Source organism: Bidens hawaiensis, unplaced genomic scaffold (assembly GCF_021521415.1).
Source record: "Bidens hawaiensis isolate Kalapana, Puna unplaced genomic scaffold, B.hawaiensis_p1.1 tig00013115_1, whole genome shotgun sequence".
NCBI lineage: Eukaryota > Viridiplantae > Streptophyta > Magnoliopsida > Asterales > Asteraceae > Bidens > Bidens hawaiensis.
This window is the reverse complement of record NW_027492105.1, coordinates 125,640-197,728: the sequence shown is the minus strand read 5'-3', so window position 1 is coordinate 197,728 and position 72,089 is coordinate 125,640. Positions and strand designations below refer to the sequence as shown.

Here is a 72,089-nt window from a genome sequence, read left to right as displayed (position 1 = left end):
TCAACCTTGATTCGTCCAGCTCTTCGTTTTAGCTTCTTTTCCGCTTTTTTTCAGCTATGTTTAACTCCCGGGACCTACAAAACGCAAATATATTAGTAGTATATAAATTCTTATTAAAAACGAACAAAAACTAATAAAATATTACATAAACTAAACAGGAGAAACATATGTATTTATCATTATATCATTGTTTCAAAATGCCATATTTCGTGGCGACGAACTTTATACTCTTGTCAATCACCCACAACCCACTTTTATTTTGGCAAAGCATACTGCTTTGTAAAAAAAATTAAATGACCGTTGTAGTTTCGACAATGTATCTAGTTTCTACAGTCTTTTTCATTTGACATTTTTTATTGGACGCACTGCAAGCCCAAAAGGTCAACTAACACAAGCGAGGGCTTAGTGCCACATGCCTCGTTTTTTCAAGTTTAATTTACATATTATTGTGGAAACAAAAAGCAATTTTAACTTTTTTTTAACTCAGTTTTTATTAGTTTCCCTTCAAAAAGTTCATACAAATTCAATATTTAAAATATATAACTCTTATTTATATTAATTAAGATAGATTGAATAGGTTTGATTAGTTTTTATTATATATTTAATATTCCAGATTTGTAGCTTGTAACTGATTTTTTTTCTCTTGTATCTATACCTTGCTATTGTTAATAACAAAATTAAGTTGGTTTGATAAACTTATTATGGTATCACAGCCTAAAGTGCTCTCATGAGCTCTTTTCGATCCCAACTTCCAGTATCGACTTTCACCCCCCCACTAAAATTATTAACTTGCTGCCGCCTCAAATTTCTCCATCAAACTTACGTCCACCAATTTCCCCATGTGATGACGTCAAGTTCCTACTACTCTCATCAGGTTCGATCTCGACAAAATATGTCGACAACTCAATCGAACTTCCATCCCAATTTCTCAACAATGACGCACTGTTGCGTCAACCCAAGGTTCCCCTCCACCACTAAGATAATTTCCGACGATGCATTGTTCCGTCGACGCACTATTCCCTTCCACCACTAAAATGTTTTCTAACGACACACTGTTCCGTCGGCCCACTGTTCCCTTCCATCACTAAAATAATTTCCGACGACGCACTGTTCCCTTCCACCACTAAAAAAAAAATTTCCGGCAACCACTGTTCCCTCGCCCGCTGTATCCTTCCACCACTAAAATATTTTCGGGCGACGCATTGTTCCGTCAGCCCACTGTATCCCTACACTACTAAAATATTTTCAGACGACGCACTGTTCCGTCGGCCCACTGCTCCCTCCACCAATAAAATATTTTCGGCGACGCACTGTTCCCTTCCACCACTAAAAAAAATAATTTCCGGCAACCCACTGTTCCGTCGGCCAGCTGTATCCTTCCACCACTAAAATATTTTCGGGCGACGCACTGTTCCCTTCCACCACTAAAAAAAAAATTTCCGGCAACCCACTGTTCCGTCAGCCCGCTGTATCCTTCCACCCCTAAAATATTTTCGGGCGACGCACTGTTCCGTCAACCCACTGTATCCTTCCACTACTAAAATATTTTCCGACGACACACTATTCCGTCGGCTCACTGCTCCCCTCCACCAATAAAATATTTTCCGGCGACGCACTGTTCCGTCAGCCACTGTTCCTTTCCATCACTAAAATTTTCCACAATCCCTTTTCGGGCAACCCACTCTTCAACAGATTAATAAACTGCTATCCTCTTTCTCATGACAATACAAATTCTTTCTACACCTCAATCATCCTCCCATTCTTCATTTCAACTCCATCAAACTAAACCAATAACCATTAATTGGTTTCCCACCAAAGGCCTACACACACCACTCTACCAAAATCTTCTTTTCAAGATTGGTCTCCTCTCACAATCGTCCATCTTGCAGGGGCATATTAGAGAACATAACCATTTACGGTGTCCCTCCAAACAGTTCGTACAAATTCAATATTTAAAATATGTAACTCTCGTTTATATTAAGATAGTTTGAAGAGATTTGATTAGTTTTTATTATATATTTAATATTCCATATTTGTAGCTTGTAATCGATTTCCTTTTCTTGTATTTATACCTTGCTATTGTTAATAACAAAATCAAGTTGGTTTGATAAACTTATTAGTTTTTGCCCTTTTTTGTTTCAATAGTTTGATCACATAATTATAATTAGCAACACATTTGAAATATTTTTGAATGCATGTAGTTAACTAATTTCATCACAGTTTAGTGTTTGGTTTGAAAGCAGAATCTATATCTATAATATATATAAACGAAAACTCTAAAATCTTAGGTGTCACGTTCTGGTCAGTTTCTCTTTTTTGGAGTCATCAGATTTGTTTGATTTGTAAATGGTGGCTCTAACTGAGTTAACCCAGCTTGACCCGAATAACTCAAACGGGTTATAACACCTCAAAAATCCAATCCTTACCCATCTCTCTCTCTCTCTCCATTCTATTCTATCTGAACTTTGTGATTCTCAGCACAACGTCCATTGCTTCTTACTTCTTCGCCGGAAAGTCGGACATAGTGAAGTCACACACCGTCTCCTCGTCCTTTGTTTATACTCAAGCCTCACACAAACCACATCTTTCATTCCCCGGTCATCACCCCCTGTTCTGAAACCCCCCTACTTCTTAATGCCGTTGGATTTGTAACTACAAGGCATATATAATCTTTAGTTTCTTGATTAACTTGGGGTTAATGTTTATCTAAATTGTGTTTTAAATTTCTAGTATGTTTGTCTGATCAGAGATTGGATTCACTTGGGAAACGAAACCACTTGCTTTGCACTACAAGGTGTTTTTTTCTTTCTGATCTGTTGTTTCTATTTCGATCGTTATTAGTTGTGATGGTGATGGAAAGGGTAATTTTCTTTCTTTAGCTTTCAGTTATGATCCTCATTTGCCTTATTGTTATAAAGTTTCGTTGTTATCTTTAGGTTTATTTTGTGTTGGTGATATTTTAATTTGTTGTTGTCTTCTATAGGGTTAGTGTTTGACTTCGAGTATGCAAGTTTTACAAGCCATGGGTTTCTATTTGCTTTGTGTGGGGAGTTTTATAGACCAGGGCTATCTAATTTCTATTCCCCCCTATTGCTTTTTTCATTTTGTTACCTTTAGCCTTAGTTTCTACAGGTGAGAATATTATTACACTTGACAAAGTTTGGTTCTAGCTGTGCCGCGAGTTCAGCCTGCACAACCACCAGCAGCAAACTCCATTGCAGCCATGTAGGTCTAACATACAGATCTGAGCCAAACAGGTCAATCAGGTAACTGGTCAAGACTGTCAACTTTTTATTCAAATAAGCGATGCGTGACTAGAAACACACTTTCTCCCAAAATTCAAGTTATTTTTTCCCACATGTTTTTATGTAAAGTCATTATTAGTTTTAAAGCAATATTTTAAAATTGTTTCTTATTTTTTTGGTTAACTGTACATGTTACGTATATGATTGAAGCGATTAGTGATATATGATCCTGAATCAGCCATAGAGATGATGCCTTATAATTGTAGGATAAATAACTTGTATTCGGTCCTATTTGTCTTCGACAAAAATATATATTAAAACATTTATAGAACAATAAGGATTTCAGAAAATTATTTTCAACATGAAATTGAGTTTTAATATTAGTTTGTTAGAGTGAAAGAGGACTTTATTTGAACAGTAGATTTCTCCGAAGAAAGATGATGTGAATTGTTTATTCTATGTACTTATTGGAAATTTGAAATTATTTTGTTATGTGTTGTGTTAAAAATTGAGCCCTTTCGACCACTTGACAAGGATGATCTGGCAATGGTTTCTAATGAACTCTCTAGTTCTAGCCGGTATGATTTAATGCGTATACGTGCTACATGTATGTTGGTGAATTATGCATGTGTTTGTTATATGATTATGACTTGAATTTTTGCTTGAAATCAAAGTACGTTGATTTAATAATAAGATTCAAAATGATAAAACATATATTTATATAGTGCGATTGATTGATTGTACCTTTCGTTTTGTTAGTTCCTTATAATATTTCTTCCTAGCTATTTCTACTCCAGTAAATCCGAAAGTGTCAAACGCAATAAATGTTCTTAAAGGATTGCCTTTCAATTCCTAATTAAAAAACAAAATATAATCTTGATGCAGCCCAGCGATGTGAATCGAGTTGGTGAATTGTTACTGTTTGCACAAAATTAATGATGTATCTATGTTCATCAATGATGTATTTTGTGTGTGGTGATGGTCTTATAGTTGAGACTACGGGTATAGACCGAATGACTGATGATGATTGTTTTTAGTTTATTTTATTTTCTGCTGCACTGTTGATATTAAGTCATAAATTTAAGTGTTTGGTTGCTGGCAGTGTTAGATGTTTCAAGTTGGCTGGGTAGTGGATTGTTTTTCGTATGTTTTTGATAGTGCACCTGTCAATGTAGTTGTGGGATTTTATTTTTTGTTTGTCGAGTCAAACCTAATGTCAAATTATTGTCTGCTATCTGTGTGTTAATGTGCATAAGTCGTTTTTTGTCGGAATTATTAATAGTGTGATAATTTGTATTGGAGATTGGTGATAGTTTGTTAGTTAATCACATAAAATTACTTATTGAGCCTAACGATAATCATGATAACCACCAAACAAAAAAAAATTGCCTACTCTGATTTTCTGCGTGAGATTAATTAAATTTACCTAGATTTAAAAAAAAACATTAACATTTCAGTCTTGCCATTTCATCCGATGGCAGGACCTCATCACGTGGCTTTTTAAAAGTTTAAGCTTCGAGAAGAAAACTCCTGGTGATGGTGAAAAAAGTCCTCTTCTGGATTATGCAGTACAGCCCGAAAGGCCTCTCGTCACCAAGATTAATTCCATATTTTATGGGAATCGTTCTGCATCTCTTCCGTCGAGCAACGTTCAAACTGGTCCCCTACTCCCCTTCGAGCACTACACCTGTTTCAGCTAGGACATATAGTAAACAACAAAAATCTCAGGTATCGTATTCTTGCCAATTGCATGTTGGACGTTTCAAATGTGATTCCTTGTCATGTACAGAATAGCTCAGGGGTATATGTGTCATAATCTTTACGTAGATGGTTGAATGTGTAAATATGTAACTAACTAACCAGAAGTTTAGTTAGTGGTTGCACTTAAAATAATCAAATGTTGATTACTTAAGCCCACAATAATTAGATTAACAGGTGCAGAACATATTCATCCAACCATTTAAAAATGTTTCTTTATTAATATGGATTTTTGTTGATTAAATAATTGCATATTGACCTATTTTTGGCCATCTTGGTATGATGTTGATTACTAGAAAAACCGAGTGAGGTTGGGCCAAAACGGGTATCTTAAATCATATCAATTTATTTTGTATTACTACTCCGAAAAAACGATACAATCAAGCAAATTTATTAAAGTAAAACAGTAAATATTATTGATGACAAGTTTATGGTGCATTAAATGTTGATGGAATTAGAATCTCAAAGACTCACTTTATTGTTGGACTTGCACTAGGTAGGATCAACTTGTATATCTTTCCATTTGCAAAATGAATGCCTTTTCAATTGCTCATGTTAACTAATGGTGTAAATTGGGTGTTTTGTTTTTTGACATGCAGTGATGCAAATGTCATTCGACCGTGATGCTTTGATGGTTCAAGCAATAAAGCACTCATTCTGTAGAAGTAAACATTGCACAATATTTTGTATATGACTAATGAATTTTATTTTGTAAGTAACTTGTAGGTTCAAAACCAAATATTTTGTGTACTTATCTAAACTAAGTGATAATTGCTGCTACATATGCATACTGTAAAATTTTTAAATAATGCACATGGTTTGGTGTATCTGAAGTGTGCATTTTTCACATATAGGCCATATCAAGCCAACAGGTAATTAAAAATAATGCACATGCAATTGACGAGGTACACACAATTACAATTGTCTGGTTTGATGTTCAGAGTGGAGCTTATAGAGTCTGGTGATTTAAATAGCTAATGAAACATTTAATTAACCATTTATCAATTGCCTACCGTAAAATCCTACGTGTCACTCTCACGTCGCTCCTCACCCCTTCTAAAGTCATCATATTGCTTGATTTTAAAATGGAGAGCTCTTGTTAATTTAGCCTTATAGAATTCTCGGGTCACGGGTCTCACTGTCGGATTGGGCCGACCTGTTGGACAAGGTAGTATTGGGCCATTGGCATCATGGTTTCATCTTTATTTAATTTCTATAATTATTAAATCATTTTTGTATGATATTTTCCGATGTACGGACTTGAAATCGTAAAAGGTCCCCATAGGCCCATACTATATAGTAGCTAGAGGTGGACAAATCAGATATTTCAAATACCCGGGTTCGGGTATGGAACCGGGCTCGGGTATGATCGGGTATGGAACCGGGTCGGGTTCGGGTCTGGCTATTGTCTCTAAAAACCATACCCTATGCATCGGATTCAGGTCGGGTATAGAGCCGGGAATTCTAAAACCGGGTATTTGAATACCCTACTTCCGGGTAGGCCTGTAAACGAACTGAACGTTCGGTGAACTGTTCGTGAACCGTTCGGTGAACTGTTCGTGAACGTTCGGCGGGAAGTTCGCCTATGTTCGTTTATTTAATAAACGAACGAACATGAACACATGCTCCTTTCGTTCATTTATGTTCATGAACGCTCGGTTATGTTCGTTTATTTATATTCATTTATGTCTGTTTATTTATGTTCGTTTACGTGTTAATAGAAAATAATTAAATATTATCTGGATAGATCATCTGCTTAAAGGCTTTATATTTATTAACTTGTGTTTATTTAAGTTCGTTTATGTTTGTTTGTGTTCATTTACATTTGTTCATATATGTTCATTTATCTTTTTTCAGTTATATTCGTTTAGATTTAAAAAAACGAACGTAAACGAACACAAATGTCCATTTTTAAATAAACGAACATGAACATAAATATTTTTTCGATTAAGTGTCCGTGTTCTTTTAAAGTTAAATGAACAAACACGGACATGCCCTTATTTATGTTCATTCGATTCATTTACAAGTTTTCACTATTCACATTGATGAATACACCGGTCTCAATCTCTAGGCCCTGCCGATTTTGTATGTGTTCGTTTGTGTTCGTGAACCGTTCGTGAACACATTAAGTTCCTTAATGAACGAACATGAACATAAAATCTCGTTCGGTATGTGTTCATGAACCGTTCGTGAACACATTATTTTCTTAACGAACGAACATGAACAAGGCCTTGTTCGTGTTCGTTCGGTTCGTTTACAGCCCTACTTCCGGGTATTGAAAAAACCCTATTTTTGGGTTTTTTGGTGGTTTTTTCCGGGTATAGATTGGATTTTTAAGTTGTTACAATTTTTAGGTGTATTTTTCGGGTAATTTCGGGTATAGATCCGGTATTTGAAAAACTCGGTTTCGGGTATTGGAAAATCCCGGTTCCGGGTATGGAATCGGTTCCGGTTTTCGGGTATTACCGGGTATAAATCGGGTCCGGCTCCGGGTACGGGTATTGGTACTAAAATGCATACCCTATCTGTACCCTACGGGTAGGGTCGGGTACGAATTTGGGTATTAAAAACCCGGGTATAAAAAAAACCGGTTCCGGGTATTTTTTTTCGGGTCCGGTTCCGGGTTCGGGTTTTTTGTGCACCTCTAATAGTAGCATACTTAGAGGTGCACAAAACACCCGAACCCGGAACCGGACCCGAAAAAAATACCTGGAACCGGTTTTTTTTATACCCGGGTTTTTAATACCCGAACCCGTATCCGACCCTACCCGTAGGGTACGGATAGGGTATGCATTTCAGTACCAATACCCGTACCCGGAACCGTACCTGATTTATACCCTAAAACCGGAACCGGCTCCATACCCGGAACCGGGTTTTCCATTACCCGAAACCGGGTTTTTCAAATACCCAAGTTATATCCGAAATTACCTGAAAAATACCTAAAAAATACCCAAAAATACCCCTAAAAAGTACAACCTCTTAAAAAATTCCAATCTATACCCGAAAAATACCCGGAAAAAAGCCCAAAAAACTGAAAATAGGGTTTATTCAATACCCGAAAATAGGGTATTCAAATACCCGATTTTAGAATACCCGGTTCTATACCCGACCCGAACCCGATGCATAGGGTATGGTTTTTAGAGACAATACCCGGACCCAAACCGGACCCGGGTATTGCCAATACCGGGTTTTCTAATACCCGGTCATACCCGAACCCGGTTCCATACCCAAACCCGGGTATTGAAAAAACCCGGTTTGTGCACCTCAACCCCTAGTAGCATTTATTATTTAGCGGCCCATTAATCATCCAGCACCCAAGTAAGCCCAATATTATAAACCATGGATCGAACCGTATAAACCTCAAATCGGTTGAGGGCCCATTTGCTCAGTTAAGATGGTTTGATTGCTTTACGGTTTATAAACACCATGCATATCTTAGCATGTTAGCAATATGGTTCTCTAGTTAACTGACTGTTTGGGACTCAGGCACAACGATCACATAGGTTGTTGATCCTTGATTTCACAATCTAGTGTCAAAATATTGAATTGTTTGTTTACATATGGTGCTAGCATATTATTTAAGGATTGGTAGACCGATAGGCAGTAGTTCTTGTTGTTGACATGCCTAAATATAAGTTTTGACTTAGTATGAACATTCAATAAACTATTTGATGGAAAATTTGTTTTTGTTCATTTAACAAATGAAAATGACCAAAACTTTTCATTATTTAATCAAACAAACTAGTATAAACACATATTACATTCGTTAATTTACATTCATAAACGTTTATATATATCCGTTTATTTAGACATTCAAATAAATTAAGTTCAACCCATTTTAAAAATCGTCCGCATATCCCAATCAATATGACGTTATTGATTATTGATGTTGTTTGCAATATAACTTGAATATTGCTGTCTATTTGTAATTTGTGTCACTTTGTGTTTATTTAGAATATTAAAGAAAACACGTTAACTTTTTTAACAAACAAACATGAATAAGAAATTTTGTTTGTTTATTTGTATGAACACGAAAAAGCCATGTACATCTTTGTTCAGTTCCTTTCAAAGAGAGCAACACCCAATGCAATATAGAATAGTTAAAATTTTATTATTTTTATGTAACGTACTTATTTTTCTAGTGTTTTTAAGTAACACCATATTTGAAATTTCAAAATGAAATAACTCCAAATCATGTAAAATCATTTCACAAAAAATGCGAATAAATTTTAAAACTAAAGTAAAAATATGTTATTTTGAAACTATATTAATGAAAAAAATTTGAACGACCAGTCAAAAACTTCGTATAAACACCAAAACGAACTGACAAGATGCTAGTCCAACAACATCATCACACAAACATTGACTCGACCACCCTTAAACTCCTTATTACCTCACAAACCTATTCAAAAGTTAAACGCTCTTCATCTTTTCCAAGCAATACTCGAGTTCTTCAACTTATTACAACTCCACAAGTGACTTAATGCTACATTGCTATGACCTCGCCCATAAGGTAGCTAACCTATGCCAAATTATATTAATGAAGTAAATCGTTTTCAAATTATTGGCTTAAACGGCCCAATATTAAATGGCATGGTACAATAATTTATATGGTTTATTTTATGTTTACACCTAATTTAAATATCTTTTAATCATGCCAATCCAATCAATCGTTTCCGCGTTTTAATTTAAAGCAATTCACTCAATATAGGTTTAATTCTTTTTCCTTTTAAATTAGTGGAATTTAAATTCGATTAATGGGTCCACAAACATACACATATTTGAAAGGGGAAAGAATATTGTTATTAAAATATATTTGAAACGGTTTAAGCATCTGAAGATCATTCCCTTCAAATTAAAATATTATAACTATCCGTCGAGTATTTTAAATGATAGACTAATTAATTTTTTATAAGAATTTGCATTCTGTTTTTTTTTCCTTTAAATTCTCTTGCTAAAAGTGGTCGGGCGTGTCTCGGGTTCACCGTGGGAACACCCCACCCCACCCCCCACTAGTGCTACGGGTTGGGATATAGCTTGAATTTTGGGTTCACAAATCCGTGAATGAACCCGAGGATAAAAAACTACTTCCACTCTTTTTTATTATTTAAAAATACTAAGTACTTTTGTTTCAAAAGCTAACATCCTATCCTAATTTTTGTGATAGTGTTGTGTTCAAATAAGGTGTCGTCTGAAGAAACACTAATCGACCCTGGGCAGATTACGGATAATCTGGGGGTTAAATAGATGTTTCCCACGAGGGGTTAGACCCGGCAAAGATGGTTCTTCTGATAACCTGCAAAACAGACACCGTGAGCTCGTCACTGAGAAGGGGGGGGGTACCTCCTTGTGACCACCCTCCGGCGTGAGAATCAGACTAGATTGCTCTTGAATATAAGTGTATATTAAGAGATTGCTAGAGCATATATCAGGTATAAGATGTAAGATACAAGATAAGATGAGATGATCATACCATTTGGGGTATTTATAGCCGAAGGTAGGTTTCCAAGAGGGTATAGCCGGTTGAATAGTATTCATGTTCTACCAACTGTGGCCTACGCACGTGCCATGCTGGTAGTTGGTGGGTAGGCGGCGGCTGACAGTGACCAGGCCTGCTGTGTACTATTCCTTTTCCACCAACTGCAGGCTATGCACGTGGTATGACAGGAGTTGGTGAGTAGGTAGCGGCTAATAGTGACATACAGTACAAGAGCATGCTGCTCGCCATACTGTTGTCAATGGGCTGTCGTATCTCTGGTCAGATCTTTTGCCCATACCTCGTCAGGTACAGTACAAAAGATCTTCCAGTATCGTACGGACTGGCTCATTTGGGCGGGAGTATTCCCCCTCCCGCCTTTGTGCGGGATTGTTCCCGGCTTTGCTCATTCCTTCAGGTGACTACTGAATTATTGAGAGCTAAGTGCCTTGTGCATGTAGCCTTGCTGCGCGGGTGGCCTTCCCTGATGGCTTGTATCCGCAGCTGCGGGAACAGGCGGAGTTATTCACCATTGGGAGGCATTTCCTGCGGGAACAGCTTGCGTACTGCGCGTAAGGACGTCACGTCTCTGAGCATGGTGGGTCCTGCGGATCCAGTTGGTTTCTGCGCAGACGTCTCTCTTCAAGGTGAGTCATGTGGGTCCAACTGGGCTCTGCTGGGACCTACCTCTTCAAGTCCTCCCAGTCCAATGTTCTTCTCATGAGTGTTTAATAAGTGAGGTGAACTTTTGGACTTAAGCAAAGGGTTTTTGAAAAGGGTTTAGTTTTAAGGTTTTCCATGGGGATTCTTCCCGCGGAAGTCCTTTTGTCACTTGCAGAAATTCCCGACTTTCCTGCTTGATCTTTGGGTATGATGCGGGTAGGTCTGTAACCTCCTCGCAAGTCAGGAGCGTTGAGTCCCACTTGTGTGGATTCTCCATGAGGTTGTGGTAGTTTTGAACATAGTGATCAATTATGTTAAAACCACCAATTCCATCTTGGAGCTTCAAACAATGTAGTTCTCGACGTTCCCGCTATGCGGGGATGTTATTCCCGTTTCCGCAAGCATTGCCCAGAAGATCCTTCTTGGTTTCAATTCCCTGCGGAGCGCTAGGTATGTGAAGGGTTTTGCCTTGACACTGTACCCGCACTCGTCTTACGGTTACTTTACTTCCAAGGTATTCCTGGCGTCAATTCCCTGCGGGTGCTAAGTATGTGAAGGGTTTTGCCTTAACACTGTACCCGCACCCGTCTTATAGTTACTTGGTCGCCGAGGTATTCTTGGCTTCAATTCCCTGCAGGTGCTAAGTATGTGAAGGGTTTTGCCTTAACACTGTACTCGCACCTGTCTTACAGTTACTTGGTTGCCAAGGTAAGGGGTATTTTCCCGCTTACTTTTGAATCTTTTTGAAATTTTGAAATTCGAAGAGTTGGTGAAAGGATAAGAACAGTCCAAACTGTTGAAACGTCGTCCGACGGTTTCTTCTGACTGTGTCAGGACGTGCAGGAAGTTATGGTGACGTGATAGTACATGGTCATTCCAGACGCTTTTTCAGACGCGTGGGTGCGATTTTTCGGGCGCGTGGCCGCGAAATTAATGGCACGCGTCCTTTCAACAGCTGTTGCCAGCTTGCACTTTGCCACGTGTCATAGTTTCATTGCACCTGCGATTTCTCTCTCTTCCGCATTAAATTCATCGCATTAATTGCGATGAGTATATAAAGGGGGAGAGGGTCTCTTGTAATTCACACTTTCACTCCTCTTCTTGTAAACGATTTCCGGCGAATACTTTCTGCCAAGCATTCTCCTGAAATCACTCTTCTTTACCTCCAAACCATGTCTTCTACCTACGATTTTGAAGCTGCTGCCGAAGAATCTGACGTGCACGTCGAGATCCCGACGTCTACGTCTGATAAAGACGACAAGAGCACTGCTGGCGAATGCCAGTGTGCTCTTCCGGCCGACCTCTATCGGTACGTCGTCCGGAAGTTCATGCTCGAGTCGTTCGAGCCTGAGTTTCCGGAGCCACACCAGACGGTGTACGATGCCCCCAGGGCAAGATAGGGGTGTACGCTGCATTCTTCGTTTATGGGAATCTCAGGTTCCCATTGACGAAGTTTGTATACCGTGTCTTGGAGAGGCACGGCGTGCATCTGACGGAGGTACACCCGATGGCGATCGCCAAGATCCGCCACTTTGAGTGGGTGTGCCTCACTCTGGGCGTGGAGCCCCATGCTAACCGGTTGATGACGTTCTATTCTTGGAGGTGCATCCAGGGGTGGTACACCTTGGTCAATCGGATCAAGGGGTTGAAGATCTGCGCTACCGAGCGCAGTCTTCGGTCGTGGAAGCGTGAGTTTTTTTATATCTCCGCTCGCGTCATCCCCCTTGCGATGACCTTTAAGAATGGGAGAGCACTCCCCGCCCTTCACGCCCTCAACTACCAGGAGGTGGAGTGGTTCGCCAAGATCTCCCGGGTCCAGACTCCGGTACACCGCTTTGCGGAGTCTGGAATGGTGATGCTTGGGATGAGCCGGGTGTGGAAGGAGGCGTCACAGGTTCCCATCGTCCTCGAATATGGTTTGAACTCTGTCCCTTACGGTATGCTCTGTCTTCTTTGTTTATATAGGTTTGTCTTCTAACTGTTTTTCTTTTATTTCAGAGGGGAACGACTTGCAGTCGCTCCTGCATCCGCGGGAGGCTGATAGTCCCGCTCGGATGGGTACTCGTGCTCTAGATGAGAACGAGTTGCCCATCCTTGAACAGACGGCGGATCGGTTCGTGGAGGTCTACCCGCCAGGCCACGAGATCCTGAGCGCCAGGCGGCCAGGTAAGGAGTTATTCAACCCTCGACCCCTCAATGCTGAAACCTCTGCTGAAATTCCTCTAATCTTGTGTTCTGATGAGGAATCCGCAGATGGTCCTCCGTTGGTGCGGAAGAAGAAGGCTGCCGGCGGGAAGGGGAAGGCGAAGTTTGCCTCCACTGCCGATCCGGTGCCTCGGTCTGATTCAGAGACTGAGAGCGAGGAGGTGGCGGGGAACCCTGGTGGTGATAAGACCACTGCTCCAGAGGCTGAGACGACCGTCACCTCCGAGCAGCCCAGGACAACGACGGTGAGCGGCGTGAAGAGGCCGGCTCCATCGGGTTCGTCCCCGCCTGTTCGCACTTTTAGGCTCAAGAAAACCCGTAAGTACAAACTTTCTTTACTTTTTAACTTCATATCTTTCCGCCATTATACTTATATCTTCTTTGTGCAGGCGTGGATGCTACCGCATTCCAGGGTGGAGCGGGGAGGAGCACCTCCGGACCCATGACGGTAGGTTTGGTCAACCTACCTGGGCGATGACCCAGGCGGCTGCGCCTGCTTCAGTTGGTTCAGTTGCTCACCCAGTTGAGCCAACTGTTCCAACTGCGATGACATCTCCGCCGGCTGTCAGTGCCATATTTACTGAATCTGTTACTGAGCCGGCGGTGACTATTCCTGCGGGTACTTCCGCAGCGGCGACCACGGTTGTGAGTTCACCTCCGGTGAGTTCACCTCCGTTGGTTTCTACCGCGGCGGCCTCCATGCCTCCTCCGACGTCGGCAGCTACGGCCGATCCTCCAGGTATGCTTGGGGCTTCTCGCCAACCTCTGTCTCCTTCCCATCTGCCTGACCTCTTGGATGGATTTCCCTTGGGTTCAGGTGATGGGTTTGGCGGCTATCGGCCTGTTGTCGACCCTACATGTGCGTAGGGTTCTTTTGGCCCTTTTTTTTTTTATCTTTTCCTAACTGCTTTTTGTTTTTTGCAGTGTCGGATTCCAATGAAGTGTATGTTCCACGATGGAACATCCGCCGAGGAACAACCCTTCGCACGCCTGTGGAGTGCGTGGAGTGGGCTCGTCACGCAGCTCCCAGTGGTGCGTTGGGGGAAGCCATGGCTAGCTACCAGGAGGGTAGGCTAACCAATGAGCTTCGGGTTCTCCTGGCCCGGATGCAGCCGCGCGTCGAGCTGCTTTGTCGTGAAAACGACAAGTTAAAAGCAGCTCGCATCCAAGAAGTAGCTCAGGCGCGGGCTGTCCGGGAGGAGAATAGGAGGCTTACCGCAGTGGCTGCGGAAAAGGAGAAGGCCTTCAAGGCCCTCGAGGTTGAAGTTCAGGCCCGGCTCGAGGCCCGTTCCAAGGCTGCCCAAGCTGTTAACGAACAGCTTCGGCTGGCTAAGGAAACTGCACGGAACGCAACCGAGAGGGCCACCAAGGCTGAAGCTGTTGCTGAGCCTTTACGCCTCGAGAATAAGGAACTTAAAGCCAAAATAGAGGCGCTCCAACAGGCTCATGATGCCTTGGCGATGGAAGACGCAAAGAAGCTCCAAGAGATCTTGGACCAGAGGGGGGTGTTTGACCATACTGAGCGGAAGCTAAAGGGCGTTGAAGAGGTTGCGGCTAAAGAAGTGTTGCTTGCCAACCTTAACAAAAGTGAAGCCGAACGCGCCCGTAACCAAGCTCAAGCTGCCCTCCAGGAAGCTCTGGTTTCCAAGGAATGGCTTCTTCGAGAAGCGTTGTCTCAGGTAAGCTTAGCTTCATAATGTCTTCACGCTTTTCTTTGTAAATAGAAAAGGTTTTGATACTTGTATATTTTTTTTTGTAGGTTGTGCATCGAGTCTTCACGGACACATCATACGACGATGCCATGAGCGCAGCCCTCAACGCTTCTCATGAGGATGGGGAAAAGGCCGGCTTCCTGCTTGGTCTAGGGTTCGTTGAGAAAGGCATCCCGCCTTCCAACTTCCCTTTGTATGATGTGGATACTGAAGCTGTTTATGACCAAGCAGTGAATCAGTATGCCGTCTTCCCGCATCCGGTGGTGGAGAAGGTGAACGAAGTTGCTGCTGCTGATGATGGGCTAGCTATCCTTAAAGCTTTCCTTGAACCGCCACGCTCTACTGATGGTGCTGGTCCAAGTGGAAGTGGTCCTGAAGCTTGATCCTGAAGATCCCTTCCCACTGTTAGGATAGGTTTAGCTTGTATAGATTTATATTCTTTTAGGCGGGTAGTTACCCGGCCATTCTTGTAATGAATATTATGAAATATAAATCTTTGTGCGGGTAAGACCACTACTTTCACTGGATGACTTGCTTTATAAACGTTATATGACTTGCTCATGCATACTTTAGTTTAAATTAGCAATTTTCCAAGTGTTTAGAATAAGTTAACCTTTGAACGTGGTAGATAATAGGTTGAAGTTTTGCTTCCTCCTTCGTGATTGTGCGGGTAGGACCGTCACTTGCACTTAGTAGGATGGCTAAACTTTACCTATATCTGACCTGCGTTGAGGTTTTCCTCATCTTTTAAGAAATTTTCTAAGTGTTTAGAATAAGTTAACATTTGAACGTGGTAGATAATAGGTTGAAGTTTTGCTTCCTCTTTCGTGATTGTGCGGGTAGGACCGTCACTTGCACTTAGTAGGATGGCTAAACTTTACCTATATCTGACCTGCGTGGAGGTTTTCCTCATCTTTTTAGAAATTTTCTAAGTGTTTAGAATAAGTTAACCTTTGAACGTGGTAGATAATAGGTTGAAGTTTTGCTTCCTCTTTCGTGATTGTGCGGGTAGGACCGTCACTTGCACTTAGTAGGATGGCTAAACTTTACCTACATCTAACCTGCGTGGAGGTTTTCCTCATCCTTCTGTTAGAAATTTTCTAAAGTATTTTGAATAAGTTAACCGTTCGACGCGCGGTTGTCAATAGGTTCGGTTTCCTCTCATGATTTGTGCGGTTAGGACCGGCACTTTCATTTAGTTGGATGACCAAAGTTTACCTATGACTGACCTGCGTGAAGGTTTGCCGTTTTTTTGGGTTTATGCGGGTTTTGCCGCCTTCCCCACGCAACGACTTTGCACGTAATTATGCGGTGAGTACCGGCATCAGTGTTGAATAAATTAACCGTTCGACGCGCGGTTGTTAATAGGTTAGTGTTCAGTTTCCTCTATCATGATTCGTGCGGATAGACCGGCACTTTCATTTAGTGGGATGACTGAACTTTACCTTTAACTGACCTGCGTGAAGGTTTGCCGTTTTTTGGGTTTATGCGGGTTTTGCCGCATTCCCCACGCAACGACTTTCCACGTAATTATGCGGTGAAAACCGGCATATCCGTGTGGAAAGTTCATAAGTATACATGTAAGATCATCAGCATCGATGTTCTAAGGAGAATCATTTCCATTAGAAGTGGCTCTGGGCCTTTTCTTTACAAATTTGGAATTGATCTACATGCAAACTGTGTAATTGAGCTCCCTTCCATGTTGTTGGGATGGGAGTGCCATCGAGCCGATATGCACCTGGTTCGGGATCTCGTTGTGTACGCAGTATGTAGTCTCCAACATTGAAGCTGCGATTTTATTCGTGTTTTCCCCAACTGGGGTTCTACACGCGTCAGCCTGCTCAGCGTTCGTTACGCCACGAGGTGCGCGAGCGTCCCATCTCTGACAAATGCTTCGACGATGTCCTTTACGTCTGTGCATTCTTCAGTGTTGTGGCCTTTTGTCCTGTGAAAGTCACAGTATTTGCTCCTATCAGCATTGTGACGATGTCGGATTATTGGAGCCTTTGGCCATGGGAGCTCCTCAGTGGCGAATATCTCGGTGACGCTTTTGGTGAGTGGCGTCCATCTGGAGTTCTGGTTCGACTGTACGTTATCCCTTCCGCCTAACCGATGTTGCAAGCCGGATGAGGTGTCAAAGTTTACCCTTGACTGCCAAATGCCTAGCTTCCGCTTTTTGTTTAGTCGGGCGGTAAGGACGTTGTCTTCTCTTGTTTTCTGGGTGTAGAGGTTTGTGCTCTGGGGGAGATCTCTACCCAGTTGCTTCTCCGTTTCCGCAAAGCGTTTAGCTGCTGTCATGATGGCATCCCATGTGGATGGCATGCCATCTTTACCCGTTAAGGTGCGGATGAGCTCTGGGTCGTTCGCGCCCTGGATGAAAGCAGCGCGAACAAGATCTTCGCTAATATTACCCAGACTTAGCTTCTTTGAGTTGAAGCGAGTGATGAAGTCTGGCAAAGATTCATCTTCCTCTCGAATGCATTTGAGGATTGTCCATTGCTCTTCGGTATACTTTTTTGTTGGCTGAAGTGTTGGCTAAATTTCTGCTGGAAGTCTTCCCAATCGTAGATGTGGTGGACCGGTAGACGATCGAACCACGCTCTAGCTGCCCCAACAAGCGTCATTTGGAACATGTAACACCACGTAGGTTTCGTCCAACAACTGACGGTTGCCCCCGCTATGAACCTGTTCAAATGATCGTCTGGATCAGATATACCATCGTAAGTGCCGATGTTGGACATCTGTTTGGCACTTTTCGGGGCGATTGCTTCCGCAATGTCCCTTGCAAATTTGGACGTTCCCGCCTTTGCAGCAGTTGGTGTAAATGTTTTGGAGAAGTCACGTGGGTTTCCACCTGCGTTTTTTGGTTTGAAGGTTTCTCCAAAACGCCTTCTCGGTTGGGAGTCCGTTTCCTTACGCTTCCCTTTCGCCCTATGACGAGGGTTTGCGTCACTATCGGATTCCTCCGAATCATTGTCCCAGTACTCTCCGAATTCCTCAGGCTGTTGGAGTGAACGTAAGCGTTCATCCAACTCAGCTTGGAATTCTTTTTGACGTGCTTCCGCCCACGCTTTAACTTCATCGAGTGTTTGGCGGGGGAGCCTCGTTCGTTGTCTCTCTAACTGGGTATCGGTGAATCCCAGTGAGCGATTATTTACTGCACTTGCCCCAGCTTGGGTAACTGGGGTAGTGTTCGTAAAATTTACTGCACTTGCCCCGGCTTGGGTAACCGGGGTAGTGTTCGTAAAAACTGTGTAGTCGCCGGTATTCCCCTCAGTAGCTGGGGTTGTGGTTACCGGAGTTTCTTTAACCATCTTTCCAGAAGTTTGAAAAAACTGAAAAGAAATGAAGTTCTAGCTTTTATGCACGGATGGCGCCAATGAAGAAACACTAATCGACCCCGGGCAGATTACGGATAATCTGGGGGTTAAATAGATGTTTCCCACGAGGGGTTAGACCCGGCAAAGATGGTTCTTCTGATAACCTGCAAAACAGACACCGTGAGCTCGTCACTGAGAAGGGGGGCGTACCTCCTTGTGACCACCCTCCGGCGTGAGAATCAGACTAGATTGCTCTTGAATATAAGTGTATATTAAGAGATTGCTAGAGCAGATATCAGGTATAAGATGTAAGATACAAGATAAGATGAGATGATCATACCATTTGGGGTATTTATAGCCGAAGGTAGGTTTCCAAGAGGGTATAGCCGGTTGAATAGTATTCCTGTTCTACCAACTGTGGCCTACGCACGTGCCATGCTGGTAGTTGGTGGGTAGGCGGCGGCTGACAGTGACAAGGCCTGCTGTGTACTATTCCTTTTCCACCAACTGCAGGCTATGCACGTGGTATGACAGGAGTTGGTGAGTAGGTAGCGGCTAATAGTGACATACAGTACAAGAGCATGCTGCTCGCCATACTGTTGTCAATGGGCTGTCGTATCTCTGGTCAGATCTTTTGCCCATACCTCGTCAGGTACAGTACAAAAGATCTTCCAGTATCGTACGGACTGGCTCATTTGGGCGGGAGTATTCCCCCTCCCGCCTTTGTGCGGGATTGTTCCCGGCTTTGCTCATTCCTTCAGGTGACTACTGAATTATTAAGAACTAAGTGCCTTGTGCGTGTAGCCTTGCGTACTGCGCAGACGTCACGTCTCTGAGCATGGTGGGTCCTGCGGATCCAGTTGGTTTCTGCGCAGACGTCTCTCTATAAGGTGAGTCCTGTGGGTCCAACTGGGCTCTGCTGGGACCTACCTCTTCACAAATCCGTGAATGAACCCGAGGATAAAAAACTACTTCCACTCTTTTTTATTATTTAAAAATACTAAGTACTTTTGTTTCAAAAGCTAACATCCTATCCTAATTTTTGTGATAGTGTTGTGTTCAAATAAGGTGTCGTCGTATCAATGTTTGTTTACACCTACTCCATCCTAATTGCTAGCTCACGTCTCCTAAATATTCATTTATTGCGTATATTTAAAATAAAATATGTGTAGGGATGAACATCATATATCAATAGGTCATTGGCATTTTGATTTATTTTTCTTAAAACTAATATTTTTATATACTTTGAATAACTCACATAAGAATTAATGCTAGCATCTTATAAATTTTATTATTTAAAGTTTGAATACATAAAATCACTTGACAAATATAAATTTAATTAAAGGTATTAAGAAAATAATAATAAGATATGAGAAATTAAAGTAAAAGAATAATAGTATATTATTAAAATAATAAAAAAAGGACAAAAAGGAAAAAAAAAACCAGCTCAAAGTTAGTGGGCAAGCATCACTAATTTATCATCAAGGTCAAATTCGTAAACGGCACCAAATTCTCGTGTCATTTTCGTAAATCTCTTCAACTTTGACGATAATTGCGCATGCTGATGTTCTATCATATCATTATTTACCTTTTGCGTCTTTAACTTTGTTTAAAGACCATTTAGTCCTTTAGGCTGTATGCTATGGTGAAGGGCATCGAAGCCCCTTCACCGTGCCACGTCATGGGGTTTCGAAGCCCGCCCCGCTATGATTTAAAGCCTCTTGGGAGGCCCTATATATATATATACACACACACATACACACACACACATATAATAATGTGTGTCTAAGAGATGGAGAAAGAGGGGGCCCACCCCCACCTTCCTCCACGCCGGCCATCCAAAAGAAGCCCCTTCCTCTGCGCGCCCCTCCTCGGCGTCCCCCGACGGTGTTATCCCCTCCGTTGGCGCCCTTTTCCCCCTCTAAGGCGCCCCACAGCGGGCAGCCTTATAAGTGTAGGATATCTAAAAGCTTCTTACTTGCTTTCTTTTTCTTTCTTTTTTTTTTCTTTTTAAAACTGGATTCTATTAATCCAAAGTATTAACAATTATTCAGTAATAATCCCAGCTAGCAATATAACCAGCAACAATCCAGACTAGCTGTCAGTTTTGTTACCCACAACAATCTCAGCCTAACAAATAGTTAAACTCATTAAGTTTTGTTGATTTGGCATATGACGTGGCGATTGCATGGCAATTGTTTATTTTTTTAATGATGTGGCATTAAATTGGTTATTTATATTTTCTTTATTAAAATAATTATATTTAATGAAATATTAAAAGAAATAAAATAGGACCTATCAACCACTAACTTCATCTTCAACCCCCATCCTTCCACCAGCATCTCGACATGTGTTGTAGTGTGATTGGTTTATGCTCTATGATACATATGTATAGACTTTAACCTAGACATACATTTCTTGATTGAAATGGTACTTAATGGTTGAAAATGTAGTTTGAAAAAAGTTAAGTCTGTAACTATTTTGTTCAATACTGCTCATAAAGAAAGCTAGTTTCATGATACTCTGTGAAATAAGCTCTACATGTACAGTTTGAGGTGAAAAAAAAAGGTTTATGAACCGAATTGGCTCTCTACCATAGAAGGAATTCAATCACTACTGATTGGTATCTTTATTTTTGCATCAATGACGATAGATGCAAAGCAATTCCACCGGGGAAGGATCCACGAAAGCCCTCGCTTGCTACTGCTTTACCTTGCCTTCCAATCGTACTTCTAGCGAGGAAGGCCTTCGAAACCAATTGAAACCTTAGATTCAAGACCGATTTGTAATCTTCTCCAATGAAAAATATTCAAACAGATGAAACCGAGATAGTTATAACTCGGTAGTTAATCAACCAAAATCAGTTTTAAACCGGACCAATCTATGCTTAACCTGATTCCCACTTTTTTTTTTGACAACTCGAACAGGTTTTACTTTAGAATCAGTTTCTCCGCCCAAGCATGTTCTTATAGCACACTTTATTAGGCTGTTCACTATGGAGAGGACTTTAAAGCCCCTTCAAAATACCACATCACCGTCACATGGGCACAGGGTGCTTTAAAGCCCCTTCACTATGTTGCCCCTCTATGATTCGAAATTCTTTTACCGCCCCATTATATGTATACATATATATGTATGTGTGTATGAGAGAGGGGGTGCAAAAAGTAGAGTGAGAGGGAGAGAGAGAAAAAAAAAAACAAATGACCCCACCATCTCCCCCCTTTACCCCGTCTTCACCACGCCGCCCTGAACCTTTTGCCGCCCATAGCGAACAGCCTTATAAGAAGCAATAATAGCATAAACTTTATGAGAATAAAATGACATTTATCGAAAAGTTGAAGGACAAAATACACGCATTCTCATCTTCCAACAATAACCTCACCTTTAAAACCCTCTTTATTGCACCTTTCATCACTCACCCCAAAACAAAAAGTAAACTTAAATTCAATCTAGAGAGAGAAACAAAACCAAAACCAAAACCAAAACCAAAACCACTGCAAAAATGTCAAAACCCGTCAATCTGCTCGTGATTTACGCTCTCATCCTCATCACCCACGTCAACACCGTCTCAATTCCAACCGTTGACGCCGCCGCCGACCACCACATCGGCTGGATTCCGACCACCGACTTAGATCTGGAGATTGACGAGATGGAGCTCATGGACAGTGAAACCAACCGGCGCATTTTAGCAACCAACCGCCGGTACATCAGCTACGGTGCGCTGAGCAAGAACAACGTGCCGTGCTCGCGACGCGGCGCCTCGTACTACAATTGCCGGTCTGGAGGTCAGGCTAACCCTTACACCCGTGGTTGCAGTGCCATCACGCGCTGCCGTCGCTAAACGCTGCCGTTTTGTTCATGTTATTATTATTGAATAAATAAATATAATATATAATGTTATGTGAAGTAATTAGATCATATACTTTTTTATTATACATTCATCATATCATACAATTTGACATTTTGGCATATGCTCATTCTGAATAAAATAAACATCTGGTGTACTTTTTTCATTGATTTGATTACTCGTATGTTTAATTTCATGTTTTATTGACTTGTACGTTGTGCATTACAAGTTGTACCTTGTTTGTTGTATTGAGTTTTTGGTGGTTTGGTAATTTCGACTTACCTTGGTAACATGTTGTGTGTTAACTGTTAACTAACCTTAAAAAAAACACACATCAATAGGAATAAATGGTCACGATCATGCGCATTGGAATATAAACACCGTCATGATCATGGGTGAGGGTCGTTGTCAGGATCGAATGCATTAGGAAACGGGTCGGGTCGGTATAGGAGGGTGACGTGTGTTAGGAGTTAGGATCCGTAGAATGCTTGGATGGGAAATCTACTTAACGTGTCAAGTTGGTTGAGGGTCTACTCTAGTATCTGAATGTTTATGCCCCTCAAAAAAAAAAAAAAAAAAGGTTAACTATGTTATTGAATAAGTAACTCAAGGCATTTTGGGTCATAGGGATAGGGAACGATATGGAGTGATGTTTTTAGGTGATTTCCTTAAATTTTAACGATAAGTATATGGATGGGAATAGGTTGGGACTTGGGAATGCTCTTGGAGTTAAAAGAAATTAAAGAAGTTACGTTAAAACATTACTCCGTTTCATCTCATTCACAAACCTTAAAAAGTTAAGATGATTACGTTAAAACACTACTCCATTTCATTCCCCATCCTCTTAATTTAGGGAAAAAACAAGTTCTTAAAAAGATAACTATCACGCTTGAGAGTGTTGCGTCTAACTGTCGGCATAGGCCTCTTGTTTAAAAATGATTTTAAACACTTTAAAACACTTGCTTAAGCCATTTATTGTTCTCAAATACTTTGTGAGCTCATTTAGAACATATTTAACTTTATTCCAACGGTATTTGATCTAAACATGAAAAAACTAATATCACCAAAGTGTTTGCTCATAACGTCTTTCTAGCAAAGCAAAGCTTCCTTAATGATGAGGCAAGCTATGAACATCATGAACAAGGTCATTTTAACGAGAACCATTTCCGAAAAACACAGGAACGATGAAAGAAAAATGATCAAAAAATCAAGAACAAGTAGCGGACAAAGAGAGAAAACCGGTGAATCGAGAGAAACCGGTTAAAATGAAAAGCGGGATTTAGAACACTATTCTGATACCATGTAATTGTTGAAAAACGATGGTACATAATGAAAAGAGAAAGGAATCAAGAAAGGAGTTTTATTTCAATTAGAATGAAAAAGCTATAAGAAAAAAAAACAAGCTATATATATATATATATATAAACTAACATATACAGTGCATAAGTATATACAATCACATTCAATCTAGATAGCCATTGTTGAGGTTAGGACACGTTAGGGTCGTATTAGCAAAGCTTGCTTGCCAAGTCAGACGGATTTTTACAAAATTTTTGGTAGATTCGATGGTTTGCCTAATCAACAATTTCACTAGATTCCCCCAAAACCTAATACAGACCATCACAAATGATTAGACAGTTTGTCTAAGAATTTACTAATTTTAGTTTAGACATTAGATTATTTAACTTTTGTAAAATTACCCATTGGCCCGTTAACTTTCAAATTGACATTTTTGCCACGTAAGTTTTCAAGGTGTTACATGAGCCCAATCGGCTAAATTGCACGAGATCCACCAGTAGCATATAGTTGTGAGTGAGCTGGCAAAGGTCATGATGTTAAATGAGAATCAAAAGCATTCATGACAAACCTTTAACTTCTAAGTAAACATTAAATAATTGAGAAAAGCAAGGTCTTTATTTGAAAAATCAAATGAAGAAAAAAGGACTTCATACTGCGCTTTTCCTCTTCATTGTTCATATACTTAGCGCCATTTAAAAGCATTCATATCATAACCATCAAATTTTGTAAGTGAGGTTTTTATAATTTAAGGAGTGGTTTAGAATTTTGTGAGTAGATTAGAGAGAAAATGCAGTGATCTTTCTGTATATTTGAAAAACTCTTGTTCATCCCCAATAATTTTTTAATATTTGTTGAAAGTTGCTGCTGCGGTGACTATCAGACTTCTAATGGTTATCTTAACATTTGGGAGATGGTCTCATGAGTTTCTGTTCCAACCTTATGGGCATCACCCCTATCAACTAGACAAGCTTCACAAGGTTTAATTGTTCTATTGGCACTGTATTTTACTTTGTAGACGCACTTACAAAGCATAATGAATTCCTGATTCAATCTCAAAGGCGTTGCCTAATCTAAGATGACTTTCTTCATCATGAATCGATTAAGACACTAGTTAACATTCACCTAAAACTCAATAAATCATTACCTTTTTGTTTTAATACTTTAAACTCCTTTGTATGTTGTTTTGAGAACTACCTTTTTGTTTTTTTTTGGTAAGAAACATCTTTTTTAACAAAGAATTTTTATAAGTGGTCACGAAATTAATAAAATATAACTTATTCATTAGCACGAGTTTCATTCGTAAATTTGATGTAAAGCTAAGAAATATGACAAATTGGAAATTTGGAATACCAAAAAGAGCATAGAACCTTAATAAAATGGTGGATTGTAGATATCACATAAGCTATTATCGCGTGTTAAATGAGCTAAAAACCAAATCAAATAAGCATTAATGAAGAGGTAAGTCCCAGCAGAGCCCAGTTGGACCCGCAAGACTCACCTTAAACAGGAACGTCTGCGCAGAAACCAACTGGATCCGCAGGACCAACCATGCTCAGAGACGTGACGTCCTTACGCGCAGTACGCAAGCTGGTCCCGCAGGAAATGCCTCCCAATGGTGAAGGACTCCGCCTGTCCCCGCAGCCTCGGATACAAGCCATTAGGGAAGGCCACCCGCGCAGCAAGGCTACACGCACAAGGCACTTAGCTCTCAACCAGTGTCACCTGAAGGAATGAGCGAAGCCGGGAACAATCCCGCACAAGGGCGGGAGGGGGAATACTCCCGCCCAAATAAGCCAGTCCGTACGATACGGGAAGATCTTCTGTACTGTACCTGACGAGGTATGGGAAAAAGATCTGACTAAAGATACGACAGCTTATGGACAACAGTATGGCGAGCAGCATGCTCCTACACTGTATGTCACTATTAGCCGCTGCCTACTCACCAACTCTTGTCATACCACGTGCGTAGCCGGCAGTTGGTGGAAAAGGAATAGTATACAGCAGGCCTGGTCTCTATCAGCTGCTACCTACCCACCAACTACCAGCAGGGCACGTGCGTAGGCTACTGTTGGTGGAACAGGAACACTGTTGCAGCCGGCCATACCTCCCTGGAAACCTACATTCGGCTATAAATACCACAAATGGTATGACCATCTATTATCATCATATCTTATCACATTATCATCATATTATACCTGATATCTGCTCTAGCAATCTCTTAATATACTTTTATATTTAAAGAGCAATCTAGTCTGATTCTCACGCCGGAGGGTGGTCACAAGGAGGAATCCCCCCCTTCTCAGTGACAAGCTCACGGTGTCTGTTTTGCAGGTTATCAGAAGAACCATCTTCCAAGGGTCTAACCCCTCGTGGGAAACATCTATCTAACCCCCAGGTTACCAGTAATCTGTCCGGGGTCCGGTTAGTGTTTCTTCATTGGCGCCATCCGTGCATAAAGCTAGAACTACATTTTTCTCCAGTTTTTTCAAACTTCTGCAAAGATGGTTAGAGAAATTCCGGTAACCACAACCCCAGCTACTGGGGGTAATACCGGTAACACAGTTTTTACAAACACTACCCCGGTTACCCAAGCCGGGGCAAGTGAAGTAAATTTTACGAACACTACCCCAGTTACTCATGCTGGGGCAAGTGCAGTAAATGATCGCCTACTGGGATCCACTGATACCCAGTTTGAGAAACGAAGATTCCCCCGCCAAACTCTCGATGAAGTTAAGGCATGGGCGGAGGCACGACAAAAGGAATTCCAGGCTGAGTTGGACGAACGCTTGCGTTCCGTACAACAGGCCGACGAATTCGAATACGGGGAGGATGAATCGGAGGAATCCGACTCCGACGCGAACCCTCGCCATAGGGCAAAAGGGAAGCGTAAGGAAATGGAACCCCAACCGAAAAGGCATTTTGGACAAGCCTTCAAACCAAAAAGCACAGGTGGAAGTCCACGAGACTTCTCCAAAACGTTCAGACCAAACGTTGCAAATGCAGGAACGTCCAAATTTGCAAGGGACATTGCGGAAGCAATCGCCCCAAAGAGTGCCAAACAAATGCCTAACATAGGCACATATGACGGTATATCTGATCCAGACGATCATTTGAACAGGTTCATAGCGGGGGCAACCGTCAGCAATTGGACGGAACCCACGCGGTGTTACATGTTCCAAATGACGCTTGTTGGGGCTGCTAGAGCTTGGTTTGATCGTCTACCGGTCAACCACATCTACGACTGGGCAGACTTCCAGCAGAAGTTTAGCCAACACTTCAGCCAGCAACGGAAGTATACCGAGGAGCAATGGATAATCCTCAAATGCATACGAGAAGAAGACGAATCTCTGCCAAACTTCATCACTCGCTTCAACTCAAAGAAGCTAAGTTTGGGCAATATCAGCGAAGATCTTGTTCGCGCTGCCTTCAACCAGGGCGCGCATGACCCAGAGCTCATCCGCACCCTAACGGGTAAAGATGGCATGCCATCCACATGGGATGCCATCATGACAGCAGCAAAACGCTATGCGGAAACGGAGAAGCAACTGGGTAGAGATCTCCCACAGAGCACAAACCTCTACACTCAGAAGACGAGAGAAGACAATGTCCTCACCGCCCGACTAAATAAAAAGCGGAAGCTAGGCATTTGGCAGTCAAGGGTAAACTTTGACACCTCATCCGGCTTGCAACATCGATTGGGCGGAAGGGATAATGTACAGCCGCACCGGAACTCCAGATGGACGCCACTCACCAAAAGCGTCACTGAGATATTCGCCACTGAAGAGCTCCCGTGGCCAAAGCCTCCAATAATCCGACATCGTCACGATGCTGATCGGAGCAAATACTGTGACTTTCACAAGACAAAAGGCCACAACACTGAAGAATGCATAGACGTAAAAGACATGGTTGAAGCATTTGTCAGAGATGGGACGCTCGCGCACCTCGTGGCGCAATAAAGGCTGAGCAGGCGGGTGCGTGTAGAACCCCAGCTAGGGAAAACACGAATAAAAATTCCAGCTTCAATGTCGAGACTACATGCTGCGTAAAGAACGAGATCCCGAACCAGGTGCGTATCGGCTCGATGGCACTCCCATCCCAACAACATGGAAGGGAGCTCATTTACACAGTTTGCATGTAAATCAATTCCAATTTGTAAAGAAAAGGCCAAGAGCCACTTCTAATGGAAATGATTCTCTTTAGAACATCGAAGCTGATGATTTTACTTTTCTGAACACTAATATGACGATATTCACATTATGTGAAGTCGTTGCGTGGGAAGGCGGTTCTACCCGCACAAACCCAATAATGTGAAAAAACCTTCACGCAGGTCAGTTGAAGGGGAAAGGTTCAGCACCCAAAAATGAAAGTGCCGGTCTATCCGCACGAATCATAATGAGGAAACTGAACAATAACCTATCAACAACCGCGCGTCGAACGGTTAAACTATGCAACACTGGTGACGGCATTCACATTACGTGAAGTCGTTGCGTGGGAAGGCGGTCCTACCCGCACAAACCCAATAACAGGAAAAAACCTTCACGCAGGTCAGTTAAAGGGGAAGAGTTCAATTATCCCATTAAATGAAAGTGCCGGTCTATCCGCATGAATCATGAAAGGAAACTGAACACTAACCTATTGACAACCGCGCGTCGAACGGTTCAAAACAAAATTCTTAAAAGGATGAGGAAAACCTACACGCAGGTCAGATAAGGGTAAAGTTTCGCCATCCTACTAAGTGCAAGTGACGGTACTACCCGCACAATCACGAAAGAGGAAGCAAAACTTCACACCTATTATCAACCACGTTCAAAGGTTAACTTATCCTCAAAGGATAAGGAAGACCTACACGCAGGTCAGATAAGGGTAAAGTTTTGCCATCCTACTAAGTGCAAGTGACGGTACTACCCGCACAATCACGAAAGAGGAAGCAAAACTTCACACCTATTATCAACCACGTTCAAAGGTTAACTTATCCTCAAAAGATGAGGAAAACCTACACGCAGGTCAGATGAAGGTTTAAGTTTAGCCATCCTACTAAGTGCAAGTGACGGTTCTACCCGCACAATCACGAAAGAGGAAGCAAAACTTTAACCCATTATCAACCACGTTCAACAGGTTAACTTATTCTACACTTGGAAAATTGCTAATTTAAACTAAGTATGCAAGTCATAAGTTTATAAAGCAAGAAACCCAAAGAAGGAAATAACAATCTTATACGCAAAAAGATTAATATTTCACAAACGAATTATTACAAGAATGGCCGGGTAACTACCCGCCTACGAAAAGAAAATAAATACATCTGTACAAGACTATCCTAGCAATGGGAAGGGATCTTCAGGATCAAGCTTCAGGGCCGCTTCCACTTGGACCCGCTCCATCAGAAGAACGGGGCGGTTCGAGGAAGGCTTTAAGGATAGCTAACCCATCATCAGCAGCAGCTACTTGGTTCACCTTCTCCACCACTGGATGCGGGAAGGCGGCGTATTGATTTACTGCTTGGTCATATATGGCTTCAGTATCAACATTGTACAAAGGGAAGTTGGAAGGCGGGAAGCCTTTCTCAACGAACCCTAGACCAAGCAGAAAGCCGGCCCGTTCCCCATCCTCGTGAGAAGCGTTGAGGGCTGCGCTCATAGCATCGTCGTAGGAGGTCTCTGAGAAGACCCGATGCACAACCTACAAAGGAAAATATACAAGTGTCACCTTTTCTATGTACAAAGGAAAGCGTGAAGACGTAAAGCCAAACATACCTGAGACAACGCTTCTCGAAGAAGCCATTCCTTGGCAACCAGAGCTTCTTGGAGGGCGGCTTGAGCTTGGGTGCGGGCGCGTTCGGCTTCGCTTTTGTTAAGGTTGGCAAGTAGCACTTCCTTTGCAGCAGCCTCTTCAACGCCCTTAAGCTTCCGCTCGGTGTGATCAAGCAAGCCCCTCTGGTCCAGGATCTCTTGAAGCTTCTTGGCATCCTCCATCGCCAAGGCATCATGAGCACGTTGGAGAGCCTCCAATTTGGCCTTGAGCTCCTCGTTCTCCACGCGTAAAGGCTCAGCAACGGCTTCAGCCTTGGTGGCCCTCTCGGTTGCGTTCCTCGCAGTCTCCTTAGCCAGCCGAAGCTGTTCGTTAACAGCTTGGGCAGCCTTGGAGCGGGCCTCGAGTCGCGCTTGAACCTCAACCTCGAGGGCCTTGAAGGCCTTCTCCTTCTCCGCAGCAGCTGCGGCCAACTTTTGGTTCTCCTCCCGAAGAGCCCGCGCTTGAGATACTTCCTTTGCGCGAGCTGCTTTTAACTTGTCGTTTTCACGACAAAGCAGCTCGACGCGCGGCTGCATCCGGGCCTGGAGAACCCGAAGCTCATTGGTTAGCCTACCCTCCTGGTAGCTAGCCATGGCTTCCCCCAACGCACCATGGGGAGCAGCGTGGCGAGCCCATTCCACGCACTCCACAGGGGTACGAAGGGTTGTTCCTCGGCGTATGTTCCATCGCGGAACATACACTTCATTGGAATCCGACACTGCAAAAAACAAAAAAGCAGTTAGGAAAAGATAAAAAATAAAAGTGAAAAAGGGCCAAAGGAACCCTACGCACCTGTAGGGTCTATAACAGGCCGATAGCCGCCGAACCCATCACCTGAACCCAAAGGAAACCCATCCAAAAGGTCAGGCAGATGGGAAGGTGGCAAAGATTGGCGAGTACTCCCATGCGTACCTGATGGGCCGGCCGTCGGTGCCGGTGGCGGGGGCATGGTGGCAGCCGCCGCAGTCGCTGCCGCAGAATCCGCAGCAATCGTAACCGCCGGCTCGGTGAAAGTTGCTGTAAAAATCGCACTTACCACCGGCGGTGACGTCATCTCGGCTGGAACAGTCGGCTCAAGGGACTGAGCAACTGATCCAGCGGAAACAGGCGCAGGCGCCTGGGTCGTCGCCTCAGGTAGGCTGACCGAGCCTACCGTCATCGGCGGAGAGGTACTACTCTGCGCTCCACCCTGGAATGCGTCAACATCCACGCCTGCACAAGAAGATAAGTGTTAAATGATATTAAGCTATGAAGATAAAAGCTAAAGGAAGTTGTACTTACGGGTTTTCTTGAGCCTGAACGTACGGACGGGCGGGGACGAGCCCGATGGAGCCGGTCTCTTGATGCCGGTCACCGTCGTCGTCGTTGGTTCTCCGGAGGTAACAGTAGTAGCCTCCGGAACAGTGGTCTTCTCACCACCGGGGTTCCCCGCCACCTCTTCATTATCTGACTCGGTGTCAGATAGGAGCACTGGATCGGCTGTGGAGGCCGCCTTCTCCTTCCCTTTCCCGCCGGCAGCCCTCTTCTTCCGCACCAGCGGAGGACCATCTGCGGATTCCTCAGAAGACAGGATATCAGGAATTCCAGCAGCGGGTACAGCATTGAGGGGTGGAGGAGAGAATAACGCCTTACCTGGCCGCCGTTGGCTCAGGATCTCGTGGCCCAGCGGGTAGACCTCCACAAACCGATCCGCCGTTTGCTCCAGGATGGGCAACTCGTTCTCGTCTAGAGCACGAGTGCCCACCCGCACGGGACCGTCAGCTTCCCGCTGGTACAGGAGCGACTCCAAATCGTTCCCCTCTGAAAGAAAAGAAACGGTTAGAAGACAAACTCATATCAGCAAGAAAGACAAGACATACCATAAGGAATAGAGTTCAAACCGTATTCGAGAAGGATGGGAAACCGGGACGCATCCTTCCATACCCGGCTCATCCCCAGCATCACCATCCCGGACTCCGCAAACCGGTAAACCGGAGATTGGACCCGGGATATCTTCGCGAACCATTCCGCCTCCTGGTAGCTGGAAGCGTGAAGGCTCGGAAGCGCTTGTCCCTTCTTAAACTTCATGGCAATCGGGATGGCGCGGGCAGAAATGTAGAAGAACTCCCGCTTCCACGATCGGAGACTGCGCTCGGTCACGCAGATCTTCAAACCCTTAATACGGGTTGTCAGGGTGTACCACCACTGGATGCACCTCCAAGTATAGAAGGTCATCAGGCGGTCCACATAGGGCTCAATACCCAGAATCCGGCACACCCACTCGAAGTGCCGGATCTTGGCAATCGCCATCGGATGCACCTCGGTCAGGTGCACACCGTGCCTCTCCAAGACACGGTACATAAACTTTGTCAATGGGAACCTAAGGTTCCCATAAACAAAGAATGCAGCATATACCCCGATCTTGCCACTGGGGGCATCGTACACAGTCTGGTGGGGTTCAGGAAACTCAGGCTCAAGAGACTCAAGCATGAATTTCCTGACGACATACTGGTACTGATCGACAGGTAGAGCACACTGGCACTCGCCAGCAGTACTCCTATCGTCGGCTACAGCTTCAGCATCATGGGAAGACATATTGAAGAAGAAACGATTTCGGAGGAATGCTCAACTGAATAAGGGAGTATTCACCAGAAATCGCCTTAGAGATGAAGAGAAGAAGTGAAGATGTGAATTACAAAGGACCCTCTTCCCCTTTATATACTAATCGCAATTAATGCGGTGAATTTAATGCGGAGGAGAGAGAAATCGAAGGTGCAATGAAACTATGACACGTGGCAAAAAGCAAGCTGGAAACAGCTGTTGAAAGGACGTGTGCCAGTAATTTCACGGCCACGCGCCCGAAAAATCGCGCCCACGCGCCTGAAAAGCGTCTGGAATGACCATATAATGTCACGTCACCATAACTTCCTGCACGCCCTGACACAGTCAGAAGAAACCGTCGCACGACGTTTCAGAGGTTTGGACTGTTCCTATCTTTCCACCAACCTTTCGAATTTCAAAATTCAAAATTTAAAAATATTAAAAAGTAAGCGGGAAAATACCCCTTACCTTGGCAAACAAGTAACCGTAAGACGGATGCGGGTACAGTGTAAAGGCAAAACCCTTCACGCACCTAGCACCCGCAGGGAATTGGAGCCAAGTAAAACCTTGGCAAACAAGTAACCGTAAGACGGATGCGGGTACAGTGTAAAGGCAAAAGCCTTCACGCACCTAGCACCCGCAGGGAATTGGAGCCAAGTAAAACCTTGGCAAACAAGTAACCGTAAGACGGATGCGGGTACAGTGTAAAGGCAAAACCCTTCACATACCTAGCACCCGCAGGGAATTGAAGCCAAATATTCTTCGGCAACCAAGTAACTATAAGACGGGTGCGGGTACAGTGTAAAGGCAAAACCCTTCACATACCTAGCACCCGCAGGGAATTGACGCCAGGAATACCTTGGAAGTAAAGTAACCGTAAGACGAGCGCTGATACAGTGTTAAGGCAAAACCCTTCACATGCCTAGCGCTCCGCTGGGAATTGAAACCAAGAAGGATCTTCTGGGCAATGCTTGCGGAAACGGAAATAACATCCCCGCATAGCGGGAACGTCGAGAACTACGTTGTTTGAAGCTCCAGGATGGAATTGGTGGTTTTAACATAATTGATCACTATGTTCAAAACTACCAAAACCTCATGGAAAGTCCACACAAGTGGGACTCAACGCTCCTGACTTGCGAGGAGGTTACAGACCTACCCGCATCATACCCAAAGACCAAGCAGGAAACTCGGGAATTTCTGCAAGTGACAAGGACTTCCGCGGGAAGAATACCCATGGAAAACCTTAAAAAACCCTTTTCAAAACCCTTTGCTTAAGTCCAAAAGTTCACCTCACTTTATTAAACACGCATGAGAAGAACATTGGACTGGGGGGACTTGAAGAGGTAAGTCCCAGCAGAGCCCAGTTGGACCCGCAAGACTCACCTTAAACAGGAACGTCTGCGCAGAAACCAACTGGATCCGCAGGACCAACCATGCTCAGAGACGTGACGTCCTTACGCGCAGTACGCAAGCTGGTCCCGCAGGAAATGCCTCCCAATGGTGAAGGACTCCGCCTGTCCCCGCAGCCTCGGATACAAGCCATTAGGGAAGGCCACCCGCGCAGCAAGGCTACACGCACAAGGCACTTAGCTCTCAACCAGTGTCACCTGAAGGAATGAGCGAAGCCGGGAACAATCCCGCACAAGGGCGGGAGGGGGAATACTCCCGCCCAAATAAGCCAGTCCGTACGATACGGGAAGATCTTCTGTACTGTACCTGACGAGGTATGGGAAAAAGATCTGACTAAAGATACGACAGCTTATGGACAACAGTATGGCGAGCAGCATGCTCCTACACTGTATGTCACTATTAGCCGCTGCCTACTCACCAACTCTTGTCATACCACGTGCGTAGCCGGCAGTTGGTGGAAAAGGAATAGTATACAGCAGGCCTGGTCTCTATCAGCCGCTACCTACCCACCAACTACCAGCAGGGCACGTGCGTAGGCTACTGTTGGTGGAACAGGAACACTGTTGCAGCCGGCCATACCTCCCTGGAAACCTACCTTCGGCTATAAATACCACAAATGGTATGACCATCTATTATCATCATATCTTATCACATTATCATCATATTATACCTGATATCTGCTCTAGCAATCTCTTAATATATTTTTATATTTAAAGAGCAATCTAGTCTGATTCTCACGCCGGAGGGTGGTCACAAGGAGGAACCCCCCCTTCTCAGTGACAAGCTCACGGTGTCTGTTTTGCAGGTTATCAGAAGAACCATCTTCCAAGGGTCTAACCCCTCGTGGGAAACATCTATCTAACCCCCAGGTTACCAGTAATCTGTCCGGGGTCCGGTTAGTGTTTCTTCAATTAATATTACAGAAAATGAGAAGTAGAGAATTATAGTTATACACAAATACAATTAACCAGACGAAAGTCTAACATCTTTGTACTGGTATCATATTAAGAAACTATATGACTCCTATAGATTTTAAGAAGCCGTGCCCTGCTTGCGGTGCGCGCATATAATGTATATATGTGTGAACCCTCGGGTGGGCAAAAGTAAAATTGCACTAATTTTGACGTTATTTTACTAATTTTGTGAAAATAACGTTAAAAGTGATGGAAGGTTAATCAGGCATCATGTGGTGGCGTTGATAGCCGAAAGACAAGGGTACATGCACCAATCAGCCGGCGTCCCGATGATTGAGTGCTATGTGCCTTATGTAATATGTCCAAGGCTTGATGCAAAACTACTATCGAGCCGGGGGTCTCACCCAGCATCTCTATCCCCATCGGGTAGAGGTAAGGCTGTCTACATCTTACCATCCTCAGACCCTACCATAGCTTTGCTATTGGTGGGATATACTGAGTACGATGATGATGATGATGATGAGATTTTAAGAAGCCGGTGTGTAGAAAAACGGGTGTCTTGTTATCAGTTTATCACGTAAGTTTTTTCCTTCATGATCAGTTGAGCACATGTCAATTAATGCGGCAGAAAAAATGTATAGTTTAATAGTTTTTAATAATAAAAAAATATATAAAAATAAAACTGTTACTTGCACATAGGGGTGGTAAAGCATACTCAAATAAGTTGTTTTGGGTCAACATAAACAACTTTTAAAATTGAAATGAGTCATTATAGATCAAAATAATTTTTTTCAATGAGGATAAGATGAGTTGGGAAAATGATAGAGACTTTTGGTTATGAGTTAGAATAAGTTTGTTTGTGGGTTATAAACTAACTTAGAATGGACTATAACAAGCTCCATCCTATTTTATTTCAAAACAAAACCACGAAACTGGACAGAAACCAAAACCGGCAAAACAAAACAAAAAATCCCCCCCCCCCCACGAATAAAATGAACTTGAATCGAGACAATATCAAGTGTTGTTTTTAATGTACGAGAACAACGAGAGAAACATTTTAATTGTTTTAATTTTTTCGGGCTTTGATTTATATCTTAAGTTATTATTATTTATTTATGATTTTTTAAGAGTTTTTAAAATCCTTTATATTTTAACCTTTATAAAAGAAAAAACCATCCCGACCCAAACTCATTCATCACCCAATTCAACCCGACTCATTTATTTTAGGGAAAATTCCTAAAATAGTCCAAACCAAGTGAGAGATTCTCAAAATAGTCCCTTAAATTTCGTTATTCCCAAAATAGGTCAACCAAATCTATCGGGTCCGATAGATTTCCAAAAAGTTTCGCAGTCCAGTGAAAAGATGTCAAGTGTCCCACTCCCACCTACCCCGTTGATTTTCACCTCAAAATACCCGGTCCAGATGGTTTTTCCCTCAAAACCATCTCCTCTCAAAACCATCTCCCCACGTTGATTTCCCCATGCTTTCATCTCCAACATTGGTTTTCAACCACCATATTTTCCGGCCACCATTTTTCCGGATTAAAATGAAGTTTTATTCTTTTCTTGTTTGCAGATGTTAAACGCCGCAACTCCACATACCGTCGGGCTTCCCAATAAAAAAGACTGAATTTTTATTCACCTGAGCTGAAGAAGACTGAGTTGCTCTGTTTTCCGACGACCGGATCGCCGACACGGCGGAGTTAACCGTCACCATGGAATCATCATACACACCTCTCATTTTCTTCCAAATCAAGAAAGAAACTTTCTCTCTCTAAAACTATCACTTTTGAGGTCAAACAGTTTTGCAGGAATTACTTGGACGGCGGCGGAGGGTTTTGGTGGCGGAGGTTGGAGGTCCGACGGCAGAGGGTTTTTGTGGAGGGCGGAGGGAGGTTGGAGGGGATGAAGGGTGTGGAGGAGATGGGGATGGTGGCCCGGAATGGATGGAACGGTAGGTGAGAAGTCGCCGGAAACCGCCGCCACCGGCGGCGGACATGTTTGAGGGGAAAGGTGGCTGGGGAGATGGTTTTGAGTTTTGAGAGGAGATGGTTTTCATAGGAAAACCACCTGGACAGATAAGTTTGAGGGGAAAATCATTTGGGTAGGTGGGTAGTGGGACACGTGGCAGCTTGGTATTGGATCTTTGAAAACCATCGGATTTTTTTCAACTTTATTCAAACCTATCGGAACTGATAGATTTCATAGGACTATTTCTGAAATTTGCAAATTTGTTGGACTATTTTGAGAATCTCTCACTTGGTTTGGACTATCTTGGAAATTTTCCCATTATTTTACCAACTCCGGTGGTCCTACATAAGGTCAAGGACCTGTTATGCAACATTTCTCATCCCACCGAAATTTCTAAATCTACCAATTTCACCTCATCAGTTCAATAAATAAATTCAAACCCTAAACCCCCAATCATCAAATAATCACTACTCACCGGAATCCACTAACATGCTCGATCGCATCATCGGAACTCGCCGGACACGTCAGCTCCACCGCCTCCTCCACAACAGCAAGCTCACCCTCCTCTGCCTCGCCCTAACCCTCGTCGTCCTTCGCGCCAATCTCGGCGCCGGCAAGTTCGGCACGCCCGAGCAAGACTTCAACGACATCCGCCACACCTTTTACCAGTTTCGCGCCAAGCGCGCCGAGCCGCGCCGTGTCCTTGAACAATTACAAACCACAACCGACCAAACGACGTCGTCTGGTTCCAACAATTATGCTGAATTTGATGTTAATAAGCTGTTTGTGGATGAAGAAGACGATGGTAAGAAGAACCCAGATGGGCCGTACAGCATTGGGCCCAAGATCTCTGATTGGGATGAACAGAGGAATGAATGGTTGAAGCAAAACCCTAGTTTTCCTAATTATGTTAATGGGTTTAAGCCTAGGGTGCTGCTGGTTACCGGGTCTTCGCCGAAACCGTGTGAGAACCCGGTTGGTGATCATTATTTGTTGAAAAGTATTAAGAACAAAATTGATTATTGTAGGATTCATGGGATTGAAATCTTTTATAATATGGCGTTGCTCGATGCCGAAATGGCGGGGTTTTGGGCGAAGCTTCCGTTGATTAGGAAGCTGCTGTTGAGTCATCCGGAGGTCGAGTTCTTGTGGTGGATGGATAGTGACGCGATGTTTACGGATATGGCGTTTGAGATACCGTGGGAGAGGTATAAAGATCGGAACTTGGTGATGCACGGGTGGAATGAGATGGTGTATGATCAGAAGAATTGGATCGGGTTGAACACGGGGAGTTTCTTGTTGAGGAATTGTCAGTGGTCGTTGGATTTGATTGATGTTTGGGCTCCGAAGGGGCCGAAAGGGAAGATTAGGGAGGAGGCGGGGAGGCTTTTGACACGAGAGCTTAAGGATAGGCCGGTTTTCGAAGCAGATGATCAGTCGGCGATGGTTTGGATATTAGCTTCGCAGAAGGAGAGATGGGCGGATAGGGTTTATTTGGAGAATCATTATTATCTTCACGGGTATTGGGGGATTTTGGTTGATCGGTATGAGGAGATGATTGCGAGTTACCATCCGGGTCTTGGTGATCACAGATGGCCACTTGTTACTCATTTTGTCGGGTGTAAGCCGTGTGGGAAATTTGGTGATTACCCGGTTGAAAGATGTTTGAAACAAATGGACCGCGCGTTTAATTTTGGGGATAATCAGATTTTGCAGATGTATGGGTTTACTCATAAGTCACTTGCTAGTAGGAGGGTGAAACAAATGAGAAATGATAGTAGTAATCCGCTTGAAGTGAAGGATGAGCTCGGTTTACTGCATCCTGCATATAAAGTTGTCAAGGTACCGTCGTCTTCTTGAAATACGATGGGAAATGAAATACGAAATAGGGTCTGCATTATGATACCATTGATATTTGATCTAGTTTGTTTTTCGCTCACGAGTTGGTATCGTGGTCTACATTGTGATACATTTGGAGTTGGCGTTTGTATCGTTGTTGGGTCCGTCGTCGAATGTCATAACACGTTGACTGTATTGGTTTTTTCCTTGTTATTAGAAAGTTTAATTTATATGGAAAACAAACTATAGTTTGAGCCAACTTTTGTTACTAAACATTTTCAAGAAAACATGTCTTGTTTCTAGTGTGTTTTTTAGTGTGATTTTGGTTGAAAGGTTAAATAAGAGAGTATAATTTTTATATTTATGAAATGTTATGAGGCTTGCATCATACATCATGTTTGTTTAAATCAGAGAACATGGTGTGAGTCAACTCATATGAGATCTTGATTCATTTGCAATGATGTTTGACCTGGCTAAACTTTAATGTGATCTTGATTCATGAAAATGATTCTTGTTGGGTTTGAGTCTATGCGTAGGTTTAGGATCCAAGGATCTTAGAATAACGGCACATGATGTTTAATGGCGGTTAGGTGCTTGGGTTAACGTCAATTATCTTTGGCTCAGCTTACAAATGTTAGTTGGGTTAAGTGTGAGGCAAAGGGGATGAATCATGGTTCGAACAACGCATGCGACAAGAATTTTATGGGAACCTCCTGAGGGCTAGTGATTATCGGTTCGATTCCAACAAGTGTATGCCACTAATAGGGGAGAACGCCACTGTTCTAGGGTTTGGACTCGGGTAAGGTGGGTTTGATGAAGGGGGTAAGCCTTTCGGAGTTTCTTGACTACCAGTTACATTAAAGTCGTTAAAAAAATTGATTAGGTTAACGGTGGTTTTTCTCCTAACAAATTTAATAGTTGTGTGATCTGAAAGAAGATTTTGGAAGTATTATTATTTATGGGCTAATTAGGTAACAAGTCATGTAGGCTTGGGCCCAATGCTTTTATGTCGCCTGTCGGTCTTTTAGATTTTAATAAGCAGTTGATTATTTCCTAAGTTATAATGCTCCATAATGAAGTATGATATTTTGTAAATTTAGAAAATGATTCCCTCTAAGTCTAAATTATATTAAAAATAATAACTAGATTATTGTTTTAGTGTAATACAAGGATTTTTTTAATGTCACAAGTTTAGAGGGTGATATATAAAGTTAAACCAAAAATGTAAGTTTTACCATTCACATCAATATGTCATGTAGGATTTGGGTGTGAAATTGGTGTCCATACCGGATGGTCCTAGATAGTGGACGTGTAATTAGTATGAATGAAATGATTGTGGTTTTGTGTAATTGCAATTGAAGAAAAAGAAAATAAGATTTGGTAATAATTAATACTAGTATTTAGACCCCGTTGTGTGTTACATGGCTTTGACAGGGTTAAAAGGCCAAAAGGTGCAATAGATGATGCAGCCATAGCAGCAATGATTTCACCCGCAAGATCTGAACCTTGGTGTTATGTATCCTTATAAGCAGTCGTGGTGCACTCTTCTCTTGCCCGCTCCTAAAAGTAGTGTGATCCGAGTCATGGTCACCTACATGAATAAAAGTTTAGATGACCAAACATCTATTGAATTATAATTATAATAATCATTTTATTATTATCACGGTATACATGTCCTCAAATGAATTGGGTTGTGTATGGGCTTTGATGAAGTTAATCAATGCCCCACTTTATGGCATTCAAAACATCCCTTTTGGTTAAAATCCATCATGCTTCTACCTTATTCAATAGCTGACACTATAAGCTAGATGATCACGAGATTAGAAACTTTACATGATGACACAAAGTTTCACCTTGTTCAGGCAGAGCTTTTGGATTCATGTATGAAAGCTTATTTTCGATCAGACAGGGTATCGTTACGACTACTCGATGTATTATACCAGCACTTGAATATAACATAAATTGAGAGAGTAAAGATTTTGGGATGATGGAATGAAGCCTTTATCAGCCCCTTTATAGTTGATTTCAAGGTTGTCGCGTATCTCTACGACCTACGAAAGGGGTCGTCGCATAGCGCGGCGAGCTTATAGGGTTGTCGAGTCAGCCCTAGCCAGGTCACATGGCAGGCAACGTGTCACGTCAACGTAACCTCCACATTGCGTATCATGACTGGTTACTTAAGAACCCGTCGCTTAGCGCGATGGGAAGATAATTATTTTTTTAATTTCCACAAAAATACTAAGACGGCTCTCAAGCATGCGAAGTGCGCCCACAAAGTCCCCACATAGCGCCCATCGCACTTCGCCCATGCATGTCGGGTGCATCACACCCTCGCGAAGATCATTGAGTGTGTATTGTCATACAAAAATATTATTATGTGAGCTCTTTTCCTTATAAAAAGCTTGCAAGTTTTTCTTTCTGGCGATGTGGGACATGTTCTCTTTTCTTATTTATATATACGTGGGATAACTTCACTTTCTTTTTTCACCAATGTGAGACAAACTCACCTTCTTATTTCTTCACTTTCCCTTGCTTATGTTTTGGTTTGTTATATAATAACCATGCGATTATGAGAAATGTTAAGATCATTATATTTAAACATATTCAAAGGTTAACTTATAACATTCCAATATTATATTTAATGATACTGTATGTATGTATGTGTGTGTGTGTATATATATATATATTCATCTAAATTATTTCTATAACTTATTTATTTGAATTTCCAAGTATAGCATAATTGATTGGCTTGATAAAATAGGAAAATATGCTCACATGACAACTACGCAACATTCTATGTGAAGGCTATAGAATGATGTCATGTGAAAAAATCATCTTTCTTTAATAGTATAGTTAGATTAGATGACCAAACGTGTTACATATTTACATATGGTATTTTTCTATTAAAAATAACTCGAAGTTAGTGTTGATGACTTGATATCCATAAGAGTTACAAAACTAAAGTCACGTATCTCAAACTTGTTACTTCTCGGACACCAGGTCTCAAACTTGTAACATTTGTTAAATCATCGGGACCATTTGCGTAAACAACTAACATAATTAAAATTATGTGGCATGCTTCTACATGTGTGGAAAGTGAAACCACACTCTCCATATATGGTTACGTGTAAATACTAAGTGGGAAATTGGGAATGATGTGGTGCCTATGTGACAGTTTCCACACTTGTGGAATGTGGAACCACATCCATGATCTTATAAACAAATGATTTTTACATAAGAAACTTCATGGTATATGTACATGTATAATAAGTGTTTAGTTCATGAGGTGGTGAGTTTGATTGACTAAAATTGATGACGCTAAAAACAATAACGTGTAGGCCTTGTGCTACTATCTTAGATCTTTTTTAGTTATTTTTGTTTAAGAAATTAAAACTTGTGGTGTTCGAATAAAGATCGGGGACTGAAATTTGGGGTGGTTTGAACATTGATGAAGACAACCATATGCTTTCACTCGATACTGATTTTGTTTTCATGAGCAGGAACATTCCATGTTCTATGCGTGTTTGTAATGGTTCAAATGATTTGGGGTGAGTTTATATTGTATACATATTAACGAAACTACTTGTTGCAATAATGATGGAAAATTTGGATTAAGCAACTACTAAATAATTTGGGTATTACACCTTTTTTTACATCATGGCTAGTGATTTTAGACTGATTTGGTGCTTGATTTGATCAGACATGGATGTGTTAACAACTTATGAGTTAATGATAGAACTGAAATAAAAACTATCGTGAAATAGAACATGAAACTGTTAGCTCCCAAGCAGTGGGAGGAGCCCAGGGTTTCGACCGCATGCTTGTTAAGAAATGAGTGGCCGACTCATGCACAATAGCTTGGTTAAAGGAACTCATCGGAGCCTTAACAAATGCTAATCTTCATAGAGAAATTGTCATTGCTTATGGACCCAAACCTAGATGATGCACCTATGATCATGATGAAGCTTGGGTGAAACTAAGTGGAGATATAAACCAAACGATGTTGAAGAATCAACAAATGACTTATGGTTAAGGATGAAATGCCACTCTAACTCAGACCTAGTTGGTTATCCCTGAAATACGTTGAGGCACAAAAGTTGACCAGACATCCAAGGGTAAAGCATTATTAGAACTAAATCGAAGCAAACTCTGAATAATATCCTTATCTTAAAATATATAAAAAAATAGAAAAAAGGAAAAACCAAAGAGAGAAAAAAGTTTTAACTTACTAGAAGATGTGGTGAGTATATGTGTTTGTAGTTGTTACTTTGGGAGTGAAGTAAAGATATATATAATGCGGCCCTCTTAAATCTCCACCTTCTCTTTTTCTTTCTCTCTTTAACACACACATAAACCCTAGCTTCTGCTTCACTTATTCTCACACTCTCCGTACACACACACACGCAATCAATCAATCTTCTATCAATCAATCAATCCAAATCCAAATCCAACATGGACACTACTAATACTCACAATTTCACCGTAGCCTCCGTTAATCTCCTCGCTTCAACACCTCCCACACATGTCTCCGGTCCACTCTCCGCCATTTTCCGGTCCGGTTCAGGCTTCCCGGAGCTCCAGTTCTTCCTTGAACCCGACGGACAACACTCGCTTAACTTCCACCTTCATACCACTCAGGTATCGTAGTCTTCCTCTTCTTATTATCTTATTATTTATTTCCGCAGTGTTGTAGAAATCGCTAGTGCGGAGTGGGCCACGGACTGGCTATTTATTAATCCGATTGGAATTTATATGTAATTTTTTAAATTTGTAATATATAACAAATTACAGATATAATAATAATTTCTTCAATTTTGACTGATCTTGACCAAATAACAATTAAGTAGCTACTAGTCAAAAGTATGTTAGGCATATGTGTTGTTTTCATCAAATTAGGGCTTGATTTGCATTAACTGGATTATGCTTTAGTCAGATTGATTTGTTAACTCCTGGATAATTGGAACATTGATATTGTTATAGTTTTGTTGGTAAAGTTTTACGGTCATTGGATGAAGGATTAGTGATTTAGTGCTTTCTATGTCATAGTCCACCTTTGAAAGTATATAATGCTGTTGAGTTGTAAGTCTGATTAGCACTTAAATCTTTCATTTGGTTGATGTCATTGTCGTATTGTGGGTCCCACTTTTGTGGTGTTGTGTTTACTGAAACTTAAATAGAGTTATAGAGATGAGGTAATTCAAATGACAATGTGACATCATAAAGAAAATATTTGGTTTGTATTCATGTGTTTGTATCTGGGGCTTTCAGCTTTTCAGGTTAGGTGAATCTCAGTCACTTTGTGTATCAGAAGCTTCTGAGACCATCAAAGAGGTAGGCCAATTACAGTGGGATTATATTCTTATAGCAGCTAATGCTGGTACTAAAGGGACATGCTTATTTATTGTTTCTTTTACAGGATCAACCTTACCAAATGGAACAGTTTCTTCTTCTAAAAGCAAGTTTGATGATAAAATAGAATCATCTTCTGCTAAAATGTACTTCCATTACTACGGGCAACTGCTTCATCAGCAAAATATGATGCAGGATTATGTGAGAACAGGTCATTATACCATCTTGTTCTTTTTCAGGCTAATGTTAGCATGCATTACAGTCTGGTGCTAGGATGTATTAATTTGTTTCAATAAGCATGTTTTGAATGCTTATTTTGGGATTTTATGGAGTTGAATTACAAGATAAATGTTTATTATCAGGTTCATACTATGCTGCGGTTATGGAGAATCAAGCAGATTTTGCTGGGCGGGTGGTGGTTGATGTTGGTGCTGGAAGTGGCATATTATCACTGTTTGCTGCCCAGGTGTGTACTAATTGGTACTTACATAGGGTGCTTGGATTCACGTTTTGAAACTGATTAGCTGATTATTGCAACTTGAAGTTGCAATAGTCTTTTTTATTGGCCGATAAAAAAGATTCCGCTTTTGATTATTTAGAGTTAAAAAGTCACTTTTGGATGATCAGTTGCATATTAACTGCAAGTCTGTAACAAATAAAAACTTATCATTGCGACTTCAGTATCACAATCACTTCGAAAACGCACATCCAAACGCTCCTGTTCTTCACATACATCTCATTTTATGATGTGTTGTCATGTACACTGATTAATCACATGTTCTTGGCACTTGTTAGGCTGGTGCAAAGCATGTTTATGCTGTGGAAGCATCTGAAATGGCTGGTTATGCTCAAAAGCTTATTGCTGGGAACCCTAGTTTGGCACAAAGAATTACGGTTGTTTTTAATACATATTAAATCACTTTAAATCTTGGACGTGTTATGCTTAGCGGACATGCTGCCATTGAAATGTAGGTTATCAAGGGCAAAGTTGAAGAAGTAGAGTTGCCTGAGAAAGCCGATATATTAATATCAGAGCCTATGGCTTAGTTCATTAATCATTATAACCATATGTCTATTGTGTTGTTATTGAGGATTTGAAAAAAACTCTTTTTTACATGTTATGCCATTATTTCCTCTTACTTACAGGCACTCTGTTGGTGAATGAAAGAATGCTTGAGTCGTATGTCATTGCAAGAGATCGGTTTCTTGTTCCTAATGGGAAAATGTTCCCAACTGTTGGAAGGTATTCTATTTTAATTCAAGCACAAACTAAATGAACTGTCATGTTAAGTTCAATTCTAATGTTGCAGTTGATAATTAATAACTCACATGTATTAGACGAGAAACAATGTACACACAATGTTATGCCATTTAATCCGAGTTCCCCGTGTTATTTTCTTTATATTGCAGAATTCACATGGCACCATTCAGCGATGAGCATCTCTATGTTGAAGTTGCAAACAAGGTATGTGTATTTTATATTGTTTCTGATATTATTTGTTTAGTGTGTCCATCTTCGTTTTATTATTATTGATCAAGAGTATCTTGATTATTTTCCACACATAGTGGTCTGTATATATGATATCACTATAAGAGGTATACTTTATTTATTATTTTTGCTTGTTACGCAGGCCCTATTTTGGCAGCAACAGAACTATTATGGGGTTGATTTGACATCATTACATGGAACTGCATTCCAAGGATATTTTTCACAGGTTTGTCTTGCTTGCTTACATAAAATAGGCCAACTTGTATGCCATTGATGCTCATAAGGTTTTCTAGAAGCTTCTTATGTTCAATTATCACAATCTTGTTAACTATATGCCACAAGTTATAATTATATCTTTTTTTAAACTATGGTTCTCATTTTAAACTATGATTCTCAGCTAGTTTTATGACTTTTCAATATTTGATTGGCATTCTTGATATTTCTGTTTTCTCTTATCTAAAATAAGGTGTTTGGTTGAAATTGTTTTGCAGCCAGTGGTTGATGCTTTTGACCCAAGGTTGTTGGTGGCTCCTGCAGTTTCCCATGTCATCAATTTTACTACTATCAAGGTATTGCAATTTTTAATTGATAATGACCGATTAGCCTTACCATTTTACATCTTAACCATCTTCAAGAATTTGTGTACATCATTTTAAAAAGGAACTTTGTTCTTGTTCAATATTAGGGTTAGAAGATCTAAAAAAAATCCTATGTTCATAAACATGAATAGACCTTAATTTTAACCTACGAAAACAATTTATGCCTGATTCATGTTTGTCAGTAAATGAATATACACGTTACACTTGCTTTATAATTCCATTTTCAGGAAGAGGACTTGTACGAAATTGACACACCATTAAAATTCACAGCTTCTGTTGGCACAAGAATACATGGTCTGGCATGCTGGTTTGATGTTCTATTTAATGGCAGGTGATGATCTTATGCTGTTAAGTGTGTATTGATATGGGTTGGGTCTTGTTGGCTCTTAAATATGATTTAAAAGCTATATTATCACAAATCTATTCTATTTGAATAAAACAACTCAAAGGGTTGTACGCGCTAATTGCAATTTGGGCAACCTTCCATTTGATATATCACATTATACATAGGTTGAAACTATGGCCTGTAAGTTATTATGTGTACTAAATAAGTTTTGTATATTAAATTTGTTGACCTACAGCACTGTACAAAGGTGGCTAACCACGGCTCCTGGTGCACCAACAACTCATTGGTACCAACTATGGTGTGTTCTGTCTCAACCCATATACGTGATGCCTGGTCAAGAAATTACAGGTCGTCTTCACATGATTGCTCACAGTGCTCAGAGTTACACAATCAACCTAACCATGTCTGGTCAGTTAAATTATTATTATTATTATTATTATTATTATTATTATTATCATCAGTTAATAAACTACACTCAATCATGTAACCGTATGTGACTGTTTTAAGGTTTATGTTTATGTTTATGTTTTGTAGCTAAAATGTGGGGCCCGGGTGCTGAACAAGGAGGAATATTACAAACAGCAAGCGGCAGATTTGATCTAAAAGAACCATATTATCGTATGTCTCAACCACAAGCATACTCAGTGTCCCAAGATCAGCAATCAAATCAGTTGTTACAGTCACAGGTACACATTACCTTGAAAAAACATGTTCTACATTCTTTTTTTGATAATCCGTTGATCTGGATTTTGTTGGCTGCTATTTCAGGATCTACAACTTCCGTCTTTGGATGAAGACGGGTCAGATTTTATCGAACAACCTCCAAATGATTCAACCGTCCAAATTCGTTGAGTCTTCGTGAAGAAATGCATTTGAGATGTTTACAAATGGTGAAAGGTGATCGATCCGATGTAACATTATACAAGGCACCATGAAATGTCAGGCCCAAGACTATTCTTTACTCTTGTGCAATGCCTGTAAATTAGGTTGACCTTTCTTCTGTTTATTTTTTAGAATGTTTCTTTTTTCTGTTTAAAAAGTTTGACTAATAATTTATTTCTAGCTTCTAGTGGAAGTAGACTTTGATGTCAATGAAGCCATTTGATCATTAACTGTTACTTTTAGAGGATGTATCACACTACTAAAGTTCGGTCATCCCATTCAAAGCTACAATTACAAAACTTCTAAAATATGTAATATACGTCTTCAACCCGTTAACCTATAACTTTGATAACGTCTAACCAGCTTACAACTTGGTGGGATTATTCAGATCATGTTTGTTACATGACTGAAGCGTCTCCAGGTCGAGGTTGTCATTAACGTGAATAAATCCACGGGCTGTATTCAAGTTAAATCAACTTGAAGGTGGCACGATTGTCGCACGTGTTAGCTATGTGAAAGATAACCTATATAGTTGGTTCAAGGCCGGCCAAACGAGTACCTTAAAGAATTGAATCCCAACATTTACGGTTAGACCTCAAAATGCGAACATTGGTCAAGGCTTGACCTACTTTAAAGGTGGACCTTGGTTAAGACCGGTAGAACCATTACTTGAATCAAATACTCTCTTTTGCCATTGACCTCTTAAATTTACAAACTTTGTTCAGTCATAAATTCACATTATTTTTATCAATGTTAAAAAATCGATAGTCGCTAGTCGGGCGGTGGGGTGGGAACTAACGATTAATTGGGATTAATAGGATCGGACTTTAATGTATATTTTTCAATTTTATTGGATTTTAATAATCGCTATTGAATGGTATTGGCCAATAACAACCCCTATTCATTTTATCGCCACCAGTGGTCCCAAAAAAGTAGGCCCCCAATGGTACTTCGTTAAAAAAGACTTAACGTCGTTATATTTTTTTCCGAATTTCAAGCTAATGCTTTAGGGCTTTTGGTCGGAACAAGAATACGAGTTAATGCAAAACTTAGTTCGAAACGGCGTTCCAAAACGACGAAACAATGCTTCAATTCGAGTCTTTGAACTTACAATTAACAAAAATCAAGCCGTTTGAATCAACGTTTCGAGCAAAGTTTTACACCAATCGACTCGTATCCTCCTTCTGATCAAAAACCCTAAAACATTTGTTTGAAATTCGGAAAATAGTATAACGTCGTTAAGTCCTTTTTAGCGGGGGACCATTGGAGGCCAACTTTTTTAAATTTAGGACCGCCAGTGGCTATAAAATAAATAGGGATTATTATCAGCAAATATCATTCAATAGGGATGAGCTCGGGATGGTACCGGTACCGACCCGTACCGATCCCGAAAATCTCAATCCCGAAATTCGGAAATAGTTGGTACCGGTACCAAAATGTTCGGTTCGGTACTAGTACGGTACCGGTATCGGTTCGGTACCGGTATTTCTTGAAAAATTCGGGAAATACCGGACCGAACCGTACCGTACCGATACCGAAAACTCAAAACTTGGTACTGATTCGGTACCGACGGTACCAAATCGGTACCCGTACCGAAACCACTCATCCCTATCATTCAATAGGGATTATTAAAATCCAATAAACCTATTTTATATGTAATTTTCAGTTTTGTACATACAAAAACACATTTTGGCCGAAAATTGACTGGAATTTCGCTGAAAACGATGATAAAATCGAACCACTACAAATTCAAGCTCCTTCACAGACCTTTGAGACAATTTTTCTCTCTAGTTTGTATATTTTGTGAATAAACATATAAAAGAAAAGAATATTGTTGATATATAATAGGTACGTTTAAAAATATGTATATATACTCGACGCTTTAAATGTTTCAATTTAAAAAAAAAAAGTAGATAACTATATGTAGGCTTTTTGCTTACCATCCACATCCCAATTTCAGGTCCAAATGAGTTAAATCTAAAACCATCACAATGGTATTCATTACAAACATACATCTGCAAGATGATGGAGACAATTATCACATTATTATATAAAAATAAAACAATAAATGAATACAATTAATAATACATATTAATCAAACATGGTTGACTTATATGTATTTTGAATTACTGATAGTTTTTTCATATGTACACTTTCAAGCACAAAAAAATTAATTTCATGTGCTATTAAGATAATTCATACATATTTCAAACATTATTATTAACACACTTATGGTTAATCCTAGCTATTTTGTAATCCGTAACCAATGCAGGGTGTTTGAAGCATCAGAAGTATTAAACACGTTTAAAGCTCCTTTTTATTCCAAATGCTTTATTTCGTTAAATTTCCTCAAATTCTAAATGCCCAGTCATTTAAATCACAAGCATTAAATGTGTCAAATGGGTTGAACTATTTTTAAATTTTGTCTTTTTTGACTCGTAACCATTTTGACCATTTAGCAATTTACACATCAATTTTTATTAATGTTGTTTTGACATGAACCAAAATTATAGTTTTTAAAATTATCTATTCAGATCCGATAATTGTGGTAGGTTAAAATATGAACCAATTGGTTAAACTGTTTGGACCATTTTTTTTAAATTTGCCTTTCTGACTTGACCTATTTTAAAATAACCCGTTGTGAACTATATCGATTTTTATTGAAGTAGTTATGACCTGAACCAAAGTCACCATTTTTTAAAATGACCCATACGTATTCGATGATTGTCTCAAGTCAAATAAGAACAAAACATGTGATGCAATTGTAGTTTGCAATGTGACAGATACGATTTGGTAATAGGATTGCAGATTAGAAAGATGTCTTCACATTAAACGCAAAAACATAATAAATTTTACAAATTAAACAATAACCATTAATAAAAAAAATGGTGGTTGGGTCATCACCAATGCATTTTAGCATGCATTTGATGAGTAAATGGTGATCTGGCTGGTGACTTGAAAGAGAGAATGTATTTTACATTTAGAGCATATTCAATGGTGCCCACGTAGCATCATCTGGATGTAAAAATAAAAGCAGCGAACCACTTGTCTTATCGGAGTGATATCGTCTAACACCATTGGTCTGTGGATAAGGACAGAAGCAAACGGTTAAGAGTATGACCTACTCATATTTAAATCTATATTAAATAAAATATAAAAACCATTTAAATGCTCGATTGATTTTTAAAAAGTTGCATGTTTTATTTATTTTTAGCAACAAATACCCAGGAGCTCCACACCAGAGGTTACTTTGGCAAATTTTCATCGAATCGAAACCCAGCCACCCCAGGAAGGAAACCCTTAGGAAAACCTCCCTGACCACAATTTAAGTTTTAAAGTGTGTTTTTATCTAGCAGTTGTTTATTTTTTTCTATTAATTTGTGTTTTTTTATTATTTAAGTTGTTTAATATTTACGAAATATAAAAAATAACTAATTATAAAATATATAAATTGATATAGAATTGATATAGATTATAAAATTGGAAAAGTAGACGAGGGGATGATGAGGTTGCGGTTTGAAATAACGACAGATAAATGCCCTTGAAGAAGAATGAAGATTTTTGAAACAAAGACAACAATTTACCACCGGAGATGCTTTTAGTGTGAAAATTGAGTTTGATCGGGTTGTTAGGTAGCGAGAGAAATTATTATTATTTTTTATTTCTTTTTAATAAGATCTTGGACTGTGTTTGTTGTGAACGGGAGTAGTATAAGAGTTATCTTTAATGACCTAATCAATGCAGATTGATAAGAACAAAATATGACTCCAGGAATTATTTTTATGGCATGAATGTAACACAACCCAAATCGACCCATTCATAAATCATAAGTATACAAGGTGAAACTGTCACCAGTGAATAAGTAAATGAGATAAAACTGTCACCTGTAATATTGTTGCTACAGATCAGTGTGTGTGTAAAACTGTAAAAGGAATACACTATGATGAATAACACAAGAAAAATTATTGCAAAGTAAATCACTCTGCATCACTGATTGCATATTATGATTTATAATCTGTAGACACTAAACAAATGTGGATTGGATCAACCCAACGCAATCCATACAAAGTACCCCTTTTGACCCGTTATCAAATCTGCTCATTATGCCGGTTCTAGTGTATAAATCTATCTGTCAACTGACAGCTGCAAGAGCGGGAACTGGTTGGCCAGCAATAACATCATAGCAACGTTTGCAAAGTGTCGGATGGTCAATAAACGAACCAACTTGAGGTGAAAAATTCCAGCACCGTTCACATTTTGTCCCTTCAGCACGCGATACTCCAATCCATATTTTATGTTCTCCTTGAATCAAATATTCTCCGGAATATGGTATATTTTTGGCTGATAAATCATCCAATGTAGAAAGAATCTCAACCTGCAGTTGAACCAGTCAACTTTCTAAACAACCTTAAACAAAACAGAGTACTGTCTTTCTAATAATGATTTATTAAGTCATAAATACCTGAGACGTTATGAATATGCGATGCAGAGAGTCAGCATCAACTTTAGCTTCACACATGTTCCTTAATCTCACAGCAAGATTATCGTCAGAGCTATGAAGGTACACCTTTGCCTCCAGACTCGAACCGATAAGTTTGCCAGTGCGAGCACTCTCCAAAGCTTTATTTACCTCAGTTCTCAACTACCAAATTCATATAAATTATGCAAATTTAATAAACAATCAATACAAATAAAAATATTCAAAAATATTTTTTAGGCTACCTCAAGTATTTTCCCCCAAAAATCTATTTCTTCCTCAGGAAAAGCAAGCCATCTGTCATTGACTTCAGGCCATTTTGACTCAAAAACGAATTTTGCCATGTCAGCGTTGCCAATATTATATTCGAAAGGGAGATTTTGCCACACGTCTTCAGCCAGATGAGGTAATATAGGAGCGATCACTTTCACTATTGACAGTAGATGAGCTGCAAGGACCGTTTGACAACTTCTCCTTGTGAAACTTGAAGCCCCCCTGAGATAAAAGGCAGCATCCCAAAGTCAACTCAAGTTGACTGTAAACAAAAGTCAAACCTTATTAAATCGTAAGAAAGTTTTTACCCAACATAAAGGCGGTCTTTGGCAACATCGAAATAGAAATTCGAGAGATCCACAATAGCAAACCGTTGGATGATCTGAAATGAAACAATTTACACTTAACAAATTACAATTAATAAATAAAAAATCTTTGAAACCAAGAAATAAAACAAATTCTTACCTGGAATATTTTGAAGAACTGATAGCTTTCATAGCTTTCTTTAATATTTTTCACAACACTTTCAAGCTGAAACAGAGCATGCTGATCGATATCGGGAAGTTCAACATATGCAATAGTATTTTCAGCCTGCAAAATATAATACAATGCATAAAATTTATTTAAACCAAATACATATCAAAGGAATATTTTCAAAAACATGACATACTTTCCAATCATGAAGATTTCCCAAAAGAAACCGTAAAGTTCCTCTTAATTTTCTATAAATATCAGACATTTGGCGAAGAACTTGAGGACCAATCAGAACGTCTCCTGTATAATCTACACTTGAGACCCAAAGTCTAAGTACATCTGCTCCATAAGAAGGTGCTTGCTGGAAGAAAGTAAAAAACTAATTCAATATTAAAAGGTTATTACAATTATTATAATACAAAATACTGCAAAACAACCACTAACCTCTTGATTCTTCCCTCCTTCAATTATGGTACGTGGATCAACGACATTACCCAAAGATTTACTCATTTTTAAACCCTTCTCACCAAGCACAAATCCATGTGTTATAACTCCAGCATATGGAGCTTTTCCTGCGATATTAATTAAAATAATAAAACAAGATTCATTAAAGAATTATAATAGTAGCAGCAAATGAACTGCTGTTAGATTAAGAATGTGTACCTTTTGTTGCAACACTAGTCAATAAAGAACTTTGGAACCAACCCCGATGCTGATCTGTACCTTCAACATACAAATCTGCAGGAAAACTAAGCCCATTTCTAGTCCCCAAAACCGCGGCCCATGAAGAACCAGCAAATATAGCTCATTTTTAAAGTTGTCCAATTACTCCCATTTAACCAGTAATCATTAATTAATATACCTGAATCAAACCAAACATCCATTGTATCGGTTCCTTTCACATAATCTGATGCTTTATCACGATAACTCTCAGGAAGCAATTCTTCTACTGACATGTACCACCATGCATCACTGCCCTTTTGGGATATGATTGCTGCCAGATATAATAATAATAATAATAATATAAGTCCACTTTAAAATATGTATTAAATTCTTTTTTGCTTTACATTTGATTATGATCAATCGTTTCTTCGTTTAGCAGGGGCTCTTTCGTCTCTGCATGATAGAAAACTGGAATCGGGACGCCCCATGTCCTCTGGCGCGATATACACCAATCTGAACGGCTGGAAGTCATTGTAGATATTCTGTTTTCTGCCTGAATGACAAAACAAATAATAACAATAATAATGATAACTATGATTATGATTATTGATCATATCAGCAGTTTTCAATTTGAAAAATAAAAAGTATATATGTACACTACCTGAGATGGGGTCCATGTAACTTGATTAATGGCATTCATAGCAGAGTCACGGAATCCTTCAACAGAAGCAAACCATTGTGCGGTTGCCCTAAAAATTGTAGGCTTTTTTGTTCGCCAATCATACGGATACTTGTGCTCTGAAGTTTAATAAGCAATAACATTTAAATTAGAATTTCTAGTAAACCATTTCAAGGGTGTAACAACTAAATTTGTTTATCACTTACTGTAAGGTTCCACCATAACAATTGATAAACGTTCATCCAAGTGATCAATAACAGCAGCATTGCCATCACCCAATACATCAAGCCCACTAAATACCCCGGCTTCTTCTGTAAACTTCCCTTCATCGTCTACTGGGGATACTATAGACAAACCATATTTTAAGCCAGTTATATAATCATCCTGCCCGTGACCCGGGGCCGTGTGAACAAGCCCGGTTCCTGACTCTGTTGTAATATAATCTCCACCAATCACAACAGGACATTCTTGTCCGTTTATTGGGTGTGCATATCTATTAGATATTATAGGTTAGTAATTAATTTAATAAAAGTTATTCAGTTAATTCAAACATTAAGGACCTGCAATTTTCAAGATCTGAACCAAAAACTTTTTTTTTAACAGCAAGCTTCACATTCCATTTGGCTTCAAGTGTTGGCACAAGATCCAATGCAACTATGAAGAAGGGTGTCTCGCTGTCTTTTAAAACATTACCAAATCTTCTATTTTTGTCTTCAGAAGATGAAGCAATATCAGGTGAAATGGGCAGTAATTCAACAACCGCGTATTGTAGCTTTGGATTTACTGCAACAGCTGCAAAATAAAAAAGAAAGAAAGAAAGAAAATATAAACATGTTATTATATATTTATACGCAGATAAGCTTATAAACTTACACACACAAACACATACCAGCATTTGCAGGAATAGTCCAGGGAGTGGTGGTCCAAATTGCAAGTGACAATTTGGGAAGAAATTCATCTAGTAATCCATCTTTAGTTGGAGTATTTAATAATTTGAAAATTGCATACATGCTGTTTGAAACATGACCTTCAGGATACTGCATTAAAAGGTCAAACAGAGTGAGAATATTTCAGAAGACTAAGAAGCTTTAACACCCATATGAAAAGGTTAAACTTTGATTAAATAGAAGACCTTATTTATTAATTATTATTTATGTAGGAAGAGTTAATATTAAATAAAATAAGAGGCTGTAAAATTAACTTACCTCTAACTCAGCCTCTGCAAGAGCAGTGCGGGATGAAGGACTCCAGTGAACTGGCTTTCTCCCTCGATATATGAACCCTTTGAAAACCATTTGCCCAAACACTTCAATCTAAAGACCAAAATGATAAAATTATAAATATAAGGATAACAGAGCAAATAGAAATAACCTAGTGGTGATACTAGTTTAAGCTCAATTACCTGAGCAGCCTCATATTCTGGATCAAGAGTAAGATAAGGGCTATCCCAGTCAGCCCATACTCCAAATCTCTGTTGGCAGAAAGTAAACTTACTTTAATGTTCTACCAATTCATAATAGTTTTAATAGAAATAATGATTAGAATATCTAACCTAAACATGGATTAGTTGTTTAAACTGACCTTGAATGATGCCATTTGCGCCTTCACAGTTGCTTTGGCAAATTTAGCAGCTTTTGCTCTCAATTTTAATGGTGTTAGCTCCTTTCGTGTTTCTTGGTCCAGTGACTGCAATACTAAGATAATTTAACAGAAAACAATTATTAAAGCTAGAAGCTTCCAGAAAATTTTCAACTTAATACACAAGCACAAACTATCACTTGCCTTTTAACTCAGGCAGACCATGACAGTCCCAACCGGGAATGTAATTAACTTTACAGTTTTGAAGAAGCTGTCATAAAAGCAAAACATGTAACAAAAGTTCAGATACACATTCACCATATTCACTGTATTTATACTTTTATAAACATAAATCACCATACCTTATACCGGTTAATAATATCCTTCAAAATCTTGTTCAAAGCATGTCCCATGTGTAAATCACCATTAGCATATGGAGGGCCATCATGAAGAATAAAACTTACCTGTTAAAAGAAAATCAACATTATACAAGATTTTAGATAAGAACATTGTAACGCAAAAGACGAACTCAAATAAGCTTCAAAACTGACCCCATTATTCCTTTCAGCAACTTTCTTAAAAACCTGATTTTCGTCCCATAATTTTTGGATTTCCGGTTCCCTAACAGCCGAATTAGCCCTCATCCCAAACGTTGTTTTGGGAAGGTCAACGGTATGCTTGTACTTACCATCTCCTTGCTTTGCTCCTAACACACGAAATACACATCAATCAATTATATACTTATAACTCAAATGCGGTCAAAGGTCTATACAAATTGTAACCAAGTTTGTACCTTTGGCTTCTTTCTTGGCAGCCATCACAGGTCCACGAGACCTACATTTCGAGTGAGTGCAAAACGCACTCCTAGGATTAATATGACCATATGTAAACTCGAAGAGAGACGAGAGCTCAATCGCAGAGCGTCTTTGGAAATCAATGATGCTAAAAGAGGATGTTTTTCTAAATGATGAGCAACTTCTCAATGACAGAACCTGCACAGTTATCGTCAAGAACGACTTGATATGACTCACCAAAACGTAAAACACACACAAACGATTATTGAATAAATACATTATGTTGGAAATATAACTCGGTTTATATAAACCCTTACCTATTTTAATTACAATTCAATTAGCAAACTAGCTTGCTAACCAAGACATACCTATTATAATTACAACTCAATTAGGAAACATAATCGACTGGCTTATTAATATTGGTCATTAAGTTCACCGACTTGTGACTTGGAGTCCGAAATTACCAACATATTGCACATCATAAATAAATAAATACTATGTATATATAATTATATATCAACAAAGCATGTGAAACTTGAGTTGCAATAATTAAAACAAATATCATATCAACTAGGCGTGTGCAGGAAACCGAAAAAACCGAAAAATCCAAAGCGACAAAACCGAACCATAACAAAAACCGACGGTTTGGTGTTATGTTTTTGTAAAACCGAACTTACGGTTCAGTTTTGGTTTGCATGTAATAAAAACCGAACCGAACAGAATTTCTAGATTTTTATTTTTTTTAGTAATTTATAAGAATTTAATAAATATGTAACTCAAATATTTTTGGCAAAATGTATAATAGTCAATTAATTAACGATTAAGAAAATTATTTATAACTAAATTCATAATTTTCAGCCAACTGTTTTTTCCGACTAAAATTGTCAAGCTCAAATGGCAAAACCGAAAAAACTGAAACCTAACCGAAACCAAATGGTTTCAAAAATCATGGTTTTAGCCCAAAACCGCACTGAACCGCACCACGCTTGCCTATTATAAACCAACAAGTCAGTTTCCTTGTAACCATCACTTGTTAAAAATCCATACTTTGGGCAATTTTCAGCAAACTTTGAACAGGCATTTAGTCGAACAGTTGGTGAGCAACTCAATTAACCACAAGATTCCTTAAATTAAAGAACTGTGAACTTAAATACAAACATAACATGTATGTATGAATAATACTTACGGTGTGAGAAGTTTGCATCGCCATTGTTGATGAATTTGGTGGTGGGAATTGATGCTACAAGTTGTGAGCTTCCATTAATGAAATGAGAAGAAAGAAAGATGGGTTTTCTTTGGTGGGTCGTCTAGATGCGAGAGCAATAGGATGTTAATGAAGAATCATCCTCGTTTGTGTTCGTTCCATTTGGTACATTGAAATGTATGTATGTGTTGGGATAATATCCTAAATGTGTCCATTTATACTAGCTTCAAACAATATTATTAATTTATTACACCTTTTGATTTATTTTTATTTGTAAAAAATTTAATAGATATGTAATGCTGTTAATTGTTTATTTTTGTTTGATAAATTGGAAATAATCAAACAAAAAATATTTAGATTTAAATTTAGGAAGGAAATTTTTCTACAACCATCCTTAAGTATGAGGGTAAGTTTTTACTATTACACTGAAATAATATATAAGTGAGACAAATCACATACCTTTACAAGTATATATATCAAGTAGGGTTACGTTTTATTATCAAGGTGTGGTGGGACCCATATGGGCATAACCATAACGAAAGTGATGGCTAATAATCTTATTGATGCTCATATAACATGCACTCCACACGACTTATCATGTAGAATAACGACTGAGGGCATACCAAACACAACCCAGACCCGTTGGACCTGGACATTGTGGATATAAAGTAATCAAATATATATATATATATATATATAAGATTTTGTTGTTTACCGATTTTAATTTTACCCGTCCAATTAATATAAAAAGTGCTAAATAAAAAATCTTAAAAGATATAATTGTAAAATTGTGAAAAACTAGTGTTTTAATTGGCGCGTTGCGACATGGCATGTTGGTAAAACTCTAGCGGTGTAAAACTCAAGCGTTTTCGGTCCTAAGTGTTGAGGTGGTAAGTCGACACGAATTCGGCCGGTTTAGGTTGTGGGCGTTATCATACTAGAACATAACAAAAAAAATATAATATTTGTGGTGGACCAATGAGGCGGCGCCGGTCGGTAAAACTCGATCGTTGTCAAGTCTGGCGTTGAGCCTGTCACTCTATGCAAATTTGATCGATTTTCGTCACATTCGTTACGACACTGGAACTTAAAAAACACATATAAAAACAAAATTAGCATTTGATTGGTTTCATTGCATTCGTTACGAATCGAAACTAAACAAAAAGAATTCTTTAAACAAACAAAATTTCTTTTGGTAAAACCATATAAGTACATTACATCTTTTGAGATGGAAACCGATACAAATAAAATTAACATAATAAACATACAAATAACTAGAGTAATTATATTTATAAAAAACAATATAGTCTAATAATAATTACTAAAAGTTATCGTTATAGTGTAGTCTATATGTCTTTCAATTCCTTTTATTTGTTTTCTTAGAGTATGTTTGGTTGGAGGTAATGAAATGAAGGAGGAATAGAATGAACAATGGAATGAAATGGATCATCATCATTCATTTGTCTTGTTTGGTTAACCGATGAGAATGAAATGAATTATTACTTTATGTTATTTGGTATAAAAAAAATTGTAGGAATGGAATAGAAATAATAAAAACACTCATATCTAAAAATATATTCTTTTTACAAAAAAAAACCCGTAATGGCGATGGTGGTGTAGCTCCGGCAAGAAAAATGGTGGTGTCGGTGGCGACGGTGGTGGTGGGCGTTGTTGTGGTGGTGGGAGTGGCGGTGGTCAAGTGGTGGTAGCATTGGTAGTGATGGCGATAGTAGGGCAGCAACGACGGTGGTGGCGGTGTGAGGGCGGCGGTGGTGGCAACGACGACGGTGGCGGTCAGGTGGTGATGGCAGCAATGATAGTGGTGGTGATCATTGTTAGGTGGTGGTGGTGTCGAGAAAGTATGGTGAAGGAGGAATTGAATTAAAAAAAAGAAGTGGTGGAAAGAAATGGTTTTGATGGAATAATGAATGATTCCATTCCATTGAGCAACCAAACACCACTTTTTCCGTTCCCACGTGATAAATTATTCACTTTCATTCCGGCATTACCGGAAGATACCTTAATTTCATTTTTTATTCATTTATGAAGAACAAATACACATACTCGAGTCCAACAAACAGAGCAAGCAAAACTTGTTATTTCTTGTATCTTGCTTTCATTCATGCTCAATTTATCCAATTCATCCAAGAATCTATCCACATTCATCAAATCAAAACCAAATCACAAGCCTTTTCATCATCAATCAAGATGCACATCAAGCACCATCCCTGTTCCAACCCATGACCAAATTTCACACCTTATACTAGACCAAAAATCACCCACTGAAGCCCTCAATACCTTCAGATGGGTATCCAAACTGCCCCATTTCACCCACACCCAATCCACCTACAGAGCCTTAATCCATAGGCTCTGCGTTTTCCGCTGTTTCGACACCGCCCGCCAAGTGCTTGACGAAATGCCTAGCTCAATCGAGCTGCCGCCGAACGACGATATTTTCATCACCATTGTTCGCGGGTTAGGCAGAGCCCGAATGATCCGAGAAGTGGTTAAAGTTCTTGACTTGGTTTCAAAATTTGAAGTCACCCCCATGGTGAAAGTTTATAATTCGATACTCGACGTTCTTGTTAAAGAAGATATTGATATAGCTAGGGGGTTTTATAGAAGGAAGATGATGGGGTGTGGTGTTAAAGGTGACATGTACACTTATGGTATATTAATGAAGGGGCTTTGTTTAACGAACCGCATATCGGATGGTTTTAAGCTTTTGCAGACCATGAAGAACAAAGGTGTGACACCGAACACGGTTGTGTACAACACGCTGCTTCATGCTCTTTGCAAAAATGAAAAACTTGGGGTTGGGCGGGCTAGGAGCTTGATGAGTGAAATGCAGGATCCGAATAGTGTTACTTTTAATATTATGATAAGTGTGTATTGTAATATAGAGAATCTAATACAAGCACTTGTGATGTTGGAAAAAAGTTTTGATCTTGGGTTTGTTCCTGATGTGATTACAATCACTAAAGTTATTAAAGTTTTATGTCACAAGGACCGTGCAATGGAAGCAGTAGAGGTTTTGGAACGGGTGGAGAAGAAAGGCGGTGAGATGGATGTGATTGTTTATAACACTTTGATAAAAGGTTTGTGTAAGTTGAAGAAAGCAAAGGCTGCAGTTAGGTTCTTGAAGGAGATGGAGATGAGAGGGTGTCTTCCGACTGCAGAGACTTATAATGCGTTGATATTTGGGTTTTGTGAGTCGGGTTTGTTGGATTCGGCTCTTGATATGTTTGATGAGATGAAAATGGTTGGGATTGGTTGGAATTTGGTGACGTATGATACGTTAATTGGCGGATTATGTTCAAGAGGGAGGATAGAGGATGGTTATAAAGTTATGGAACTGATGGTGGAAAATGGTAATGTTCCTGATTATGTTTTGTGGAATTCTGTAGTTGAGTCACTTGCTATAGAATCAGGTTGGTTAGGGATCGAAAATTCGTGTTTTGTGAATGATTTGTTGGAATGGATTATTGAAAACTAGTTAAAAATTGGTTCATACATGTTTAAAGTATTCCAAATCACGTGTTTGTGCAATGGTTCTCACAGTCTCTACTTAAAATCGGTTATTGGTTACATTTAGTTTTACTTTCTCGGGTGTTATAAGGCGAAAATTTGAGACAAATGTGATTAGGTTTGTACGATCAGTCGATCACACATAGACCTCGTTCCTATTAAAACTGATTTTTGCATCATGCATGTACTTATCATGAATCTTGGCTTGTGACTTAACCAAACTACTTATGTGGAACAACTTCTCACACAATTTCTGAATTCTTGTTCAAGAATGGTTACCCGTTTTTGTAAAACTTGTCACGCAATTTCCGAATCTTGGCTCCTACTTATAAACGACAAGGTGTGCAGTAAAAGTGTTCAACGATAAGGATTGTGTAAACTACAGTTAAATGTACTAACATATAAATGGTAAAATTAAAAAGCATGATTAATTATTTAAACTACAATTAAACATATGAACAACACACCTATCACGTTGGCCTGTTATGGATGCCTTTATCGGTATTGTGTGCCATGACCTGGTGTTTTGGTGAATCCTTGGTACTAGCTTATGGCTTATGCTATCGGTGGTGCTTCTTATCCGAGTTATACCTTCACCATCATTTGGTTAACAAGACTGGATTTGATGCATCAAGAAAGTTGATTCCAAGACCACCCTTAGGATTTGGTAGAACAACCCTATCCCAAGCAACAACGTATTTTCGAGTTTGAGTTAAAACTCCGAATGGATTTTCTTCTAAACTTTTTTCAACACATCCATGATGTGAGTAGGGGCTTCAAATACGAAGTAGTACAATGGGAGACTCCCTATGATCGCTTTGAGCAATGCAATACGACCCAGTAAGATAGTGTCTTTAATTTATACGCACAAAGCCTTTGATTCAAAAGTTTTGATGACCGATCTTTTGCTTACCACGAGAAAGATTTTTTTGACCATAGAGAATGTTTGTCATGTGTCAACCACAACAATGGAAAATTTTACTTTTCAAATTTAACTCTTAATTCGAAAACAATTAGAACCATCTTAGTATTACTCTGAAAATACATACCGAACTCCAAATTCTAATTGCATTATCCGTATTACTATTGAGCAAGTGAGAGTGTACCAAACAATTGCTTGATGCCATTAAATACTCCTAGCTATACTAAAATAATCCAAGACTTATCTTAAAAAAAAAACTATGTGTAATGGATTGACGTCAATGATATTAACGCATTCACGCCCAAAGAGGCTCAAGTCCTTGACGCACACCATAAAATAGGGTTTAACGCTCGTACAAATCTTACATAATACGAAGCGCTAAACCATAACATATAGTGTTGGCTTAGAGAACATGATCTCAACTAAATGACAGCTTCCATTTAACCCATTTAAATAATAAAACTTATTCCATCCGGACACAACAAAATGATTATCATCATAAGACAAACACAAACCAAACTCACAAGCAACAACCTTATTCCCATCAACCAAATTCAAACTCACAATGGCGGGTGCCGCCGCCGCCACCATCCTCCCGCCACCGCCAACCACCGCACACATTTCAGCTTCCTCTCTTCCGTCATCATTCCCATCGCGAACAAGACGCACCAATCACCTCCGTAAAAAGATCCTTAAAACCCTAGAAAACAAACCTTATCCAGACCCACAAATTCAACCCAAACCCAACACAATACCCATCCAGGAAACCCTGCATTCTGATGAATCGGACCGGTTATCGGCCTCCGAAAGCCCCGGGTTCATCGGTGGCATTTTCGGTAACTTTTCGACTAAGTCGGTTACTAAAATCGGGTTGTATTTGGTTGGGGCTTTTATATTTCAGACAGTATGTGCTGTTATGATATTCGGGTCACACGATTTAGACGATAAAGACGAGAACTTGATCAAAAATAAACCGAAACCGAATTTGTTATTGGGCAAGAATCAAGATTTTAATCAAGATTCTATGGAAATGAAATCGGTTGACGGGTCGGAAATTGATAATAGGATAATTGAGATTCAAGAAATGGCGAGGCGGGCTCGGGAGCAAGAACAGGTAGAGGGGAAGAGGAAAGGGTTAGTTGAGGATGAAGACGAGGATGGTGAGTATGAGTCGGTTGGTGAAACCGTGAAGAAGAAGGAGATAGATGATCGGTTAAATAAGTTGAGGAAAAGTTTAGAAGCCAAGTATCAGAAACCGGGAGCTAAGATTTCGAGAAAAGACGAAGGTACTGGGAATGATGTTGATGATGATTTGTTGATGTTTAAAAAGAAGTATAAGTTTAAAAGTCCATCGGTTGATTCGGGAGATAAGCCAAAGGGATTTGGTGGAATGAAACGTGTTGATGTTGCTAATGGGACTGCGGTAAATGGTGTTAGTGATAGTACACTAAACAAGGATGAAGTTAAAGAGCAAGAACCTAGAGAAACAAAGACCGAATCATTAGCGGGTATGTTCTATAATATATGATGATATTAATAGTTCTTTGTGGCATCTATGATTGTTGTTTTGTTAGTATATTATCTTGCTTATTGTTTGGCGAGGATTAGTTACACCAATTGTCACTTAGTTTCACCTTCTTGTCATGATATGCATGAAAAAAAATGTATTTTTGGTTGATTTTATTTAACATAATTTAATTGTTTACCATTGTATGTCTATAGCATGTGAAATGCGTGCGCATCATCAGATACATGCTATAGAATGTCGCTTAGTGGAATAAAATTTAAAGTTTGTTACATACAAATTACAATGGTGAAAAAATATGTTTTTTACGCGCATTGATAAAAGGCAAAAGTAAGTTACGTGTTGGTGTAATTAACCGTAGTTGTAACAAGTATGAAATATTCATATTTTGATCATGTTAGTTGTTGAAACTTTTAGACTACTTTGAGTTGCAATTGTTATACCTTTTTGTTAATTATTTAATACATAGGTACTTCAAAGGAGCCAAAATATGATAATCAAACGAGTAAAGTCGAGAAGCCAGGAAAATCAAGCAACCTGGAGACTAAAAAGCCTCGAGGCTTCGGTAAAGAAAGCAGTGACGCTGCAATAACTACCAAACAAGATAACAAGAATGGCAGTTTGAAGGGCAAAAAAGGCGGGATTAAAAGAATTGCCAGAACACAAACTAACTTTGGGTGGACTAGTCTGCCTGTTGTTATGGTATGCATTTAACACGTAAATTGTTAGCTTTCTCACACTTTTTAAAATATTATACAATTTTGTTCTTGCTGAATTGATTTGTGGGTTGTTTTTATTAGGCTGTTGGCATGCAGCGTCGTAATGATGGTGAAGAAGGACTATTTAGTATAAAGAACGCTTCTGGATTACGGCACGTTGTTGCTTTTGAAGATCGTTCTGATGCCACAAACTTCGCTTATCTTCTGGAATCTGTCTTTGAAGATCTGCAAGATTTCAGCACTAATATCACACCAATATTAACAACTGTGAGTATCAAAACACAATCTTTATGGCATCAATTGTTAACTGTGCTTTTGAAACTGATCGCGATTATTGTGACATTAGAACATTTTTTAATCTCTTTCAGGACCTAGAAGAGGATGTTAAATCACAAAAAATGAAGGTAGTTGTAGTGAAGAAAGGTCAACTTAAGCTGTACGTCGGTCAACCACTTGAAGATGTTGAGTTAGCTGTGCGTGCATTGATAGAACAACAAAGTGAATAAACACATTGATGCGCATTCATTCATGTTTGTGATCATATTTGTTCTGTTTCAGTGTGTTCATTATTAAATTTGAATAGATTGATTTGGTGTGAACATTTCATTCTTATTGAAAGCAAATTGAAGAGTAAAGTGTCATTTTCGCTCTTTATGTTTGGTCAGTTACGCAACTTTAATACAAAAATTCTTTTTTTTTTTTTTTTGACACTTGTGGTTTTCGAGTCTTGCCATTTTTGTCCATGTAACTGTCCCGTTAGCTTTTTAACGTTAAGTCATTGGTATTTCAGCTTTTAACTTATTTGGATGAAAATGATAATTGTGATCAAAATGTCTCAAATATAAAATTGCTAATTTATCTCACAGTTGTTATAAGATGGATATTTAATAGTTAACCATCTCAGCATATTTTATTAATAAAAATTAACAAAATGTCTCAAATATAAAATTGCTAATTTATCTCATTTTGTAGTTTTATATTATTACTACTTTTTTTTTTGTAACTTTTGGGTTTTGATGTTTTGTTGTAAGTTTCATTCTAATCTTTTACTCTTCCATATAAAGACATACTAACACGTATGCCCGTGCTTTGCGGCGGGTGTAACGTAGGAGCAAAACGCTATGTGCTTTTGTCGCTCAAGTTACTATATTTTAAATTATATATTTACTTCCTTTGTTTAATAAGATCCAATAAAGAAAAAAAGATATGAATGTTAAAGAAATGTTTTAGTTGTAAGGAATTCTCGTTACAATTCTAACCCAAAGACTTTTCAAAATAGATGAACAGACATCATGGTAATAATATATGAAAATAATAGCTTGAGTGGTGAACAACCTGTTAATAGCATAGTGATATAATCGTAACAATGGAGTTTGTTATTCATGTTCGCTTTACATGTATTAAACGAATGAAAGGAAACGAACTAACAGAAAAAAAAAAGTTCGCTAGATGTTTGGTTCATTAACAATCCAAATAAACAAATACAAATAGTTGATTATCAATCTATATAATCAGCAAGCTTCACAAATCAACCAACATAAAAGTTGAAAACTAAACAGAGATAAAATTAATACATTTACTCAAGTCTTTTTCAAAGACAACATGCTTTCAAAAATTACAGAAGTGACACATAAGATTGGAAGTAGTGCAAATAATAAACCCATTGTACAATCCTGCCACACACAAATATACATTGATAATAAGTACGCATAAATTTGGTTCAAAATACAATTACAAAATTTACACTATTTCATTTATAATACAAATATGAAAAAGAAATCATCTTTTTTAATACACTTTGGAACTTCCAACCAGTTAGATCCCCTTTGATATGTTCCCATTTCTTTTTTAGCATTTTGACACTGAATTAGAAAGAAGAAAAAAGAAACAAACAAAACAAAAAAAATAAAAAATAAAAAAACCCTAACCTGCAAGATAAGGGACCCAACACTAGCTTGCACATAAAGAGTGCTAATACTGCTCTTATCCAGTACACATTTTAGAACCCGCGGCTTGCATGTTTACCTTAGCCATCACGCTCTGCCTTAGTGTTCGGGTTGGACTTGAAAAAACACTAGATTAACCCTTGGCCTAATCACTTAGCCCTCATGTTAATGTTTAGTCTTTCCCACGGGAGTTTGAGTATAATCTGACAGATCCGAGTAGCTTCACATACTAAACAGAACACCGTGAGCTTGTTACAAGAAGAGGATGGGGGGGGGGGGGTCTCTTATCGTAACCACCCTCCGGCGTGAGAATCAGTATGGGAGACTGAATATATAATAAATACAAGTTATTGCGGAACACTAGCGAGTCTTCTCGCGGGAGAGCGAAGATCATTTTACCTTAGAGGTTTGGTGGTATTTATAACCAGACGGGAGGAGAGAAGGTGTGTGTCGCCTGCCATGTCAGAAACTTCACCCATTAGAAGCCTTGCATGTGCTTCAGGGAAGTTGGTGGGTAAAGTGGTTGATTGATGGTGACATTTGTGCTATGTAGTACTATTGTCAATGCAAATTAGTTTTAAGAAGACGTACCCACAGCGAAGCGCGGGCTTCTCCGCTAGGAGATCTTAGGTTTATTGGATATTTTATTAAAGACTTAACTTTGTTATACTTTTTTTACGATTTTTTAGCATGTAATAAAGTAAATTCACAAGTTCGTCCGTTGGTTCCCCAAAGGGCCCAAAATTGAGAAAAGGCCCATTTTAGTTAATAGCCCAAAACTTTTCAAATCCCAAACTGAAAAGAAAAACAGTCTTTAAAGTTACTATTCGACCTACCTTGGTTTTCACTTTTCACCATCTCATTTTACTTGCCGTCTTCTCCGATTCTCTCTATAAAACCAAAAGGTAAACAAACACTCTCCATTTAGTCTTTTATATTAATTAATATTACTTGGATAAATAAATCGAATATTTCATATTGATTTTTCATGTGGAACGTCTTTAGATTTGAATGAATCATGCATTACTAACCAACTCAAATCGACAGTTAAGTTAGTTAAGCATTCAAAGACAAATACCTAACAACTGTTCGCCATCGATGCCTGCTGTTGCTTCAATATCAAAATCACTTGTGCCTTTACATTTCAAACCTTTTCTTTTTTTTCTCTCTCTCATTTTTACTTTTACTAGTCAGGTGCCCGCACGATGCAGCGGGAAACAATACATAAAGGTTGTTAGCACACCAAGCCAAGGCTAGCTCTAGCTCGACTCGAACCTCATACCGAGCCTGACTCATGTTCGTTTAATATTTTAAATATTTATGTAACTTGAATACTTTTGATCACATTTTTATATAACACAAGAAGGAAAAAAAAATTAAAGTTGAGTAATATTTGAATAAATTTGAGGGTGAAAGTTGTAAGTATTACATAAATTTTGAATTGTAAAAAAAAGATAAAGGGTTAGATATGTAATTATATGAAAACATGAGATTGTAAACATTTATCCTTTAGAAACTTGTACATTCATGCATTAATGACTTGTACATTTTAAACCGTCAATTTATATTGAAACGTCGAAAAAAATAAGCTCGTTTAAATGGGTATGTTCGTATTTTTGTTAACCATATTTTTGTAAAACATATATGAAGAAAATAAAAAAAAAATAAAGATAGAGTAAAAAATGGGTAATCATGAGGGATTAAAGTTGTAACTAATTCTTAAATTTACAAAATTTAATTAAAGTTGAGGTACTAAACTTGTAATTATATTTATACAAATTAAATGAACTGTGTAAAAGACAAACCTACCCCTACTTAAATAGTAACTTATGCATTATAATTTGTAAAAAACGCTTAAATTCTACCTTCTTAATTTGCCCATCACTTACATATTATATATTATATATAGTATAGATAATTTTTAAAAAACGTATTTTTATATTTTAAGAAATAATTTTGTCATTATTGCTTTACTTTTTTTAAAGCATTATTTTTATGTATTTTAAAATACTTTTTTTTTTTTTGAGATTTTTCACAGATTTTTAAAACATTTTTCCTATCATTTTGTTACACCATAGAAAAGATTAAATAATATTTGGTTTGATCAACCAGTTTGGTTCTTTCCTCGTATGACATTTTTTTTTATTGTTTTTATAAAAACATTATATGATAAATTTTTAAATGCCTTTTATAAACGATGAAAATACTAAATAGAGAAATGTTATCTGAGTTTTGAATTTTTTTGAGAGAAAACGATTTTTTTTTATTTATTTTAAAAATTTTTAGCTTTGGCATGTAACACATTTATGCAGTGCCACTGACATAGCATTATACAAACACAAATGAATATGAAGTTAATGACTGATACATTTATGCAGATAGAAAGAAAACCCTTGTAGTCTAAATGTATTTCTAAACCTGTACTTTTGTCTTTATATTTACCAGACACAATGAACGCGAACGACAGTGATTCATCAAAAAAGAAGAAACAGAAGCAGGGGACACTCGACGGGTTCGTTACGAAAACAAAGAGGGAAGATGCTTCATCCTCAACTCACTCTAACAATGATCTTGACAACCAAACTCAAGAAACTGAAATGTAAACAATGACTGATTCAGATGACGATACTGATTCGCAATATTTGGAAAACGCAGGCCCGTTTGCTCGCATATTTCATAGACAGTTTACTAGTTTAACGGCATTGATCTCTTACTTAAGTATCAAACAGTCCCGACATCCACTAGCCACCCCTCTTCTTTGTATCAGGTTTCTGTTAGACGAAGGAGTGGAACCACAAGGCGAAGGGTTTCCTGGCCCAACCGACAAAGGTGATGTTGTTGGGCTTCTGGAAATGTTATCCGCATATGATGAGAATATTAATGATGATGTAATCAAGAAAGTCCCATTAATCGAAAGAGATCTGATCCGGTCGTGTTCAGAAGTAACAACAAAATCCATTGTGAAAGACATTGGTGGTGACTATTACGCCATATTGGTGGATAAATATTGTGATTTCAGACACAACCATCCAATCGCGTTGTGTGTGAGGTATGTTGATAAAACAGGAGATGTTGTTGAGCTGTTTCATGGTATTATGAATGTGATGGATGATGACACGGATATATCTCTTATGAATTCAGTTTACGCGTTGTTGGAGAAGCATTCGTTAAGCTCGTTTAATATTCGTGCGCAAGGTTATAATGGAGTTAACCATTTGATTGGTGACTTTAGTGGTCTTCAAACGTTAATCAAGAAAGAAACGCGATCGGCTTATCAAGTTCATTGTTTCGCTAATAATCTTGAACTAACACTTGCTCAGATTAGCAAAGAAAACAATAATCATGTAGGTGAGTTGTTTTTCTATCTTGAAGATTTATTAAATGTGGTTTTAGTTTCTTGGAAGGAAAATGACATGCTGAAAGAAAGTAAGTTCGAAAAAGTTACACAAGCTTTTGACGATTTAAAATTTGAAAATGAAAAATGTTTTAATCGAGGGATTACATGTTTGGAGTCTTATAAGTTGGTTATGAATTTCATTGAGTTTTATCCTGTGATTCTCGACATAATTGACGAGGTTGCGAACGAGTCTCCGTTTTCACCTCTACATTATGATAGAATCGGGATGAGTTTTCTTTTATCGAGTGATACGCTTGACACAATCGAGAAATTTGACTTTGTGTTTTCGGCGCATTTGATGAATACGGTATTTGAGGTTACAAATGAGTTGAGCATTGTTTTGCAGAGGAAAGATGAGAATATTGTTGCTGCAATGTCACTTGTGAAGTCGGTTAAAGAACGATTGCAAATAGTAAGAGACGAAGGATGGGAAACTCTCTTAAATTCGGTTGTTTTGTTTTGCAACAAACACGACATTAAAGTTCCAATAATAGAAGACATGCATATCCCTCGATTAAGAAATAAACGCGACCCACCAAACACAACCTACCTTCATCGTTTTCAAGTTGAGGCGTTTTTTGCCACCATTGATCTACAACTTCGAGAACTCAACAGTCGGTTTGATGAGGTAGTTATGGAGTTGCTTATTTGTATGGCTAGCTTAAGTCCTGTCGAGTCCTTTTGCTCCTTTGATAAGCAAAAGCTGCTTAGACTTGCAACATTTTATCCTAATGAGTTTTCGAGTGTTGACTTGTGTCATCTCAATGATCAACTCGACAACTACATTAATGACGTGCGGAAAGATGAAAGGTTTATGGGATTAAAAGATGCTAAAGAGCTCTCTAAGAAGCTTGTGGAAGTTAAAAAACATGAAGTGTATAATCTTGTCTATTTGCTTATTAAGTTGGTGTTGATCCTTCCGGTTGCGACGGCTAGTGTTGAAAGAGCTTTTTCGGCTATGAGTTTTGTGAAGAAAGAACTGAAGGATAAGGTTAGTGACGACCTGTTAAACGATCGTTTGGTCACTTATATAGAGAGCGAAGTTCATTGCAAGATTCACAATGAGGACATCATAAGTAACTTTGAAATTATGAAGACCCCTCAAGTGTAGTTGTAAGTTTATTTTTGATTCTTCAACTAGAGTTATGTTATTTTATTTTGTACAACCCATTATTATTTGAAGTTGAATGATTGTACCTTGTTCTTTAAGGCAATGCAAAGGGATTTTGTTTCTCATAACTTAATTTATTATGTGCTCTTGTTAGCAGCTTTCATGCATTATGCTAACTTAAATGACAAACAACATAAGCCAGCTTCATGCATACAAGGTGTAAAGTTACCAAAGTATTAATTCATAATATAGATGGAAAAATTACCAGGAGTTCTACAAATACAAGTAAAATTATTTAACAAGATGAAACATTACCATGAGTTCGACATTCTTGGGGATCTTCATCATTAAATGCCTCACCACTTTACCTATACAAAGAATTTGGTAAAATAATGCCCATGATTTAATGTTGAAGAATTGACGGGGTTAGCGAGTTAGACGAAATTGGCAAGACTTGTGAAACCCCAAGGGTCCGACTGCATATATAATAATAATAATAATAAAAATTATATGAAAGTGACAAAAACGCCATGAACGATTTTAGTAATTTACTCCGAATGTTATAAAGATCTACATAATCTTCATAATGATAATTACGCTAATTTTCTTTTTGACGTCTATGAATGAATTAACATTATTAAGTTGTTTCTAAAATTGAAAACTTAACGCTGTTTTTAAACCACCATGACCAAAGTGCCACCAAGAGAGTTTCTGAAGACTAACTTTTGTTTGATTTGACTTTTTATCAAAAAGAAAAAAAAAAAAAGCAACACCAAAAATTCCAAACATCATAAAAGTGTGTGAAAACAAAAATTTATAAACCATTGATCAATACGGGCTAAATGAGAAGCGTGGTCACGTGGACTCTAAACACAAGTTATGGAAATGAGCGACAAAATAATAATAAGAAGTTTTTGTAACCCGCGCGTTGCAGCACGAGGTTAGTTTGGTGGTAGCCTTACTAAGGTGACTTGCAACGCACGGGTAGTTTGGTCGCAAACTTACTAAGTGGCTGTTGCTTTTTATACATGCTCTTCGTACAAAATGTGTTGGTTTTGAAATGTACATAACATATATATATATATATATATATATATATATATATATATATATATATATATATATATATATAGGATTAAGTTCATTTCAAAAGTGATTCTTATAATGAGAAGTGCGAGAAGTGATATCAACCATATATATATATATATATGTATATAGGTTCATTTCAGAAGTGATTCTTATAACGAGAAGTGCGATAAGTGATCTCAACCATTAGATTATTAATCAATGGTTGAAACATTATTGCATTTATTGTAATTAATAAAATTTAAAAAACATTAAAATAAATAAGAAAATGATAGTTTAGGTAGAATAAAATAATTAATCATTTAATTTATTTTATCTATCCCTAAATAAAAGTCAAAGCATGAATATCACTAATTTATGATTTGTAAATTACAATTTATTTATTTCATTATATGTTAGTGTAAGATTAAATTTTGTTCTTTTTTCAATCAATAAACAATTTTTAATTTATAAGATTTAAGTAAAATAGTGTCTTCATCTTTGATTACTCCTTTGTAAAAAAAATAAAAATAGTTCGAAGATGTGTAAGATGGAAAAAAAATATGTACGAATAAATTGAAAATGTGTAGAAAAAAAAATAAGATGTGTGTGAGAAAATTAAAGATGTGTAGGGAAAAAAATTAAGATGTGTATGAGAAATTAAAGATGTGTAGGAAAAATTTGAAGCTGTGTAGAAAGAAATTAAATATGCGTAGGAAAAAATTGAAGATGTGTAGGAAGATTAAAGATGTCTAGGGAAAAAAATTAAAATGTGTATGAGAAATTAAAGATGTGTAGGAAATATTTGAAGCTGTGTAGGAAGAAATTAAATATGCGTAGGAAAAAATTGAAGATGTGTAGGAAGAAAAAAAAAGTGTATGACGAATGTAGATGTGTAGGAAAAAAAATATGTTGTGCATGAGAAAATTAAAGATGTGTAGGGAAAAAAAATTAATATGTGTATGAGAAAATTAAAGATGTGTAGGAAGAAATTAAAGATGTGTATGAATAAATTAAATATGCGTAGGAAACATAAGAAGATG

At 39.0% G+C, this 72,089-nt stretch overlaps 3 protein-coding genes and 3 pseudogenes across 4 annotated transcripts; 5 read left to right on the top strand and 1 right to left on the bottom strand.

The window, feature by feature from the left end:
* Window positions 1-21,881: 21,881 nt before the first annotated feature.
* Window positions 21,882-22,301, top strand: LOC143543263 (rapid alkalinization factor 23-like). The gene has a single exon (XM_077035622.1). It carries the CDS (start codon window positions 21,882-21,884, stop codon window positions 22,218-22,220), a length of 339 nt encoding a protein of 112 aa, XP_076891737.1. The 3' UTR covers window positions 22,221-22,301.
* Window positions 22,302-36,676: 14,375 nt separating this feature from the next.
* LOC143543262 (xyloglucan 6-xylosyltransferase 2 pseudogene) lies at window positions 36,677-38,047 on the top strand (annotated as a pseudogene).
* A 4,398-nt stretch (window positions 38,048-42,445) lies between these two features.
* Window positions 42,446-46,936, top strand: LOC143543261 (putative histone-arginine methyltransferase 1.3). The gene is made up of 13 exons (XM_077035621.1): window positions 42,446-42,664; window positions 43,295-43,586; window positions 43,738-43,841; window positions 44,171-44,269; window positions 44,348-44,416; window positions 44,521-44,618; window positions 44,786-44,840; window positions 45,007-45,090; window positions 45,356-45,433; window positions 45,691-45,794; window positions 46,045-46,217; window positions 46,344-46,495; window positions 46,578-46,936. The coding sequence occupies exons 1-13, from the start codon at window positions 42,479-42,481 to the stop codon at window positions 46,659-46,661; spliced, it is 1,578 nt and encodes a 525-aa protein (XP_076891736.1). The 5' UTR covers window positions 42,446-42,478; the 3' UTR covers window positions 46,662-46,936.
* Window positions 46,937-50,716: 3,780 nt separating this feature from the next.
* On the bottom strand, window positions 50,717-56,926 carry LOC143543279 (isoleucine--tRNA ligase, chloroplastic/mitochondrial-like; annotated as a pseudogene). The gene is made up of 22 exons (XR_013137040.1): window positions 56,816-56,926; window positions 55,629-55,827; window positions 55,387-55,541; window positions 55,198-55,299; window positions 55,040-55,106; window positions 54,839-54,951; window positions 54,660-54,728; window positions 54,463-54,570; window positions 54,147-54,294; window positions 53,818-54,049; window positions 53,464-53,750; window positions 53,240-53,376; window positions 52,978-53,131; window positions 52,778-52,909; window positions 52,579-52,719; window positions 52,360-52,487; window positions 52,112-52,276; window positions 51,907-52,032; window positions 51,750-51,823; window positions 51,414-51,663; window positions 51,154-51,333; window positions 50,717-51,066 (listed from the first exon to the last, which is right to left on the bottom strand). The product of XR_013137040.1 is annotated as an isoleucine--tRNA ligase, chloroplastic/mitochondrial-like (transcript).
* Window positions 56,927-58,955: 2,029 nt separating this feature from the next.
* On the top strand, window positions 58,956-60,363 carry LOC143543278 (pentatricopeptide repeat-containing protein At2g17525, mitochondrial pseudogene; annotated as a pseudogene).
* Window positions 60,364-61,848: 1,485 nt separating this feature from the next.
* On the top strand, window positions 61,849-64,160 carry LOC143543236 (uncharacterized). Its single transcript, XM_077035603.1, has 4 exons — window positions 61,849-62,791; window positions 63,278-63,510; window positions 63,609-63,794; window positions 63,896-64,160. The coding sequence occupies exons 1-4, from the start codon at window positions 61,849-61,851 to the stop codon at window positions 64,031-64,033; spliced, it is 1,500 nt and encodes a 499-aa protein (XP_076891718.1). The 3' UTR covers window positions 64,034-64,160.
* Window positions 64,161-72,089: the final 7,929 nt, after the last annotated feature.

Bases quoted from the DNA above. Each gene is read 5' to 3' on its own strand.
- LOC143543236 (XM_077035603.1), top strand. From the start codon at position 61,849: ATGGCGGGTGCCGCCGCCGCCACCATCCTCCCGCCACCGCCAACCACC. The intron at 62,792-63,277 runs GTATGTTCTATA...TTTAATACATAG, and splicing joins AAAGACCGAATCATTAGCGG to GTACTTCAAAGGAGCCAAAA. The intron at 63,795-63,895 runs GTGAGTATCAAA...AATCTCTTTCAG, and splicing joins TCACACCAATATTAACAACT to GACCTAGAAGAGGATGTTAA.
- LOC143543263 (XM_077035622.1), top strand. From the start codon at position 21,882: ATGTCAAAACCCGTCAATCTGCTCGTGATTTACGCTCTCATCCTCATC.
- LOC143543261 (XM_077035621.1), top strand. From the start codon at position 42,479: ATGGACACTACTAATACTCACAATTTCACCGTAGCCTCCGTTAATCTC. The intron at 44,270-44,347 runs GTTGTTTTTAAT...ATTGAAATGTAG, and splicing joins GTTTGGCACAAAGAATTACG to GTTATCAAGGGCAAAGTTGA. The intron at 45,434-45,690 runs GTATTGCAATTT...TTCCATTTTCAG, and splicing joins TCAATTTTACTACTATCAAG to GAAGAGGACTTGTACGAAAT.